The sequence below is a fragment of the Phaenicophaeus curvirostris genome, chromosome 21, assembly GCF_032191515.1.
Source record: "Phaenicophaeus curvirostris isolate KB17595 chromosome 21, BPBGC_Pcur_1.0, whole genome shotgun sequence".
NCBI classification, from domain to species: Eukaryota; Metazoa; Chordata; class Aves; order Cuculiformes; family Cuculidae; genus Phaenicophaeus; species Phaenicophaeus curvirostris.
Genome location: NC_091412.1, coordinates 102,175 through 172,189, shown reverse-complemented (window position 1 = coordinate 172,189; position 70,015 = coordinate 102,175). Strand labels below are relative to the sequence as shown.

At 48.8% G+C, this 70,015-nt stretch overlaps 1 protein-coding gene across 3 annotated transcripts; it reads left to right on the top strand.

The window, feature by feature from the left end:
• The first annotated feature begins 15,456 nt into the window (after positions 1-15,456).
• LOC138729651 (ELAV-like protein 1) lies at positions 15,457-65,265 on the top strand. 3 transcript variants are annotated; one of them, XR_011338925.1, is made up of 4 exons: positions 15,457-15,663; positions 21,494-21,676; positions 41,902-42,005; positions 42,797-43,981. XR_011338925.1 is itself a non-coding variant. In XM_069874050.1 (4 exons), the coding sequence occupies exons 1-3, from the start codon at positions 41,886-41,888 to the stop codon at positions 61,411-61,413; spliced, it is 372 nt and encodes a 123-aa protein (XP_069730151.1). In that variant the 5' UTR covers positions 41,819-41,885; the 3' UTR covers positions 61,414-61,425; positions 65,214-65,265. The 3 variants fall into 3 exon arrangements, 2 of the variants coding, with proteins under 2 accessions (XP_069730151.1, XP_069730152.1); XM_069874050.1 differs by lacking the exons at positions 15,457-15,663; positions 21,494-21,676 and adding exons at positions 61,316-61,425; positions 65,214-65,265 and having other exon boundaries at positions 41,819-42,005; positions 42,797-42,950; XM_069874051.1 differs by lacking the exons at positions 15,457-15,663; positions 21,494-21,676 and adding exons at positions 61,316-61,425; positions 61,565-61,633 and having other exon boundaries at positions 41,819-42,005; positions 42,797-42,950.
• Positions 65,266-70,015: the final 4,750 nt, after the last annotated feature.

Genomic DNA, 70,015 nt, shown 5'->3' with positions numbered 1-70,015 from the left:
ACGCAAGGAGCTGCAGATGGAGAAGGCCTCCTTCCAGCTCAGAGGGCAGAGCCAGGTAAATGCCACTAGGGTTCCTGCTGCTGGGGAAGCTGTGCCTTCAGGGAACTCCTAGATGCTCCTGGGTGAGCGTCCTGCCAGTAGCAATTGACTGATGCCAGCCTGGCCCCAGGCAGGGGGATCTGCTATTTCTGGCTCTTACCTTTCCTAGGACGTGTGGGGATGTGTTTGTTTCACCTGCAGAACTGCTGAGGCATCACCAGCACTCAGGACTGGCAGGAGGGGTTTCCAACAGCCTGAGCTCTGCCCAGTTCTCTGTGCCACGTGCTGGCAGGCAGATGAGTGGAGGGGGCTGGTGTGCCGAGCAGATGCCCCGGGCAGCACCAGGAGGCCAATATTGCCTTTGCCACTGGCCTTCACCCCGTGGGGGCTCAGCTCTGGGAAGCGATTGGGCAGATGGAACATCCTTCTCAGAAACAGCCAGATCCTTGTGGGTTACCAGCACCTCCAGATATGAAAGTCACTTGCCAGGCTGATAACTGCTGGGGAATGGTAAATGTGCTCTGGAATCCATCTCTAAAAGCATTCTTGAGATCTACAGTTTTTGAGAGTTTGAGACCCGGAGAAGAGCAGGGTCTGGGGACACTTTAGAGCAGCTTCCAGTAAGATGCTCCAGGAAAGCTGGAGAAGGGCTCTTGACCAGGCAGTGCAGGGACAGGAACAAGGGGAATGGTTTTAAGCTGCAAGATGGGAGATTGAGATGAGATTTTAGGGAGAAATGTTTTCCTCTGAGAGTGGGGAGTCCCTTGCCGAGGTGTCCCAGGGAAGTCATGTCTGCCCCATCCCTGAAGGTGTTAAAGGCCTGGTTGGATGGGACTTGGAGCAACCTGATCCAGTGGGAGATGCCCCTTCCCATGGAAGAAGGGTGCAACTGGATTGGCCCTGAGGTGCCTTAAAACCAAACCATTCCATGATTCTATGATTCTACCAAAGAGAAGGGTGTTGTCCACAGCCAGAAAGAGCAGCCCCACACAGACCCTGCTCGGTTCATCTTTCAGCCAGCTGCAGTTTATGGTTTCATGCCTGTGCCCCAGTCTGGCTGAGGAGAGCCAGCTTCCCTTGTCAAAAAGGGAGGCTGAGTGGGATCGTCAAGGCTGTTGTTGATGGATTGTTTGTGCCTCCGTCATTCTGATGGAAATCGGTTTAGAGCTATAGAAAAATTAGTTGACAGCTGTTGGATGGTGGCATGGAGTCTGAATGGAGGAATTGCAGAGCTCAGCAGTGAGCCCTGGGAAACAAATCCTCAGAGCACAACTTGCTCCCTCCCAGCCTGGCTCCTGATCAGGACAGGAGTTTCTTGAGCACCTAGTGAAGTTGTTGCAGCATCGAGCAGCTGCGGATATGCGAGGGGCATGGATGCTGTGGGAGAGGCTGAGTGGTGAAATACAAGTGAGGGCTGGAGGATGAGGACGAGGAGGAAGCCCATTTTCCAGGCGGAATCCTCCTGGCATTGCAGAGCTGTTCACGGAGGGTCTCGGGAGGCGCCGTTGTTGGGGGTTGGTTTGATCTTCCCATTTGCCTGGGCTCAATCAAATCCTGAGATAGAAAACAAAAGGCCCGGAAAGCATGTTTTCTCTCACCTTTTGCTTGGGAACCTTCCTCTGGTACGTGCCACTCCATAGTGCTGGGTGCTGGCATTTCCCTTTGGGAGAGGTTTCCTTCTCCTTGGCCTTCTGCCACTGTCCCTGTGCACGAACGCTGCAGGGGGAGCCTTGGTCTGGAGAGCTTAGAGAATATTTGCCCTTGTCTTCTAAGAGCAAAGCTACCAGAGCATTCCTCTTGCTGTGCTGGTTTCTTTGTCCAGCAGAGAGGACTTGTCCCTCTGCTGTGCCTGGATGGGAATCGCTCTTGAGCCGGTAAGAGGGCTGGATGTTCACCAGAACAACCTCTGTGTCTTATCAGTCTGGGACACCTTTCCTACCTAGGGTCTCTGATGGCCTGTTCCATGCCCTGAGGAAATGACTTTTCTTTTCCTTTACAGATACCAGATATACAGAAGAAACTCCCAAGAGTCCCCTCCCAGTCTGGGGTCACAGAGTCCTCCAAGGAGAAGAGCCCTGACCGTCCTCAGCAAGGGCACATGGATTCAGAACCACTCCATCTCCCTGAAAAGGAAGAGTCTTCTAAGGACTCTCAAAGACAAAAGCCCTTTCCGTTCCCCTGGCACAACCAAGCCGATGGATCAGGCTGCTGAGGAACAGCCCAGATGCCAGACTGCCTCTTCCGTTAAGTCAAAGCCAAGGAGAAGGAGAGGAAAATGGGATGGGCACTGTTAGGTTCTTTTCAAAAGTGCTACAAGTTTCTTAACATTAAAATGATCATTTTAGGATGAAACAAAAGTAGCGATCCTTTTCCACGACCGCTTTTGTTTGATGTGTGTGTTGTCTCAGGCGATGGCTGAGGCTGTTTGGAAAGAGGTGTTGGTTTGTTTGTAGGCAAAATAAAAGAATGATATAATCATAGAATGTCCGAGGATGCAGGGACCTTCTCCTGATACGCAGCCTAAACCTCCCCTGGCGCATATTCCTGCCGTTTCCTTGGGTGGACAAGGTATCCCGTGTCCAGGTGTGTCTCAAGAACCCATGATCCAGCAGGAAGGCAACGGCCATGGTGGGGGGGCTGTGAGGTCACTTCTGCTTCTAGAGGGGACAGACCAACAGCAGGAATGTGGCTGGGAAAGACTGTGAGGTCACCAAATTCTGAAGCAGCTGCTAGGTCAGCCCTTGACTCATGTCTGGGATTTGTGCTTTTAAGCTCACAGCTGGCAGTGTCTCTGATAGGCCAGCAGAAGGCACCTGGTTGGCACACAGACTGTGAGATCCCATAGAATGGTCAGGTCACAGAATGATGGGGTCATAGAAGACCTGGATAATAAAGGAGCTGAGGCAGAGAAGAATTGTATAGTAGTGTGGGGTCGAACGAGATTCAGAAGTCTCCGGTCAGCGAAAGGTTGTAGAAGAGTTGGGTAATAACGGAGCTTCATCTTAGAAGTCCTAGATGAGTCGGGCCATATTAGAGTCCAATTATAGAAGGGTCAGAGAACAGTCAGGTTGCAGAAGGTTCAGGTCAAAGAAAGATTGGATCGCTGAATGGTCACAGAAGGGTCAGGTCATAGAAGAGTTTGGTTGTAATAGAGTCGAGTCACAGAAGGGTCAGAGAAGAGTTGGGTCATACTGGAGCGGGTCATTAAAAGGTAATAGAAGGGTTGGGTCATAGATAGGTCAGGCATAGGGGTCATAGAAGACAGAGAAGAGCTGGGTCAGAGAAGAGCTGGGTCACAGTACTGTTAGGTGATAGCAGTGTCGGGTAACAGAAGGGTCACAGAAGAGTCGGGTTGTAAAAGAGCTGACTCAGAAGAATAAGATCCTAGAAGAGTTGGGTCATAGAATAGTAGTAGGGTCATAGAAGAGTCAGGTCAAAGAAGGGTGATCGAGAAGTCGAGTTATAGAAGAGCAGGCTCACAGAAGAGTGATGGAAGGGTTGGATCACACAAGGCTCATGTCATAGTAGAGTAACAGAAGAGTTGAGTCATTCAAGAGTTGGGTCTTAGGAGTCAGTTCACAGAAGGATGGTAAGAGAGTCACGTATATTCATGGAAGGATATTCATGGAAGAGTTGGGTCATACAAGAATCAGGAGATAGAAGGGCCTGAACTTAGAAGGCTGCATCATAGAAGGGACCTTGTGGGCTGCAGAGAGAGGAAACCAGGACTGGCAGCCAGGCCAGCCTGGACGCCATCCACTGGGGAAAGGGATGTCCTGGAAAAGAGCAAGGAAGCACTTCTGTGCCTGCAGAGAAGAATCCATGGGCAAGAGACACCTCTTCCTGAAGACCCTCGTATAGGGCAGGCTGCTCTGCTGCTGACCTCAGACTCTTGTCCTTGCTGGGCAGAGGGGCTGGCATGCAGAGGGCACCGTCAGGCTGTGGTGGATCTGCTGGATTGAAGCCAGGAGTCCTGGATTTTCACAGCTTTCCATGTCCTTGTGCTTGGCTCAAGCCTCTAGTCCTCGGGCTGTGGGCGAGTCTGAGAACTGGGTCTACAGACCCTTGCCACGTTCTCCAACCATTCTCAGCATCTCCACAGAATCATTTGGTTGGAAGAAACCTTTGACATCATCGAGTACAACCACCCCTGTCCACCACTAAACCATCTTCGAGTACCTCATCACCCCAGCTTTTGAACCCCTCTGCCAGGGCTTCAACAGCCTTTCCATGAAGGAATCATTCCCAATGTCCCAAACCAGAGCCTCTGAGTCCCCAAACCGGATACTCCAAACACCAAACCGGAGCCTCCAGGTAGTCTTCTCCTACCTGTTCCTTCCTTCTCTTCTTCCTCCTCAGGTTGGTGACAAGGAGCTACTACTTGGGCGCAGCCAGCATGTGGCTGCTCTACAACATCACCAGCTGGATCCATAAATCCCCAAAATCCCTTGGAATTGGGAAAAAATCGGGCTCCAACCCCTCCTTTTTTTCCCCAATTCCAGCCGGGAGACGTACAACATGTTGACCGACTGGTTGACGGACATCCGTACACTCACCAGCCCCAACGTCATCATCATCCTCTGCAGGAACAAGGATTTCAATGCCCATAGGGAAGTGACCTTCTTGGAAGCTGCATGCTTTGCATGGGAGAACAGTGAGATGGAAGGGAGAAATGTTGGCTTTAATTCAGAATTAATGATGGTGGGAATCAATGAGGTCGTTGTGCTTCCCAGGGCTCTTGTTCTTGGAAACCAGTGCCCATACCATCCTGGACAAGATTGGGTCAGGTACGGGGACGCCAGATGGGTTTTGTTGGGATGAGGGAGAGGGGTTGGAGCCTGAGCATGGAGAGGTTGAGATCCTGGAGAAGCTTTTGGATCTCAGGGCTGGAGATTTTGGATCTTCTGGGGCTTCTTTTGGATCCTGAGGATGGAAGGTCCCGTTTTCTCCCTGCAGGTGAGCTCGATGTGGACAACATGGCCTGGGGGTCCAGTACAACGTCACCTTCCTGCAGCAGGTCCCCCAACCGCAGGATGCCCGAGGCTCCCCATGCTAGTGCTGCTCCTGCTGAACCCAGTGAGATGCCACCTCGAGCCCCCCAAAACCTCTCTTTTGTCTTTCTTTTTCTCACCCCCCCAGGTCTGCCTGCCTCACTGGAGCCCCCCAAAACACCCCCAATTCCAGTGCTGGTTGGGTTTGGCCAAGGTGGCTTCTCTGGGGGGGGTTCCCATGTCCCCGCACTCAGCTCCAAATTGGGTCAAATCCCACTTCGTTAATGACACCCCCCCAGCTTCGCAGTTCCACCAGCTGAATTTTTTTGGGGGAGGGGGGTGGCTTTATAGGGGGGTGCTCCTGCTTTGAGGAGAGGGGGGTAAAGTACCCCCCCAGCCATGCTGGGTTTGGGGGGGGGCCTTTTTTTTGTGAGGGGCCCCCCAATTTTCCATTCCCAATATGGACTGGGGGACACACACCAGTCATTAACCCCCCCATCACTTCTTAGGGGGGGCTGGGGGCTTCACTCCCTGCCCTGGAAACTTTTTGCCCCCCTTTTCCCCACCCAAACCCCTCAGAGGGGGGGGTGTCCCCAGTTTTCTGTTTTTACTTTCACTTGTCCTTGTGTAGCCACTCTAGTGATTCCCTTTTGTGATGTTCATTTCCCTGCCTTGTACGACCCACACAAGAAAGGGCTCCAGTGTCCCTGTTAGCAGGGAGCCTGTTTCATCTTTCCACACACCTGCAGGCAAAGCGTGACTGAGCGCAGCTGGCAGAGCCGGAGGGCATTCACACTGACGGTGTCACTGCAGGATTTCAGCCAGAGACACAGCCTTGTGTTTCCAAAAATCCACGTTATTATGAGACCTTCTGACAGATGTGTTCATATGGAACTGACACACTGCCAGACTCTGGTGTAGACACTGTAACTACTGGTGAAACTTGTGGTGCAGCCCAGGATACAGTGCTCTGGCAGCGCAGAAAGCGTCTCCTGGGCTGCATCCCCAGCAGTGAGTCCAGCAGGGCGAGGGAGGGGATCCTGCCCCTCTGCTCTGCTCTGGGGAGAGCCCACCTGCAGCCCCATGTCCAGCTCTGGAGCCCTCAGCTCAGAAACGACATGGACCCGTTGGAGAGGGTCCAGAGAAGGCCACAAAGATGATGCGAGGGCTGGAACAGCTCTGCTCTGGAGAAAGGCTGAGAGAGTTGGGGTTGTTCAGCTGAAGAAGAGAAGGCTCCACAGAGACCTTAGAGCAGCTTCCAGCACAGAAAGGGGCTCCAGGAAAGCTGGGGGAGGACAAGGGGAATGGTTTTCAGCTGCAGGAGGGGAAATTGAGATGAGACATTGGGAAGAAATATTTTGCTGTGAGGGTGGGGAGGCCCTGGCCCAGGTTGTCCAGAGCAGTGGTGGCTGCCCCATCCCTGGAGGTGTCCAAGGCCAGGTTGGATGGGGCTTGGAGCAACTTGATCCGGTGGGAGATGTCCCCATGGCAAGGGGTTGGAACTGGATGCCCATGGTTCTACGATGATTCTATGACAATAAATGTATTTCAGCAAAATAAGATCATTCCTTTAAACTGAACATAGTGTTTAACAGGTTAATACCTTTTAATTACCATCACAGTCTGAAATAACACAGTGTTTATAGTGATAAATGAAGTTATCAGATTGCAAATGTGCTGTGACAATATCAAAATGTCAAAGCTCTGTGCAGCATTGTTTTGTGCCCAAGGCCCCGATTTTTAGAGATCTGAGACCCATCTTAGGCCCGGGAATTGGATTGCTTAATTAACACCTGAATGAGACAAGGAAAATTCTCAGTAACAGAAAGCTACCATCAATGTGAATGACACAATTGTGGTATTGTGGCTGGCATACATCGCAGCATGAGCAAATAACAGATGCACAAACATCTTTAATGTTTTATGAGGCCTTGAAGGATATTTCCGGACCTGTCAGGCTTGGATTTTACATGTGAGGATTCCCCATCTGGCACTGAAAGCTATGATAAACAGAAAACGGCAATGTTTTTAACATCTCTTTTAATTGTTGACATGCTCAATAGATGTGTCATTTAATGTTTTGATAGCATGCCCTATGCACTATGGCAGAGGCTGAGCTGGTCCTGGTCATAACGTAGAGATGAGGAGCCTGTACAGAATATCCCAGAACAGCAGGACCACTCGGAGGGGGGTCTGAAATGGGTTTCTGAGGAGACAAGGCAGATACCATCAGTGCAATGATGTCAGAATTTACTGTACAAAGCCTTACTAGAAGCCACGTCCAGATAGGTGAAGATTTGCATTTTCATTGTGTGCTTTGCCACGTGTTCCAGCGTGATTACTCCTGAGTATGAAGTATTTCCACACACACAGGTACAAGGACATGGCAAAGAAAACACAATCATATATACGGTTTTGCTGCAATATCGCAAGTTCCTATCCTTCAGGTGAGATCTCTGTTTCCTTGTCTAGAGAAAGATGCATTGTTTCAAATTTCAGTTCTGTTGCTTAACTGTAACACTCAAATCATGATTGTCTGTGAGTGAAAAACATCATATGTATTCTAAATTTTTGGCCAAAGTCTAGTGCTGTGACAGGATACAGGATTTACAGACCTGCAAGCTGCTGAGTACTTCACACATGAAATGTGCTGCTTCATACCACCCGAGTTACTGCAGAATACAGTGTTAATTTCAAAAATACATTTCTTTCCTGCTCAGCAGTGGCATTTTGCATTCACAGGCTCCTCCTATACAGTGGAAATGGGTTCAGATATAAAGGGATGTCCTTGGCTTCCAACAAGCTGCTGGCAGCGGACAGAGGGAAAACTCTTGCCCGGCAAGTACTTTGGGTCACTGTGGAGCACAGAAAGCACTACCCACCACAGCTTCTCCTGCAGATCATAGAATCATAGACTTCTTTGGTTTGGAAGGGACCCTGCTGTTGTGAGGGTGGATTAGTGGATCAGCGCTACATCAGGAATCACCACCCCAGGCTCCATTCATGCTCTAAGCAAACCCTTTAGTGTACAAACCCAACCGCTCAGGTTTATATTTCAGCATTTCATAGAATGATAGAATAGTTTGGGTTGGAGGGGACCTCACAGCCTATCCAGTTCTACCCCCTGCCATGGGCAAGGACACCTCCCACTGGATCAGGGGCTCCAAGCCCCATCCAACCTAGACTGAACACCTCCAGGGATGAGGCAGCCACCACTTCTCTGGGCAAGCTAGGCCAGGGCCTTCCCACCCTCGTGAATAATTTCTTCCTAATGTCTAATCTAAATCTTCCCCCTTCCAATTTAAACCCATTGCCTCTCATCCTGTCACGCCATCCCCTTGTAAAAATTCCCTCCCCAGCTTCCCTGGAGCCCCTGTCAGTACTGGAAGCTGCTGTAAATTCTCCCTGGGGCTGAACAACCCCAACTCTCTCAGCCTGTCCTCATATGGGAGATGCTCCAGCCCTCAGATCATCTTTGTGACCTCTGGACTCGTTCTAACAGTTCCGCATCCTTTTAACATTGGGGATTCCAGAACCGGCCACAGGACTCCAAGCAGGGTGTCATGAGATCAGACCAGAGGGGCAGAATCCCCTCCCTCGCCCTGCTGGGGATGCAGCCCAGGACAGACTTTCTGGGCTGGGAGGGTGCACTGCCGCTCCATCACCTGCCCTCCCCGACCAAGAGCTTTCCCGCAGCCCCTTTGTGGCTGGGAGGCTGCCCTGACGGGGTCCTGGGTGCAGGAACATCTCAACCTGTTTAGCCTGGAGGAGGCTGAGGCGAGACTTCATTGCTCTCTACAACTCCCTGAAAGGAGGTTGTGGAGAGGAGGGAGCTGGGCTCTTCTCCCAAGGGACAGGGGACAGGATGAGAGGGAATGGCCTCAAGCTCCACCAGGGGAGGTTCAGGCTGAACATTAGGAAAAAAATTTTCATGGAAAGGGTCATTGGTCCCTGGCAGAGGCTGCCCAGGGAGGGGGTTGAGTCACCTTCCCTGGAGGGGTTTAAGGGACGGGTGGATGAGGTGCTGAAGGGCACGGTTTAGTGATTGATGGGAATGGTTGGACTCGATGATCCAGTGGGTCTTTTCCAGTCGAGTGATTCTGTGATTCTATGATTCAACCGCCTGCCCCCTGCCAGCCTCCCTCCCGCTGCGCCCGCTCGGAGCCCCGGCGGGCACGATGCCGCGGGAAGGACCCTGGAACCGAAGCGGGGGGGGGTGGTGGTGGTGGCAGGAGGCCTGCCTGCTTCCCTGCCTGCCTGCCTGCTTCCTCCCTGCCTGCCTCCTGCCTCCCTCCCTCCCTGCCTGTCTCCCTCAGGGCGCACCGCCCCCCCCCCCCGCCCCCCGCTCTCCCCGCAGGGCCCAGGCCGCGGCCCCCGCCGAGGCCCCGCGCAGCCGCGGTTCCCGCCCCGCGGGGCCGGTGACGGGCGGGCGCGCGGGCCAATGGCGCGCGGGGCACGTGCCTCCGGTCGCCTCCCGCTGCTCGGGCCCCGCCGCCGCCGCCGCCGCCGCCGCCGCAGGTGAGGCCGCGCCGCCGCCCCCCTCCCGTCCCCCCTCCCCGGGGCTCCCGCGGGGCCGGCGCGGCCGGGGGCATCGGGTCCTGCGGTGGGTTGGGGCGCAAGGGGCCTCCGAGCCCGTCCGGTGCCGCCTCTGCCGTGGGCAGGGACACCTCCCGCTGGATCAGGGGCTCCCAGCCCCGTGCAACCCGGCCTGGAACCCCTCCAGGGACGGGGCGGCCACCGCTGCTCTGGGCAGCCTGGGCCAGGGCCTCCCCACCCTCACAGCCAAACGTTTCTTCCGTAGATCTCATCTCCATCTCTGCTCTTTCAGCTGAAAACCATCCTCCCTTGTCCTGTCCCTGCGCTCCCTGGTAGGTATAACTCCACTTGCCGTTCTTTTCCCTCTCCAAGCCGTGAGCTGTATAGCAGCATCTTCGGTTGCACTCAAATGTTTCTCAACGTAATTTCAGTGGGATTCATTGTTCCACCTCATCTGAGAATCCTTTTATTCTCTTCCAGCGCAGCAGCCGTGTTTCTGCAGAATAACAATTTAGTTCCACTTAATCTCTGACTGCGTTGCCTCTGAACATCTGGCTGAGATTTTGCGTTGTGATGTTGGCAGCTAAAGAAGTGCCGTTATTTGAAAGCTGTGGCCCCTTTGCAGGGAGGTGGAGGGAGTGGTTTTAGAGTGATTCCCCCTCATCCTACAACTCCATGCAGCATGCCCATGTCTGCACAGACACGGCTTTTGAATCTCCCACCTTGATGAAGGCCGATTCGTTTACACTGGACGCTTTTAAGGCTCAGCTTAACAGGGTGCTGGGCCATCTCATTTAAAGTATATGTCACCTAAAAAAGGTTGGACCCGATGATCCTATAGGTCCTTTCCAACCTGGGATTCTGTGATTCTATGATCTGGTGGTGCCTGAGCGTGGACAATGGAGTTGGACTCAATGATCCTGGTGGGTCCCTTCCAGTTCAGGTCGTTCTGTGGTTCTGTGAGTGTTAATTCTAGCGGGGGCCTGCTGGAGCAGGGTTCAGTGGTGGTGGGCTAAGGGCTTTTGGTCACCAGAAATAGTGAGTAAAGTAGCAGCCCGCTATTGTTAGCACTTGCGGGAGGCCTTTCAAAGCAGAGTGTTTACTATGTTTGGAGATGTAGGGATGTGTTGAGGGCTGTTCAGTGGGAGGACGTGGATGGAAAGGATGTTTGTGTGTCGCCCAGGGAAAGGGCCACCAGGCTCCGGTGGGATGTCTGTGTGGAAGGGTGTGCTGGTTACCTTGTTCTGGGATGCTGGGTAGTGGAGCAGCGTTATCTTGGGCAGAGGCTATCTGATACCTGCTGAGGTGGGAAGTGTGTTTTTTTGCATGAAGGACTTGTACTGTGATCCTGTGAGGCATCTGTGGGAAAGGAAATGGGAAGGATAGAGATTGATTCTGTTTGTTAGTGCTGGTTGTTGACATTTGATCACTTTTTGTGGTCTCTGTGTTTCTGTTCCTTTTTCCTTTTATGCCCCGAGCGTGGATGGGGGCTGCTCATAGCACTCAGCTCTTCGCCAGCCTGCAGTTCCCCAGTGCTCATGTTTTAACCACTCTTCTTTCTGGCGGTCTGTGAACAGTGTCTGACTTGTGTGTCTCTCTGAAAACTGGGGCGATGGGGATTCTGTAGGCCTTAACAAGCCAGTATGGGTGATATGACTTGTGTTGACTCTTGGGTTGTCTGTGTTGTGTGATAGATAATAAAGTCTGGATTCATGAGCTCTGGTGTGTCTGCAGTGTGGCAGTGCTCTGTGTCTGTGCTAGTTCTCGTTTGGAAGCAGTGTAACTGAACGGGTAGGATGATGCACATGGATCTGTTATTTCATGGCTCGAAGTATTCAGCAGCCCTGAGTTGCAGAACTGCGGTTTGCCCGTGCAGTGGGCTCTCCCTTGGTTTGACTGGGATAGGAACAGGGATCAGAAGCTGGTGTTGTTGTTAAATACATTGTCTAGTCAATTTATGGCCTCAGCTATCCAGCCCTGGGCAGAATAACCACAGACAAACGTGGTTGTTCTGCTTTTCTCTGAATTTTGTGGGAGCAGCAGGAGGAGTGAGCACACTCCAGACGGAGATGTGAGGAGATGTGAATGTTGCGTATAGCATCCTTCTTAACTACGCCTGTTGGCTGTGGCCGGTGTCTGGTGCCGACAGCAGCTTGCCATGATGTGTCCTCTGTGCTCTGAATTACAGCACTGTGTTCTCTGTTTGTTAAGTTTTGCATGTCCTGTCACTTTTTTCTTCCTGAAAAGAAGCCCTGCTGTGACCTGTCAGACATGTTGCTTTCCTGTCAGGATCTATGGTTTTAAGCTGTTGTGCCAGCCTACTTGCTTTCCTGAAGCTTTGGTCTCTGTCTGCTTTCTTGGCTGTTTGTTAAGAGCCCTCTGTGAACAGATTATGGTAAAATGTGCTGAGATGTTGCCCTGACTCCATGCCTTGTGGATGAGTGACCTGCAATGGTGGTAGCCTAGTAGGTACAGGGAGCTCGAGCTTGCTGTGTTTGCAGACTTCAGAAGATGTTTAGAGCAGCTGCTCCTTGTGCACTTCCAAATATTTTGGAAAAAGCACAAAAGGCAGGGACAGGAGATTCCCAGTAATTTAAACATTTAGGACGAGTGATATCGTTCAGCAAAGGAGAGGTGTTAAATTTGCCTCCCACAGGAAATCAATCAGTGCCCTTCTTTTCAATACACAGTTCAGTGAGGTGGGCACCTGCAGGCTTCCCACCGCCGCCTGCAAGGACCTATAGGTTATACAGCCTCTGCTCTAGGTGGGTGATGTATGGCAGAAATAGATTTTGAACAGCTTTTGTTTGGGTTTTTTAGGGCTGGGGGTGGAAATATGCAATGCTGAGAAGGCAGAGAGGTTCTTCACCTGCCTGGTTTTGCTGCCTTTATTTATTTTGTATTAGTAGCTGGTGTAGCAGATATAAAGTAAAATGTTCCCCTCACCCACTGCCTCCGTGGCATTGCTGCAGAGTGCAGTAGCGCATTGTGGTGTCTCGTCAAGCCTTCAGAGGTGAATTTCCAGCTCCTCATTTTGTGCTTGTGAATGAATTGTGTGCTGTCTTCTCCTCCTGTTGCTTCATTTGCCTTCTGGTTCCATTGCAGTGAGGGTCCCAGCTGTTCTCCCCGGATGGACCAGTGTGAGGAACAGTTATTGGTGCAATGTGCCTGCGATCCGCGGTTATGTCCACTGCCTCTCACTTACTGCCTGTGCCCTGTGTGTAGGAAAGCAGTTGCTCCCTCAGGGCACAGTTCTTTGTCTCCAGATCTTTTTTGAAGCTGGAAGAATTGCCAGAGGCAGTTACTGGTCCCACTGATTCTCTCTAGAACAAGGAGGATAACATCTTGCTTTTTTAAATATCCGTTTGTTATAAACCCCTCCTTCCTCCTTTGTAAAATTCAGTGCAGGAGGTGAGGTAGTCCCAAATCCCAAAAGTTGTCCAGCTGTCTCTTCCCTGTGTGAGAACTCTCTATGTTCACTGCCAGCATCTTTGACCCAGCGAGGAAACAGCAGGGGAAGGTATTGCTGTGCAGCTCTGAGCAGAGCTCTCTGCCTGCTCTCCATCAAAGCCAACTCTTAACCCTGAGAGATGGTGCGATCTGGGATCCAGCTGCAGGTCTTCTGGGCCTGAGCTGCGTAGTTTGGAACTGGCCTGTTTGTGCACACCGAGCAGAGCTGGTGTTGGAAGGCCCTGATTCCCTCTTCTTGTTCCAGCAGCAGTGGGTGGTACCATGGCCAGTCCGTGCCTGATTTCGTACAGAACCCAAACTGCCATTGATTCTGTTCCTGGGAGTTGAGTGCAGTTCAGCAGCCTGATGGTAAAATGAGGTCATTCCTCTGACGAAGGCAGCTTGTTTTTTACCCTCAACTGCTTCTGTCTCTGAACGACCACATTGGCATTGACAAAAACATTTACTTTGTCATTATATGGACATGGATAAAAACAACAAAGACAAGCATTTAAAAGCTTCTTAGACAAATTTGATTGTTAAAAGAGTACGTAAAACTACTTTGTTAGTGTATTAGAATTAGGCAGTTGAGATTTGTGAGACTGATAATGTGCTTAAAACTGAGTTTATGTCCAGTTCTATAGGAAACAAAAACTGTAACAACCAGAAATGGTTGATTTATCACATAAAGCTTGCAGAAATACAGTGGTAGTTTTTCCTTACAGCCACTGCTGGTGCACAGAACTAAAAAAAAAGGTGGAATCTTGAATTTATTCAAGCTGAGGAGTAAAAGGGGCAGTGCCTTTATTCCAGGTGCACAAAGCAGAGAGGAATCAACAAAAAGAAGCTGTTAACTCTGAAAAACCTGCAGGGCTGCCCAGCAGAAAGAGTCTGGCTGGCTGCAGGATTTACCGACAGAGCTTGCACCTTGGTGTAGAAGCAGTACACAGGTACAAGCTCAGCAGCTTACACAGCTTTAACCCTTCAGAGTTTGCACGAAAGTGACCTTTGTGAGCGTGTTTCAGAAGATGGAGTTGGTTTCATTCTTGAGGGCGTGAGTACAAGTGCCAAATGATTCAAATTGAATAGTGTCAATTGCTTATTTAAAATATCGGGACTGTGAGGTGAGGGAGAGGAGTTCAGATGAGAGTGCTGCATGGGACACCGCACTGGCCTTACTGATTGCTGCGTGACAGTCAAAGCAGAACAAGGGTACAGTGCGGTTTGGGGGAAGGACCCCGTGACACCTCAATTTCTGCCCTTAAGTTTTCACATGCACCCAAACATCCTGCTTCAAAGCTCAGGAAGATTTCTCTTCCAGTGCAATGGAAGATTTGTGCCTGTGAAATTCAGTAGCTGCCCATTAACCTGGGCAAGCATAACAAGCCAGAAGAGGTGAGATTGAGATTCCCCCTTTGTGGTCATGGATTTACTTTTTGGAAACAACACGAGGCATCTCTCAGACGTTAGCATGCTACTTCATATCTACATTATTTTTATTCATAAGGAAAACTTAAGCATTATCACTGCCTGATACAGTGAAATCATCTGGTGAAAGGCTTGGGCAGGTAGTGCAGATCTGGAGTGTGACCTGTACTGGGCGTGTCCACTCCAGGACAACCTTTTCTGCTGGACTTAATGTTTTTCCTCTTGTGCTCTATAAATGCTGTTCTTGAATGGAAAAGAGAATTTGTGGATTTGGTGATTTCCCTCTTCCTTCCAATTGGCTTTTGGTGTTTGGTCAATATTAAATCCTCTGCTCTTTGAAGTAACACTGTTTGAATGTGATGTGAGTCGAATAGCAATGGGTCTTGTCCTAAGTTGCTGTTGACCTGCAGTCTGTATGGGTGGTCGTGGAGGTCTGTGCTGTTGGGAACATGAAAGGAGTGTGTGTAAAGAATAAAAGGGATTTTCTCGGAGATTATAGGGTAGAGTCTGTGGCAAATGTAAAGTAGATGCGTCTGGATTAGGAAATAGAGACATATTCTGGTTGTGGAGCATTTGGAAACTGTTGTTTTGGGTTTTTTTGTGGCAGGCACGTAGGCCTAGTGGAGGTTTTTCAGCTGGTATGGCTTTGAAGGTGACATATATTCTGTTCCCTGCAGTGATAGCTTGGAAGAAAACATCTTTTTATGTTTTTTTTTCCTGTGGTCTCTGTCCCTTCGATGTAATGAGTGAACTCTTGGCTCTCAGCCCTGTCTTTACAGCTGGCTGCAGAGCAAGTTTTTTCATGGCACTGCTGTGTTGGGTCATTCTTGAAAACTTTTCTTGACGCAGTTAAATCTCATGGAGGCTCCTCAGGCCCTTCTGTGTGTGTGTGGCACTGCTTTTGGCTTGTGTTGGAACCCAGACACCTCAGTATCTCTGCATCTGCCCTTCATCGCTGTGTGGAATGGCTTTTCCCTTGCTGTAGGAGTGTCCTTTTGTTCCATTTCAGATGTGATCTCCAGGGAACACTGCTCAGCAGCTTCAGAATTGGGTGGCAGAGCAGTGTCCAAGGCAGTTCAGCAGAATTGTTGTTTGCCTGAGACAACCATGGCTTGGGGGGGTGGACGTCAACAAACATCACCCGTGTGCTGAAGAAGCAGGAGGAAGTCTCTGCATATCTTGCAAGTTCTGCTTGAAGCACCCCGTCAGGATTCTTGAGGTCAGCAGTGCATGTAGGAATAAACCCTTGAGGCTGAGGTCCAAGTTGATCAGGGCAGCTCTCAAGCAGAACTCTGCTGAGGTCACTTGTTTCAGTGCAAGCTCCCGGGTCATTCAGTGGTGTTAACCCCAACGAGGAGACTTCATCAGTTTAGGGATGCTGTGAGACAGTGTCTCCTGCGTGGTGTGTCCTTGGCAATGCTGACCTGCACTCCATGGGAAAGAAAGGCCGCAGTGTTGGCCCAGTGACCTGTCTCACAGCCGCAGTTCTCCCATGGCTTGAGAACTGTGCCATGCTCCATATGGCCCATTCCCTGTGCCCCAGTGAAGGTGACACAAACTCTATGCCACATTGCTTTAATGTGTTCGTCTAGCTTGCTCTGGCCAAACATCAGACACTGGTGTGGTCTGTGTGCTTCTGGTATCAGAGATGAGGAATATGTTTGAGGCAGCTCTGGCATCTTGTGTTCGGCACGGCCAGTGTCAGTGCTCACCCCTGCACCTGCGGCGTTCCCTGGTGTTTGCTGGCTGGAGAACTGGATCGCAGGAGTGAGAACAGGTCAGTGGAGGGAGAGGTGAGACCTGCTGCCTGAATTGTAATGAGGGTGCTGTAGGAGTGGCGTGGAGGAGTTCAGAGCTCTTTGCTTCTGGAGGAATTTCCCGTCTTAAGTTCTGCAGTAGCTAAAATGCTCATGTTACCTACTGACCGTTCAGGTGTCTGCATTCCAGTTTGTGATCTCAGTAGTGGTCCAGAGCCTTTGCAAAGCTGTGAACTGCCTGAACTTGCAGACAGACGGTTGCCTTCCTTGCCAGAGTTCCCATTTCAGATTCTCACCTCTGATTCATACAGGTCTTCCTTCTTGGCAGACACCTCTCAAGGAAAGAGTTCTGGATATAGACTCTGAGTCTCATTTTGAAGAAGCTTTTATTGGTCTGTTGCCAGAACCACCTGTGTCATTTGTGGTTTAAACAGTCTGGGCATGTGTGCACCTTTGAGAAGGTGATGGTCACGGTCAGCATGCTTCTGAAAAAATACCTTGGAGCTTTGCAGCCCAGCCCTGGACACGCAGACCTGGCTGTCGGTGAGTGAGCGACCTTGGGAGCAGGTGGGGAAGTGTTGGGCTCTGTGAGTTTGAGCACGTCCAGGATTACTGGAAGTTGTGGGCACAGCACATACGCTTCTCATTGGTTGCTCTGTGCATCCTTGGCCTTGTAAGTTTGAAAGCATCTTGCACAAGGAAGGAGGAGAAGGCTGCCTTTTAAACCAAGCAGTTGGAGGGTTTGGTGTTTAAAACTCCCTCAGTTTTTGAAATGCAGTGCAATGGAGCTTAGTCTTGAAATATTTTTTTGGGACACAGAATTGAAGTCCTTTTTGGGAAGGCTGCAGAGTACCTAGCCAGTCTCCTTACAGGTAGCCTTCCCCCAGGAAGCTGCTCAGCCTTCATTCCACCCTTGACTTGTCTGCTGAGAATAGAAGCGCATTCAGACTTCTGCTTTATGTCAGCATGGATCAACAGTCATCAATTAACGAGGTTATAGATCCAACTACGTTTCTAGGCCTGGTTCACGTCTGGAATATTTACTGATATCATTTGTTTGTTCTCTCTTTGGTGAAGAAAGCTCAGGAGATTCTGTCAACACATTTCAGCGAGAGCAGAATGATAAACTTGTTTTCTTATGTAGCATTTCTAATTTCCTCCCTGCTGACCATTTTGTACTGCCTTTTCTTTTTGAAATTCCTTTCAGTGTGTCAAGGATAACGGTTCTTCAGGGGATGTTTTTATTCTCACTGCCAGGAGAGCTCTTCACGGCCAGCGGAGGAAGCAGTTTCCCACGGCCTTCCAGATGGCCCGGAAGCGTCAGTCTTGCAGGAGGTTGTGTAAGTGCTAGGTGAGAGATTAGGGAGAAAGGAGTATCTTCTTCATCAGCGTTCAGCACCTTCTCCTCTCCTCTGCTGTGCCTTCATCCCTTCTGTGTGTTTGCCAGGCCTTTATGTGAGAGCTTTCTATAATGTTTTTCTCCTGTCTGAAGAGAAGCGGATGGAAGGCGTCCTTCGCAGTTCTGATCGCTTCTGAATCAACGCTGCCCTGGGCGCTCTGTGTTTGTCATGGGAGATATGAATGGGAGGTGCTGCTGGCAGGTAGATTAGAGGCTGTGGCAGAGTGGTTTACAGTGATAGGCACTTGCCAAGCTCCTGTCAGTTTTGCTTACTGCCAGATGTGAGTCTAGGAGCTTGTCCTCACGGTGTGCAGGGAGATCTCTGCACTCGGTATCCAGCTGTGGTGCCGCCTCCTTAGCCAGCAGATACGTACCAGGGAGGATACAGAAACAGGTATTTTTTTAAAGTGTTTGGTTTTGGAAAGCACTAAAATCTAGAGCAACTTCTTAAACTTGTCAGGGGGAGAATCTTGGTGGCAGGAAGGATTTGTATTCTATCTTGGGCAAATTTGGTTGTAGTGAAGGAAATGTGAACTTCTGTTTTGTAGAAGTGGAGAAATATCAATGTTTCTTCCTTTGGCTACTGAACACTTGAATTGTACTGAAAACCTCCCTGCTCCAGCGTATCAGTGTGTTGTGTTTGTGGGGTTTGAGTTTTACTAAGGACAAAGGCAAGCAAAGTTGCCTTCCATTAAAACAATTCTGAAATGTAAATCATTGGATTTTACAGCTCTGATATGTTGAACAGAGAAAGCCTAGCTGTTTGGTTGCAGACCAGGAAACTTAGGATGTTGTGCTCAAACTGTTCTGATGGAGCTGGAAGTGTTTAGTCTGATGTGTTTAATGATATAATTTCACAATGCAGCTTAACGTCATATGAGGAGGAGAGCCTCTTCCCCCTCCTTCTGGCTTTGCAGTTTCTCCTCCTGCTCTTCTCTCCTCCTGCATTAGCTCTGGTGCTTATCTTACTGCAAGGAAAGCATGACAAAAAATGCTTCCCTCCTGGTGTTTTCTCTTGCTTTCATGGCACACACTGGTTATCCTGGGCAGAAGGGCACTGGGTCTGGCTGGTGTTGGCACTGGGAATGCAAAAAGTGGGAGTAGGCCCTCTCTTTCTGTAGCTGCTGGCTGGGCTTGCTTCAACACATGCTTATAAAAAAAGAGCTCAATTTAAATCTGTCCTGTGCTAAATCTCAAATGAACGTAAGTCTGGTCGTGATTTTTTCCAAAATCATGTACTCCGTTATTGCTATTTAAAATATTTGACCTCTGCCAGAAGAAAGTGTGAAATAAATGCCCAGCATAGCTTACCAAGAGCTGCTGGTGGGGGACCAAGCCCCTTCCTGTGAGGGCTCTCAGAGCCCTTTCCAGACCTAGGATTTCTCATTGCTGTTACTGGCTGTTTCCGCTATTCAACTCCTGGTTGTCAGCAACACTGCAGTGCCCGGGAAGGCTCATTCTTCAGTAGATCCTGATCCGTACAATAAAGCCGCATGCCAGTGCTGCTCAGCCCTTGGCCGAGAGGACAGCGATGTCTGTGGTTTCGCAGAAGTCTTTGAGCTGATGGGTCGTGGTTGTCTTGTGGCGTTCATCGTTGTAACTCAAACCTGCCTGATCTGAGTAGCACGTGTGCTTGTATGAACCCTTCTGACCCGTCTGAATGCAAAAATCCATTGGCAGCGCAGTCAGTGTTAACGATGTGGTACTGTCGGGCTTCCTCTGCACTGGGATCAGTGGGAGGCTTTTGCATCCTTGGAACCCCTGCCCTGGTGTTTTACTGGTGCCTGAGGAGCGACAATATCTTAACCTGTTGTAATCCAGGTTGGCTTGGTTACCCCTTCAGGCAAGACCAGTGTTGTGCTGGTGATACCTGCTCCAGAGAATCGCTTGGTTCTCAGGCAGGCTGCAGCCGGAGAACTGTGATAGCAGCTGAAATGCAGCACCTTCTGTTGTTCTTTGGGCCAAATGATTCTATCAGCCAAAAGTCCTGTTAAAGTGACCACTGAGTTTGGCTTTGAGTCTGTGGTAATGAACTCAGCTGTGGTGGCACCGAGAGGTTCAGGGAGAAGCAGCGTTCATGTTGGAAGGTTTGTGCTGACCTTCCCAGGTTCCTTCCCTTTTAGAAGGGAGTTAGAGAGTTGCGGGTCTGCTGCTGCATTTCCAGTGGCTGACTTTGCTGTTACGCTGATCTCGTGGGTCAGGTGAAGCATTCATTCACCTTTAGTCTGGACTACAGTGGTGGGAATCTGAATTTACAGAGCTGGTAAACGGAGCAGCAGGAGCAGATGAGGAGCTGAGCAGGCACTGCTGCTGTAGCTGTGTGCACCCGGGTGTCTGATTGTGTTCCTGCAGTGAGAGCTCTGCATTGAAGAAAAAAACCCTGTATCCTCTCAAATTAGCCTTAGTTTCACCCCAAAATAAGTGTCTAGTCTTTTGCCTCTTACTGATGAGGTCTGAACTGGAAACAATTTCATATGTGAATGTGGTTGCACCCAATGGTGTGAATGGATGGGGCCGGGTGCTGCTCTGGGCCCCGGGCCTTGGTTCTGTGTTCTTGCACAGCAACGCTGCCACCAGTGTCGGAGCGCGGAGCTGAGCACCAGGAGGCCGTGGATCCATGTCAGGTGTTGAGCAGCCTTTCTGCGAATTCTGTGTGCTTCACAACTGTTTAAGAGCTTTTAAACCAAACTGTGGGGTTCTGGGGCTAGGGGAGTTCAGTGCACTCAGATTGAGAGGGTAAACAAGTCTGCAGCAGCACAGGAGAACCCAGGTCTGATCCATGCAGGAAATGAGCTTCCCGGAGGGTTTGTTCTCCAGAAAGAAGGTGCCAGTCTGGGCTTCCTGGGTCTGCCAGACCTCCTGCTGCTGCTCTCGCAGGAATAGGGTTTAGGTATCTTGATTTTGACAATTTCAAACTAGGTTGTAAAAATGCTTTAAAATATCTTCTGGCAGGCCCTGAAGGAGGAGCAGCTTGGAGCTGTTGAGGGTTTGAGCTGTAGATGTCCTCTTACATTTGGAGAGAAGGGATACAATCCTGACTGTTGGCTAAGGCCAAGGGCAGCTGTGAAGGGCTTGTTCAAGGCTTCCTTCAAAAAGGTGCAAAAACAGAAACTCTATCGAATACTCAATATACACCACAATAGGGTCCAGTACAGATTTCTGTTTCATAACTGCAATTAAGCAGTCACCCAAAGGCAACCAGTTAACAATGAAAGGGCCTCAATGTGCAGGGGAAACAATGTGTAAAGCACAAAACATTTATGAAACTGGCCCAGGTTGCCTAGAGCAGTTGTGGCTGCCCCATCCCTGGAGGTGTTCAAGGCCAGGTTGGATGGAGCTTTGAGCAACTGCAACATGGCAGGGGGTAGGACTGGATGGGCTTTGAGGTACCTTCGAATCCAAACCGTTCCGTGATTCTGTGATCTTGTGAGCATTAACTGTTCCCATTTGAAATGCAGAAGTGGTTTGATAGATCCAGCTGCTCCTCTTGGTCTCTTAAGAACTCTGGGCATAAGGTTGGAATGGAGGTTTTGATTCTGCTTGTCAGGTGCTTGGACACAGGAACCTGGTTTTTGCTTTGGGTGGCGTGAAGACTGGTATTTACAGGAAAGTGAATGCAATCTGTCTTGATGTTTTTTGTTAGCAAAAAAACCTGAAGAGCTCTTTAATGGGGCATAGTTTTGCAAAAAGGCGTACTTGTTAATCTGAAAGCATGAATTGTTCTGGAATTTCCAACAAATAATGTTTTGCTTTGTGAGTGGAAAAAATGCGTGGTTGAAACAGTCACTTGTTCTCAGCTTTAAAAATAAACATTCAAACTTATTTCAGGTGGAGAAAGTTTGGCTCATTGAAATGCAAAGCTCTTGAACTTACTTGGGGTTTTCTCTTTGCAGATAGATTATAAGATGTCAAATGGTTATGAGGATCACATGGCTGAAGATTGCAGGGACGATATCGGGAGAACAAATGTAATTGTGAACTACCTCCCTCAGAACATGACGCAGGATGAGCTACAGAGTCTGTTCAACAGCATTGGTGAAGTTGAATCTGCAAAGCTATTCGGGACAAAGTTGCAGGTATAATCTAGTGTACAAGGAGTGTTTATGTTGTGGGAGACTGCTTGGGCAAATACTGGATTGAACGCAATTTAATGTAGAAATATTATATGTGTGTGTAATCAAACTGTTGACAAGACCTCATAGAACCAGTGCAATGCTAAGACAGGACACTGAGTGCGAGGCAGCTGGAATGCTTCAGGCTGAATTGAGGACAGTTGTATATGGCTAAGAATTCCAAGAAGTTCAGTTCTTAAATTTGAACATCAACAGGCGTGTCTAAAACTGGTTTGAATTTGATGCTCAGCTTATTTATTCTTCCTCCTGTCCCTTAGCAAGTTTGCAGACGACACTAAACTGGGTGGAAGTGTTGATCTGCTGGAGGGTAGGGAGGCTCTGCAAAGGGATCTGAACAGTCTGGACCACTGGGCTGAGTCCAAGGGCATGAGGTTTAACAAGGCCAAGTGGCGGGTCCTGCACTTGGGGCACAACAACACTGTGCAGCTACAGACTAGGAGAAGTCTGGCTGGAAAGCTGCCTGGAGGAGAGGGACCTGGGGGTGTTGGTTGACAGCGACTGAACATGAGCCAGCAGTGTGCCCAGGTGGCCAAGAAGGCCAATGGCATCTTGGCTTGGATCAGAAACGGCGTGGCCAGCAGGTGCAGGGAGGTTCTTCTCCCTCTGTACTCGGCACTGGTGAGACCGCTCCTCGAATCCTGTGTTCAGTTCTGGGCCCCTCAGCACAAGAAAGATGTTGAGGCTCTGGAGCGAGTCCAGAGAAGAGCAACAAAGCTGGTGAGGGGGCTGGAGAACAGGCCTTATGAGGAGCAGCTGAGAGAGCTGGGGTTGCTTAGCCTGGAGAAGAGGAGGCTGAGGGGAGACCTCATTGCTCTCTCCAACTCCCTGAAAGGACGTTGTAGAGAGGAGGGTGCTGGCCTCTTCTCCCAAGTGACAGGGGACAGGACAAGAGGGAATGGCCTCAAGCTCCGCCAGGGGAGGTTCAGGCTGGACATTAGGAAAAAATTCTTCACGGAAAGGGTCATTGGTCCCTGGCAGAGGCTGCCCAGGGAGGGGGTTGAGTCACCTTCCCTGGAGGTGTTTAAGGGACGGGTGGACGAGGTGCTGAGGGGCATGGGTTAGTGTTTGATAGGAATGGTTGGACTCGATGATCCGGTGGGTCTCTTCCAACCTGGTTATTTTATGATTCTATGATTTCTGACTCTGCCAGGGCTCTGAAAATGCGAACAACCCTTGTGGTCTGATTTTGATCGGCACAATAAAGGTGTGGCAGGCGTCTGAGACGCCATAGGCCTTATCACTCCTCAGGAATTTAACCTCCAAGTTCTTTAAAAGGCATTGCTTTAAAAATGAGAGGAATGAATTGTTCAGACCTGTGAAACTTAATATTTCCTTGAAAACAAACAAATGCTGGTAGAGCAGCTGGTTCCAGAGGCCACATCTATTTTCACTGTAAGAGCTTTTTATCTGCTTGATGATCTCAAAGGTCTTTTACAACCAAGTGATTCTATGATGTTTTAATCCTTGTACTGTAAAAAAACTTTGTTTACAAATTCTGGTTATTCTTGTTCAGAATTCAGGGAATCCTGGATTGAGTGGGAGGACTCTGTTGCTCCTGTAAAAGTCTTTGTGCTGTTCTCTAAGCAATGTGTGATTGTTCTTAGCCGGCAGATGGTTGCTTTGTGGAATTTGGTGCTGCACATTCTCAATCTCATATTTCAGACCCTAGCAATGCTTAGATCATTATCTAATCCATAACAAAACAGGACTGAAACTCCTTCGCTGACTGTAAAAATGGCATGAAAGTTGTGAAGCACACGAGGGTTCTTTGTGCGTTATCTGTGCTGACTCTGTTACTTTATGTGCTCCAGAATAGACATGAGGGCTGAATCATTAAAGACTTCAGAACTGGCTTTCAGGATGGCTTATCTAATTTCCATGTTGTTAGTTTTCCTAGTTCCTTTCAGATGAAATTTCACGTGATAGCCTTCAATCTGGGTCTGTACTTATGGAATTTGTATGTGAAATCATCATGAAATGGTTACATAAACTACTGATTTCTTTGAATAGTTTGATAGCTGAGTGTTCGGCTTCGATGTTGTTGTACAGTTTGAGGTGTTTAGCAGTAGAAGCTTGCACTGGAGGCTAATTTTACAGGGAAATAAGACCACTTGTTTCATGATAGCATGCCATTCATCAAATGTCACAACTGATCCACACCTTAGACTTTCAAATAAGCACAAAATTAGCTACATGGGAGCTAGGGATGTTTTAAACAGGAAGCAAGACACGTCATTACCTGAAACTTGACAGCCTACTTCTCACTGTTTGCTGCAGTGTCGAATACTCCAGTAGAGTCTGATTAACTTTAACTTGGAACTTGACTGTCCTGAGTGGTTTCAAGTCCAAAACATACACTTCTGTCCTTCAGGTTTTCTTAACAGCCTCTAAGGAATCACAAGTAAATTCCTGTCAGTGTTGCGCAGCATCCTTGAGTGCCCACGGAGAAAATTTTGCTTCTCTTTAACATGATTGCAGATGTTCAGTTCTGCACAGTTCTGTTGGTCAGAGCACTTAGTTTTGTTGCTACTTAATTTTTCGTTCACTTGCAACACCATTAGAAGCAATTGCCAGGCTCCTCCGTGCTCACGGGTGCCTTTGGACTACCAGGAACTAAAAAAACCTTCTAAAAGCACCACTTTTCCCCTTCCTTTTGCTTTCCTTTCCACCCCTCATGTTTGCGTGAAGATTTTTGGATTGTGAAACTCTGCTCGCAGCAGCTCTGGTGTTTGGCTGGCCCTGAAAAGAACACTCTTGTGGCAGGATTCTGCCTCTCTGGAGCCACCAGCTGTGTTTTTCTGGCCCCAGGGCAGGCAAGCAGGGAACAAGAACTGCAGGAAAACCTGTTCAGCTCCTGACCTTGGTTTCTGTGAGGTCAGAGAAGTCGTAATATTGGCATGTGAGCAGCCAGGTTGGATGGGGCCTTGAGCAGCCTGGTCCAGTTAGAGGTGTCCCTGCCCATAGCAGGGGGGTGGAACTGCATGGGCTTTGAGGTCCTTTCCAACCCAAAGCATTCCACGATTCTATGACAGGAGGGAGGTGACCTCCCCTTTTGTTGGGATTTGATTTCTTAGATCAGTTTAGTTCTTTTCAGTGAAATCACAGCTTTGGTGCCTCATCATGTTCTGTTAAATCCAAGCATTTTGTCTCTGGAGTTGCCTTTATTAGCAGAGTTAAAATCAATGTTTGATAATGCTTATTTTTCATTAAACAATGACTGGTACGTATATTTTTTTCTCAGTTGTCTGTTAATGAAACATGTAGGGCAGAAAAGAGCTTCTGCCTGGAATGCAGTTTTTAACGATTTATGGAATGAGCCTTGGCCTTCTGGACAGTGATTTCTTCAATTCAAGGACTGGTTTGAAAGCCTAAGTTTTGTGTTGTTAGAGCAAAGTGTTTTGCTGTGATCAGGGTGTCTGTGTTGTTGGGTTTTGTTTCAGATACAGCACTGGAGGGAACAAGCTGTCGTTGTGTGTATTAGATTGTATTTATCAAACTTAGAGAGACTCTTTGAGACCACAGGGCTGCTCCTTCTGTATTTTGTTGCTGATGAGGGCTATGGGAAGGTGAAGGTCACAGCAACATTGTGAGGTTTCTGCTTTGTGTACATGGAATAGAGCAGTTGGTAAAAATGTGGCTGTGCCTCTATTTTGTTGTTTGAGATGTGATCACTTCTTTTTCTGTTTATTGCAGTAACTAAAGGGAAGCTTGTGCACAGCAGATGAACATTAAAAAGGGTACAGTGCTCCTTCAGCTGTTCCTGATCCTACTGGAAAGACAGGGTGCTGGTCCCTTCCTTTTCCAATGTGTGCGTTATGTTCCTCAGATCACAGAATCACAGAATCACAGAATAACCAGGTTGGAAGAGACCCACCGGATCACCGAGTCCAACCGTTCCTACCAAACACTAAACCATATCCCTCAGCACCTCGTCCACCCGTGCCTTAAACACCTCCAGGGAAGGTGACTCAACCACCTCCCTGGGCAGCCTGTTCCAGTGCCCAATGACCCTTTCTGTAAAGAACTTTTTCCTAACGTCTAGCCTAAACCTCCCCTGTCGGAGCTTGAGGCCATTCCCTCTTGTCCTGTCCCCTGTCACTTGGGAGAAGAGGCCAGCACCCTCCTCTCTACAACGTCCTTTCAGGTAGTTGTAGAGAGCAATGAGGTCACCCCTCAGCCTCCTCTTCTCCAGGCTAAACAACCCCAGCTCTCTCAGCCGCTCCTCATAAGGCCTGTTCTCCAGCCCTTTCACCAGCTTTGTTGCTCTTCTCTGGACTCTCTCCAGAGCCTCAACATCCTTCTTGTGGTGAGGGGCCCAGAACTGAACACAGGATTCGAGGAGCGGTCTCACCAGTGCCGAGTACAGAGGGAGGATAACCTCCCTGGACCTGCTGGTCACGCCGTTTCTGATACAAGCCAAGATGCCATTGGCCTTCTTGGCCACCTGGGCACACTGTTGGCTCATATTCAGTCGGCTGTCAACCAACACCCCCAGGTCCCTCTCCTCCAGGCAGCTTTCTAGACAGACTTCTCCCAGTCTGTAGCACTGCATAGGGTTGTTGTGCCCCAAGTGAAGGACCCGGCATTTGGCCTTGTTAAACCTCATGCCATTGGACTCAGCCCAGCGGTCCAGCCTGTTCAGATCCCTTTGCAGAGCCTCCCGACCCTCCAGCAGATCGACACTTCCACCCAGCTTAGTGTTGTCCGCAAACTTGCTAAGGCTGCATTCGATGCCTTCATCCAGGTCATTGATGAAGACATTGAACAGGGCTGGACCCAGCACTGAGCCCTGGGGAACCCCACTTGTCACTGGCCTCCAGCTGGGTTTCACACCATTTACCACCACTCTCTGGGCCCGGCCATCCAACCAGTTTTCCACCCAGGAGAGTGTGCGCCTGTCCAGCCCAGAGGCTGACAGTTTCTCAAGCAGAACGCTGTGAGAAACTGTGTCAAAGGCTTTGCTGAAGTCCAGGAAGACCACATCCACAGCCTTTCCCTCATCCAGTAGCCGGGTCACTTTGTCATAGAAGGCGATCAGGTTAGTCTGGCAAGACCTGCCTTTTGTGAACCCATGTTGACTGGGCCTGATCACCCGGTTCTCTTGCATGTGCTTCATGATAGTACTCAAGATCACCTGCTCCATGACTTTCCCTGGCACTGAGGTCAGACTGACAGGCCTGTAGTTTCCTGGGTCCTCCCTGCAGCCCTTTTTGTAGATGGGCACAACATCAGCCAGCCTCCAGTCCAGTGGGACTTCCCCAGTCTTCCAGGACTGTTGGAAGATGATGGAAAGGGGTTTGGCCAGCACATCCGCCAGCTCCTTCAGTACCCTAGGGTGAATCCCATCCGGCCCCATAGACTTGTAGCTGTCCAGTCGGGCTAGCAAGGCTCTGACCACCTCCTCTTGGATCATGGGAGCCTCATTATGCTCCTCTAGCTCCTGGGTTTGTACACAGGCGGAACGACCCTCCTTACGACTAAAGACTGAGGCAAAGAAGGCATTAAGCACCTCAGCCTTTTCCTCATCCCCTGTTACTGTTGTTCCTTCTGTGTCCAATAGGGACTGTATGGTCTCCCTAGTCCGCCTTTTATTATTTATATATTTGTAGAAAGATTTTTTGTTATCTTTCACTGACTTGGCCAATCCAATTTCTAGCTGAGCCTTAGCCCTTCTGATTTTTTCCCTACACAGTCTCACTTCCCTCCTGTAGTCCACCCAAGAGGCCTGTCCCTTCTTCCAGAGGCCATAAACATTTCTTTTCTTCTTGATATCCCTCAAGATCTCTCTATTCAACCAAGCTGGCTTTCTCCCCTGCCGGCTTTTTTTCCGGACCACGGGGATGGCTTTCTCCTGAGCTGCTAGGACCACCCCTTTGAAGAGCTCCCAGCCCTCCTGGGCTCCCTTGCCCTTGAGTACTGTCTCCCATGAGACTTCACCAACCAGCCTGCTGAAGAGATCAAAGTCTGCCCTCTGGAAATTTAATGTTACCGTCTTGCTAACCACCCTCTTCACTTCACCTAGAACAGAAAATTTTATAATCTCATGGTCGCTTAGTCCTAGGCGTCCACCTACCGCCACATCCCCTACAAGGCCTTCTCTGTTCACCAACAGGAGGTCCAGGAGGGCACCTTCCCTGGTTGGTTCATTCACCAACTGTGCTTTGCTTGACTTGTGATGAGGGAATTAGGACTTGGGGTCAGTGGGCGAATATTGGATTGTTGCTCACTGTACTTGTGTTTATGGTGAATGTGTTGCACATCCAGGGTTTTCATAGGAGAACTATGGAACTCATGTTGTTGAATATTGTTCTTTCTGTCAGATCTCAAGACTTGCCCTGCCTGTATCTCAGGACTCTGAGCCCTGGGGAGATTCTAGAAGGTCGCTTCCCAATACAGTGCGGCATGGTGTCGGGTCTGAGATGTAACTTTTCAGTGTTGTATGTCCTGGCCTTTTGTAGGAACTGCTGAGGCTCGTGGGCAGCCATCAGTGGGGGAAATCCTCTCTGCCAGTGGCTCTGGCTCATGAGGCTGAAAGAAAGGAGGGGCCCTGGGCTTTGTCCAGTCAGTCTGCACCAGTGGGACTGCAGCCCTCTAGCACTCACTGGACACAGTGGGGCCAAACTTGTGCTCTGGACTGCTGTCCTACCCAGCAAGGTGTGCAGTGTTAAATGTCCACTTTCCGGGAGCCACCACCTCCTACCATGTGTGATCCCACAGAGGAAATGTGTCCTGTGCCACATTTTGCATTGGGAGTGCTTGACTCTGCTGGAACAGCCAGATTCTGGGCTCTGGGGTTCCTGCCAGTCCACTGGACTGGACTTCTCTTACAGGTGTGCATTTTTAAAGCATTTCTCCTCCTTCTGTACTTGTTCCTGCAGAAATCAAGGCCTTTGCGCCACTTTGGTCTTGCTGAGTTTCCTGCAGCACAGATGTGGATGAGCGCTTCTGATCCATAGCTGTACATTTTCTGAGAGAACCTGCTCATCCTCAGTCTGCTTTTTGTGCAGCCGTACCAGGCTTTTGCCTTCAGCTGTGGCATTTGGCCCAGAAGGACCAAGTCTGCCATGAGTCTAAATTGTATTTAGCTTCTGCCTTCTCCTGACTCTGCTGAGGTGTTGGTTCTTTCAGATCTGTCTGTCTGACAGCTCTGAACAGGTTGGGTTAAACCGTTCAGGTTCCTGGACTGCTGTGGGACCTTTATTGCTCGTGACACCTCTAGCCCTGCTCTGAGCACCTGGTGACGAGTTGGCTGTGTGCAGCACTCTGGGAGTGTTCTAAAGACAGTTGGTTTTGTTAGGGAGGTGTCTTGAGGGTTTCTGTTCCACCCTTACACCTTCTGTAGTGCCTGAGCTGGCACTAAGGGAGGCCTGTGATACTCACGGCAAAGTACGTATGGCTCCTACTCTAGGAAATCCAGGAAACGATCCTTCAGGCTGTACCAGACTCTGGCTGTACCTGCCAGTTACCGCAATACGGCACTGAAAGGAGCAGTGGGCTTCCTCTCATCTTTGCATTTGTGCATGTGAGCTTGAGCTCTGATGGAGCTTGGTAACGTTGAACTCCTTGATCAGCAGCTCTTGGGGACAAAGTTTTCCACTGTCGCTGGGAAAAATGTAGCAGTGGATATTTGGGGTGAGTTGTTAAGGTTGTGTGCAGAAATCAGGAGCCTACCTCCAGACTGTAACTGCTCAGTAACACTGCATGCGCTTGTGGCACGTTGCTTACAGGACCAAGAGGAAATCAATTCCAGGTAGATGGAATTCCTCGGGAATCGATGTATGTCTTCACCGCTTCCCTGTCTTTTTCTTTTTGCGAAGTCTTCTCTGGAAGGCTCTTTCACAGAAATGATGCAGCTGAAAAAGAGGTGAGTGGCTGTGTCCCTGTAAACTTTTAAAGGAGGAGGGGAGGTAAGATTTCCTTTGCCCTCCTTTCAGGTGCTGGAAGGCAGTGAGTAGCGCTCCGGCTCCCCTGCCAGGGTGCATTGTTGTGTGCTTCACCAGCTCAGGGCTCCAGTCGAGAAAGAGAATTCTTAAGTGGTAGCATTTTGTGGGAAGTATTTAAGCGTTCTCTGTGCCTGAAATTGTTTCCTTTTGCATGGAAAACAACCATGAAATTGCTTCTGCCGTTTTGCTGTTAACAATGCAAGGGGAAGGCATCATTACACTTTTGCTGTTAACAATGCAAGGGGAAGGCATCATTACACTTGGGTTGTTTCCTAGCTTTTAATCACATTTGGTGGTTTGCAGTTTCTTTAAATGTGTGTTCAGGATGGCCTACCCGCAGCAGTTAACGTAATGAGAGTGCAGATGGCTTGCAGCCGAATAGGCCAAACACTAAAAACGTTTACACCCTTCTCGCTTTGCCGGCTTCACTTCATTTCCTTTATCATAGGGCTGGGCAGATGAACTCCCTTGGAGGAAATATGGAGTGCTGGCAGGGGGGAAACGTGCTTGGTATAATGGCTGCTTGGGTTCTTGAAGTGGTCTCCAAGCACAGGCAGAAGCAGCAGCAGCTCCCAGGCTCTGCTTCCGAATATTCGGGGAATTTCTGGGACTTGTGGGCCCCCCTTGAGGAACTGGAGTGCTTGCTACTAGGAAAGGAAAGGTGTGGGAGCCCTCGACTTGTCTCAGGGCACTTGGTCGAAGGGAGACTGGAGCTGTCGTTCTGGTTGCCTCTCAGGACAGGTCTATGGAACATCCCAGCCTGGAGCGCAGCTCCCAGTGTGCTGCAAACAGGACAGCAGCGCTGATGTGGGACCACGGACTGTGCTGCACTGAGGGGTGACACAAGGGCTTCAGCAGCCGTTGTAGCTGCTCTCCCTGTGCCATCAGAGACTGAGACAGAAAGAGGGTGCATCTCTGAAGGTCTGGCACCACAGGGTGCCGGGGGCTGCTCCCTTAGGTGGGGATGAGGGATGTGTTCTTGTCGCTGCTGGAGGGCCTGCTTCACCAAGCAACAGACCAGTTACTGGGTTGAACACTGATCTCAGAGGCTGGTGATGGGCATCACCAAGTCCAGCTGAGGGCCAGTCACCAGTGAAGTACCCAAAGGCTTGGCGTCAGAGCCAAGTGTGTTCAAAGTTCTCTCTAATGGCCTGTGTGGTGGGATAGGTTTGACCCTTGGCATTCCTGAAGCCAATACACAACTTGGAGGAGTTGTGCTGCCAGTAGGAGGGACCTCTGCAGTGTCTTCTGAAAGCTGTAAGGCAGGGCTGGCATGACGTAGGATGACTCCTAATGTTCTAGGGTTGTGGATATCCATTTACTCTGTCTGAAGACATTGAGAGGGTTAAGTGCATTCATGCTTAGTATCCCTCCTTCTGATACACAGGCACAAAGTCAGAAAGGCTGCACAGCTGCAGTGGCTGTCGTGTGAAGCACTCTGCTTTGCACAAGGTGACACCTTCACTTCATAGAATCACAGAATCACGGAATGGTTTGAGTTGGAAGGGACCTCAAAGCCCTTCCAGTTCCAACCCCTGCCATGGGCAGGGACACGTCCCACTGGATCAGGGGCTCCAAGCCCCATCCAACTTGGCCTTGAACACCTCCAGGGATGGGGCAGCCACCACTGCTCTGGGCAGCCTGGGCCAGGGCCTCCCTACCCTCACAGGAAAACATTTCTTCCTAAGATCCCATCTCAATCTCCCATCTTTCACCTTCAAACCATTCCCCCTTGTCCTGTCCCTGCGCTCCCTGGTTAAGATAACTCCATTTGCCTTTCTTTTCCCTCACTAAGCCATGAGCTATATAGCAGCATCTTCAGTTGTACTCAAATGTTTCTCAACATATTTTTAGTGGGATTCGTTGTTCCACCTCATCTGAGAATGCTTTTATTCTCTTCTGGCACAGCAGCCGTGTTTCTGCGGAATAATGATTTAGTTCTGCTTAATGTCTGATTGTGTTGCCTCTGAACACTTGCTGAGATTTTGCATTGTGATGTTGGCAGCTAAAGAAGTGCCGTTATTTGAAAGGTGTAGTGCCTTCCCAAGGAGGTGGAGGGAGTGCATATTTCAGCCCTCAGAGTGTGGAATAGTCAAGTTTCTGTTCCAACCACAGATGAACAAAAGCCGTTCCGAACTTTAAAGAACTAAGTTCTTACAATAAGCGAGCCAGGTGTTTTCCTCCCAGAGGCTTCCTCAAGACATCAGCATATGGTGTTCACACACAGCTTTGGACCTGTTATTTTCTGTGTTCAGTTTACAAATCCTTTTTTGTTTCACTGCATCTCGGATGCTGGTGATTCATCTGGGAAAAGAGCCCTGGAGCAAGTGAAATTAAATCTCAATAGAAAAATGTTCTGGGAGTGAGAGAAAGGAGAAAACATAAAGGGAACGTACAGAAATGATTAGTGTGTAGAAAGGCTTCCGTAAATGAAATTAATTATTGCAAATAACTAATCTGTTTTCAGGGTTTAAAGCTCTCACTCTTGCTGCATATCGTAGAGTTGTTTAAATATTGTGGGGATGGCAAGATCTCTGGAAGCTGTCTCTGAGACAGGATGAAGAACAGACTTGTGTTGTCCAGTCAGCTTTGGAGCCTCTGACTTCTCTCTGAAGTGTCTGAGTTGCTTATGTCTCAGTTCCAAGGCAAACGCTGTTGATTTTACAAATGGAGGAGAGGCCGCGTTATTTGTAGTTTGTAATGCTTAGCTGAGTTGTTTGAAGCTCGGTCTTTCCAAACCCGTTAGATTGGATTTTGGCCTTAAACTTCCGTGACTGAGATTACTCATCATATGACCATGTCACAGCAAGTGCCGTGTATCCTGGTGTATGAAGCTACTTGAGCCAGTGGGATCACGTTCTGTATTTGGACGTGTATCAGTAAAACCAAATATTATTTTCTCTTCTTCTAGTTCCTTCTGTTGCAATCAGGACTGTCCCAGTAAGAGCTGTGGTGTTTAAGTCTTCAGCAGGCAAGAACTAGCTTAGAGTGATCTGTGTCTTAAAGACTGTAGTAAAGATGAATCCAGTTCCTGCTGAAGCAGGGTGCTGAGCTGCTGCCTCGGCACTGACCGTAGAGGCCTTTAAAGGACAAATATTGTGGAAATGATAGACAGAGGTGGTTCTCCCCCTCTACTCAGCTCTTGTGAGACCTCGCCTGGAGTATTGTGTCCTATTCTGGAATCACCAAGAGAAGGATATGGAACTGTTGGAATGGCCAGAGGAGGCCATGGAGATGATCTGAGGGCTGGAGCCCCTCTGATATGAGGACAGGCTGAGAGAGCTGGGGTTGTTCAGCCTGGAGAAGGCTACAGTGAGACCTTACAGCAGCTTCTAGTACGGAAAGGGGTTCCAGGAAAGCTGGGGAGTGACTTCTGGCAAGGGGATGGAGTGAAAGGATGAGGGGATATGATTTTAAATTGGAAGGGGAAGTTTTAGATGAGACATTAGGAAGGAATTCTTCATGTTGAGGGTGGGGAGGCCCTGGCCCAGGTTGCCCAGAGCAGTGGTGGCTGCCCCATCCCTGGAGATGTTCAAGACGAGTTTGGATGGGGCTTGGAGCCCCTGATCCAATGGGAGATGTCCCTGCCCATGGTGGGGGGTGGAACATGAGCCAGCAGTGGCCCAGGTGGCCAAGAAGGCCAATGGCACTGGTGAGACCGCGCCTTGAATCCTGTGTTCAGTTCTGGCCCCTCAGCACAAGAAGGATGTTGAGGCTCTGGAGCGAGTCCAGAGAAGAACAACGGAGCTGGTGAGGCGGCTGGAGAACAAGTCTTACGACTAGTGGCTGAAGGAGCTGGGGGTGTTTAGCCTGGAGAAGAAGAGGCCGAGGGGAGACCTCATTGCTCTCTCCAACTACCTGAAAGGAGGTTGTAGAGAGGAGGGAGCTGGGCTCTTCTCCCCAGTGACGGGGGACAGGACGAGAGGGAATGGCCTCAAGCTCCGCCAGGGGAGGTTCAAGCTGGACATTAGGAAAAAATTCTTCACAGAAAGAGTCATTGGGCACTGGCACAGGCTGCCCAGGGAGGAGATTGAGTCAACATCCCTGGAGGTGTTTAAAAGACAGGTGGATGAGGTGCTAAGGGGCATGGTTTAGTGACTGATATGAATGGTTGGCCTTCATGATCCGGTGGGTCTTTTCCAACCTGGTGATTCTGTGAACTGGATGGGCTTTGAGGTCCTTCCAACCCAAACTGTTTTATGATTCTATGAAATGCAGAAACATAAACCTGAGCAGTTGGGTTTGTACACTAAAGGGTTTGCTTAAAGCATGAGTGGAACCTGGGGCGGTGGTTCCTGGTGTAGTGCTGATCCACTAATCCAGCCTCACAACAGTTCGGTGCTTCCCAGGTGTCTCACCAGGTTGGGCACGAGCCCAGACTGCGCCACTCGGCCGAGCGTTGCCCCTGGCCTGGCACAGACAGGAATACCTGGGAGTTCTGCTCTCTGTTTGCATGCCTGATGATGGTTTTGGGCAGTGTTTATGACTAAGCTGGAGCTGAAGCAGAACTGTAAAAAGTAATTCAGAGTGATTAATTGTGGCTCCAAGAAGTCATTCAGGGGAAAAAAATTCTTGCTTCCATTTCCCACAAACCATATAAAAGACACTGGAATGGCAGCGAAGCAAAAGAGGTCTTTAAAATTAAAGGCTGGCTTTAGTACCTGCAGTAAAGCTGCTGTTCTTGGCTCTGTCTCAGGCAGTACATTTGTTTCTGGGACTTGGTGTGACCACCATGGTGTGACTGGGAGAGAGTAGGGGTGTTCAGAGCTGCACAGCACCTCTTTTGTGTAAGGCTGACTGTGAGAACATCGCAGCAGAATGGACTGGGTCATCGAATCATGGAATGGTTTGGGTTGGAAGGGACCTCAAAGCTCATCCAGTTCCACCCCCCTGCCATGGGCAGGAACACCTCCCACTGGATCCCGTTGCTCCAAGCCCCATCCAGCCTGGCCTTGGACACCTCCAGGGATGGGGCAGCCACCACTGCTCTGGGCAACCTGAGCCAAGGACCCCAGTCCAGGGTCCATGGGGACTGGATCAGGAGAAAGGTTCTGCTTCAGGCTGTGAGTTTCAGCTTCAGGTTTATGTGTTTTCAGAGTAGCTGAATGTATCGTCTTTATCTTCAGTGAAGGATTGAGTGTACGGTGAGGTGCCTGGCTTTTCCAAAATGTACTATGTGGGCTACGTGATAAACCAGTAATAAACAGAATCACTTCTGTGTTGTGATGGTAGGATTTGATCAGCATACACTTGCAGAGGAAGATCGTGCCCTTTTGGTATTAATTTCTATGATCAGTCATTAAATACTTGATGTTTGTTTGCATCCAAAAATCTGTTTTGACAACGGTCCTTCAAGAACCCACTTTCCCTTTTTTGTAAGGATGCCTTGCAGTATGAAAAGAAAAACTGCCAAGGGGCAGTCTCCAAAGTCAAGCCAAGCAGCGGGTGTAGCAGGTGTCAGATTCTGAAGATGGCATTTAGAATACTGAAGTGGAGAAGCGGTTACCAGTTCTAATTTGAATCAGACTTAACATTGAGTTGAAGGACATAAGGAGGCGCTAGAAACCAGCATCATCTCCTGAGAGCAGCGGACAAAAAAATGATGGAAGAATTCTAGTGGAAACCTACAGAAAGGAGTTTTCACTCAATTAAAAATAGACCATGAGAGTGGGTTCTTCCGAAACTGTGTGACAGAATGACAGTTCCCAGTGGTCTGTTGCCAGCAATGTGGCAGTTTTGGTAACTCCAGGCTCTGGATTAACGGCTACTCTAGAAATAAACTCAAAATATAGAACTAGTTCCATGAATGGAAAAAAATATTGTGAGGTAGTCTGATTCTTTACCTTTTCCAAACCTTCCACTTCTGTTCCATCCCCTCTGAGATAAATTATGCACATGGGCTGCCTTGATACAAAGAGACCTTGTCCTGTGGAACTGGAAGAACCACAGGTTAACGTGGTATTGAGCTCCTCGTTCATTTGGGGTTTTAGGATAGTGCAGTTTCGTGGGACAGTAGCCCAGCCTCCTGCTTAGAGTGGAGTCAGCTGGGAGGTCATCTGCTCTCTACCTCCCCGTGCTCCATTTCCTTGCAGATATTGGTGGCTCTGTGCTGAGCTCACTGCGGTTCATTAATGCTTTTCCCGTATGGGGGAACGTTAAACATTGGATGCGGTCTTCTAGGTGTAGTTGTGAATGGTGAGTACAGGGGTTGATCTCTTCCTTCTAGCTGTTCTTTTCTTAGTACGACATAGGATGCTGTTAACCTTCTCTGTCACAGCACGCAGCTGGCTCCTGCTTGCCTTGCTCTGTACCATGATTCCGAGGTCCTTTTCCCTAGAGCTGCTCTCCAGCCAGTAGGTGCCCAGTCTGCAGTGTTGCTGTGTTTTCTTCCTTCTCATGATCAGGACTTTGCTTTTGTCGTCGCTGGATTTCCCAAGGTGCCTGTTGCCTGTTCCTCTGGCCTGTTCGTGTCCCTCTGGGTGGCAGGCAGCCCTGTCCTCCAGGTTCCTCCTGGCCTATTGTCATCTCTGGTCTTGGAGTGAGCATGCTCCGGTCCCTCTTCTGGGTCATGAATAAAACATTAAGCAGCAGGTCCCAGGAGGGGTCCTTGCCAGACTCCTCTTGCTGCAGGCATAAGTACCTCTTTTTGAAGATGGACCTGTCCTTAGCCTTCCTGCAGTTGTTGGGAACCTCCTCCAGTTCCCAGGACCATTCAAAGATGATAGAAAGCAGTTTTTGGCAGGATGTGAGCTTGGTGTCTCAGCACCCTTAGAAAGAGCCCATCTTGTTCCACTTGAGTGGGTCATGTTCTCTCGAGCAATCAGTCCCTGACTTTGTGTTCAACCAGCACTCCTTCTCCTCAAGTTCCTTCTGAAGCACAGAGGCCTGTTGGGCTTTGAGGACTGAGGCAGGGAAGGCTTCAGGTCCCAGTCACTGAATCACATGCCCTGTTTATCAGCTGTCCCAGATTTTCCTTTTCCAGCCTTGTCCTGCTCATTAGCAGCAGAAACTTTTCTGATTATCCTTGATACCATGTTTTTGGGGGTTTTATTCCTTTCAAGTCCCCACTGTAGTCGGCCCCTGATGTTCCTGAGACTGAGTGGCTGCTGCTTCTGAATTCCTCCTTTGTAGGCTGTTGCTTCTTCCATCTCTAGAATGCTGCCCATGTGCCTTGGAGCTCTGCCATGGGTCCCCTGCTTGGCCAGGCTGCCCTGCTGCCCCATCTGCTTGTTTTCCTGGGTGCTGGGATGTTGGGAAACAAGAGATGCTGCGTGCACAGTACTGACTGTCTGAGCAGTTTGGAATCCAGCCTCTCCTTTGCTCACTCTGTGCTTGTGCATCGCTGTAACCCCTTGGGGACATTAGGTGCAAGGGTGCTGGTGCTTCTCTCAGTGATGCGATGGTGAGGAAAGCCCACAGCAGGCACAGCTGAGTGCTTTTAATCTGCTCTCATCCTCTGAACTAGGGTCATCGCTTTGAATTCTGCTTTTTCAGCACTCTGGTGCCTGGTATTTGGATGCTGTATTTCATGATGAGTTCATATGTATTTAGGCTGATTGTCATTGACAGCGCATTTTGTAAAGCCAAAGAAACAGAAACCCCAATCCCAATACTTTTGAAGACTCCCTGTTGTCCCCTGAGCGATGCCTGGGGAGCAACGGCCTGTCTTTCTGTGTTAGTGACTTGTGTTTTTAATTTAATCGCAAAGCACTGTTTCTCGGTTCAGAAAACACAGCCTTAACTAAAATGCCTTGCAATCGAAATGCCTTTGTACTGAAATGCTCTGCCATAACAGGAGCCAGGTTTACCTTTAGGTTTCTTAGGGAAGGGTCGGATGGGTACAGTGTGTGTTCAGTGCTTTCGGGATGCAGCTGCTCTATAGGGAAGTGAGAAAGCAGCTCTGGTCTCTGTTGGGCCGCCCAGTGAGACTGGAGCTGTCAGCCCCTGCCGGGAGGGGAATAAGAAACAAGCTAGAGCTGAAGCAGTGCAGCTCAGGGAGATGGGAGAGGAAGTGAGGACTTGAACAGAGAGCCAAGTGATGCACAGAAAGAAAGGAATCCCCTCTTTCATGAAAGAGCTTTTTGTCATGCAACAAAACCAGGTTCTTCCTGCTGAAGGAGTGTAGTAGTTTGCTTAGAACTAGGTTTTATGGTCACACTGTTAATTATTCATCTGGATAAGGACCTACTTGTTTCTTTTTCTTGTCTCTGTCTCTTGAGGAGGTTTGCATTTATATATGAAACTTTTTAATAAAGGTTTTTAATTACTGTCCACTAAAACAGTTTGAAAGCTGTTACAGTGCCACCTTCTTTTGCATGACAGGTTTAAAGCAGGCTTTAAGGTCATGGTAAAGCAAGTAACTTGTCTGCTTGCCCTAAACCATAATGCTGTATAAATGGGGATTCCTCTTTTTTCTGGAATGCCTGACAAAGAAGGTGGTTTGGGCTGTTAGGGAACGGGGGATACAGAGTGCAGCTATGGAGCAGAGAGCATTCCTGCTCAGTGCTCCGTCAGGGAGCAGTGGGACATCCTTCTGCAGTGCCGTGGCTGTCATGTGTTAGATCACCTACCAAGCTGGAGGTGATGACCGGCAGGAGGGGGCTGAGGCTGGAGGTGCCACTCACAGCAAGAAAAGTTTGATTGTTGATTGTGCATGGGTTGGCTTTCTTTTTTTAGCACTTAAGGGCTGAGAAGTCGTGTTATGCTGGTGCAATGGAAGGGTGGGAAGTGTGGTCCAAGAGGGAGGGTTGATGTTTTCCTGTTCTGCAGACAAAGGCAGGTAACTGTTATTTTTTACCTAGTGGCTGCAAAAAGTTCGTGTGATTTAAGTGTCTGGGTTTTAGTATGAAGTGATTGTCGAATGCCTAGAGTGAATCTGAGAAAATCTGGTAACTGCTGTAATCCTGCCGGTTTGCAGACCCTTTTGTTTTTAATCTATGTTTATTCCTGTGAACCCTGTGATGTCCCTGCTCCATTTTCCCAGGGCTTTCTAACTCTAATGAGGAGTAGTCACTGAGCGACCTGTTGAACATTAGAAGCAAGGAAGGTGCAGAATTTTGCTCAGACTAAACCACATAAGATGCCATGGGGTATGGTCACTACTTGTGCATGTTTTGGGGAAGAGACAGATGAGGGAGTGTAAGTGCAAGGACAGCATTTCATAGAATTACAGAATTGATTTGGTTGGAAAAGACCTTTAAGACCATCCAGTCCAACCATCAGTCCATCCCTGCTAAGTCCACCACCAGACCATGTCACCAAGTATAACATCTGCCTGTCTTTTAAACACCTCCAGGGATGGGGACTCAACCACCTCCCTGGGCAGCCTCTTCCAATGCTTGACAACCCTAGCAGTAAAGAAATTCCTTCCAATAGCCAACCTAAGTCTCCCCTGGCGCATCTTGAGGCCATTTCCCCCTTGTCCTGTCAGTTGCTACCAGGGAGAAGTGTCTAGCAATTTGCACAAGAACAAGTGGATAGGAAGTACAAAGGGCCCCTTTTAGAGAAGGCAAACATTGGAGGGGCTTTGTAAAACAGGGTTGCAATTGGAGTTCATGGGACAAAAATCCAACTGCTTTTAATGTGGAGCTCGCATATGATTTGAGAAGAGAGAGGGTAGACAGTTTGTGGCAGTAGGAACTGGACGCAGACCACGTGGTCCCTTTTGCTTCAGTGTGTCCGTGAGAGCTGCTACTTGCATACAGGATAAACCCAAAAGCTGAATCTTCCTCACGACTAATTTCAGACAGTGCATAAGCACAGAAAGCCGCTGGGTGAGGAACGGTCGTCTGCCTGCTGTGTTCTCTGGGAACTTGTTGCAAGAAAATGGAGAGAGATTCTTGCTTGCGCTGGTCACAGGCTGAGCTCCTGAGCTTCATGACTCAGAGCACTAAAGATAGCCTATTAAATTGATACGATGTGGACTTGTGCTGCTTTTCCTCTGCCGGGGAACACAGTCGCTCCCTCCCCAGGGCAGCATCCACTGGGGAGCGGCAGCCCTGGCTACCAGGGTGCCGTCATCAGGCTTGGAGAAATTAATCTTGAAATCTGTTTCCCTGGTCTTTAAGGCCCCATTTCCATAAGTGCTGTCGGGTCTGGGTTCTATTCCATACTTTGCTGGAATGTTGATGGTCGTGTGGGTCTTGGGACAGAGTGAAAATATCTACAAAGCAGCTGGTGCTCCGAGTGGGTGCTGGTGTGTTGTTTGCCTTAGGAGGGGAAAAGTCATTGCTTGCTCTCTGCCTGAGGTTTGTTCCTTCTTCTTCTTGTCTTTGTTTTCTTGGTCAGTCTGGAGAAATAAGCCAGAACCCAGTCATTTCTGTAATTGTTAAATTATTTGTTTTCTTAAGCAAGGGAAAAGAATCTCAGCAAGCAAATAATTACAAACTGACCAGATCTGACCTAAATGATTGATGATCTCTGACTAATAAACCAGCAAATGAATGTTCTAAAGCAATCAACAAAACCTACACTGTAGATAAATGTTAGATGTGTCTGCAAAGCCCTGCTCAGTGGTACTGTAGGTCTTCAGAGGGTAAAGGAGCAGCAGCTGGTGTCTAATATCTTGCTTTTACTGCATTTATTTCTTTCCTATGCAGAGTTCTTTCCTGCTTGACTGTCAAAGAGCAGTTTGCCTTTACAGTTGTGCAGAAGCTTCTGGCATCGTGAGAGTCTGATCTGTGCTGCTGGAGGTGGTGTAACGCCAGATCTGTTGGGTGTTGTTCCTGTCTGAAGGATGAACACAAAGGGGATCTGGCTTCTGTGAGAGCATTAGCAGACAGTGAGAATGAACTGGGACTGTTTGCACGTGGAGTGTATTAGGAAACAGGCAACGGCAGTGTTTGGGGTGAGATGAGTTACTGGTCTGTTAGGACTCACAACAAAGCAGCCTGAGTGGAGGGCACGCCAGGGAGCTGTGCTGTTGTGGTTCTGATGTCAGTCTGTCATGTGAGGGCTCTCCAGATCTTCCTTCCATCTCTTTTGCTGCTCGTGTTCACAGGTCTCAGTTCCTTCAGTGGATTGGTGATTCTTTTTCCTATAGCTGGGGTTGATCTGCGGCGTCACAACCCTTCTCTTCAGTTCCCCTGATATTTTGTGCTAGGCTGAGCTCTGTTGGACTCTGGGGAGATGGGGTGGTGTTGGGGTGTGTGTTTTGTATTCTGAAACTTCCCTGCCAGCTGTGAGTGCCTTGGAGCCCTGCAGTGTGGTTAAAAAGGGGCTGCATTTCAGAGGAGAATCCTCTACTGTAACAATTAGCTGTGTCTTCCAGTGTTCCCAGGCCTAACGACAGAGCTTAATAATAACTTAAAAATAGTATATTGTTAAAATAATGTCTTCCTCTCTGTGTGCATACAGTTTTCTTTAGCAAATTCCGTAGATCTGGCTGAGACAGGGAGAGATTGTCTGAAGAAGTTGAGTCTTATTGAACGGGAGCTACTTTATTGCACTGAGCCAGTCTTGGAAGTATTGTAGTGGGGTTTAGGTCTACAGTGGTAGGACCCTCTGATTGTTGGGAAATTGCAACATGAAACGATCTTAGGATGTAGTGTTGCAATTGATTTATGGTGGTTAGAGATAGAAGCAAACCAAACGAATATTCAAATAGATATCCTTTAACCAAAACGTTTTGAAGACCTGTCTTATTCTCAAAGAGTGAACTGAAGAAACATCACAGGAATTGTCTGCATTAACTGAAGAGTGAAAAATTCTCTTTTCATCCTATGTTTGGAAGCTGTGCTACACATGGGCTCTGTGCATGTATGAAGGGATGAAAACGTCTTTTCCCCTCTCGTCCCCAGGGGTGGAGGTTGGAACAGCCACACAAAGATGAGCAGCTTGAGAATTTCTCACCGAGCTGCTCACCCGCTCACACTTTCTCACTTTCTGCTCTTTACTTACAGAGTTTGTACTTAGGAACTTTGTTGAACTCTTGCCTGTGTTCCACACCTGTTCAGTTTACCAGAGTGTTCAGAGCTGGTGTTTTGGGCTGGAATTCCTGGCTGTCGGTGATCCTCAGCAGCTGTCTGACACACACTGGCCAGAGTGGCAAATGAAAGAGGTCTGAGTTACTTTGTTCAGTGCAGGCCTTGAGGGACTTCTTTGTCTCCTTTAAATATTTCTTCTGTGGATTATGTTTGAGTTCACTTCTCATTTGCATTTCCTTTAATGTTGATGGGGATAACTTTCTTTTGCTAGGATTAATTTAACAAATGTTCTTCCCCACAGGACACAGCTTAGGCTACGGCTTTGTGAACTACGTCACTGCAAAGGATGCGGAAAGAGCCATAAATACACTGAACGGCCTCAGACTTCAGTCAAAAACTATCAAGGTAGGATGTCTGGGTTTTTTCTGTCTTCTGTGTAAAAGGCATTCTAAAAACTTCATTACAGTGGTAAGGGCTGTGTGCTCTCCAGTCGCAGGACACACATAATCTGGGAGAACAGTGGTGAAGTGAGCTTTGTATTCAAAGATTCCCCTTTTCTCATTCCCACCATTTTTACAGCAGCAGGTGGGATCGTTCCAAATTGTTGTCAGGCTTTTGAACTCGCAGATATCGCAGATAGCTGATTATCTCTATTTTAACTCCTGTTGCACTTCTTTTCTGAAATAACCACCTGCACTGTGTGTGCAGGGAATCATTCCTACTCAGGTGACAGTTGGAGCTGTCTCGAGTAGCAGGAATTAAGATGGAAAAGTGCACTTTATCTGATGAAATGTTTTTTATGAGGCTTTACAAAATATACTGACAGCACAAGATCTTGTGATCCGTGGTTACTGATTGGTCCAGTATTGGAGTTGGAACCTCAGACAGGGATTCACGGATGTAGCAGATGTGGTTGTTGGAAGCATCAATATCGGTTATCGGTCTGCTGCTGTCTCCTTACAGCAGTGCCACGATGCCCTTTATCGACTGGATAAGCCCAAAATGAACAGAGCTGTACAAGGACATGACTTTTCTCCTTTTGTTCTAGAAATCTTCCCCTTCTCCCAGTGCCGCTTTTTTGAGCTGTATTTAAAGATGTCTGCATTGATTGGGGAGTAAATGAAAGTGCCTCCTGTAGGATAAATTACTCTTTCCTGTTTACACCCTGAACATACCATTTTTTTTTCTTTTCTAAGGTTTCCTATGCTCGCCCAAGCTCTGAAGTTATCAAGGATGCTAATTTATATATTAGTGGACTACCAAGATCAATGACACAGAAAGATGTAGAAGATCTGTTTTCACGCTTTGGATGCATCATCAACTCGCGCGTGCTTGTGGATCAAACTGCAGGTGGGTTCTGCTGCACTGGTGCTATGAAACTGTCCTGTATGGCCTGTTTGCTGTCCCTCTGAGGCTGATGGTTCCAAAGATAAATCAGACTGTCACAAACTAACCATGACACCTGGTGGCGACCACTGATAGTTTTAACGGCATAGCCTTTAGCAATGTTTTTTTTATAACTCAGAGGTACTCACGCTGCCTCCTTTGGATTTATGCTCTTACTGTCCATTGTGCTAGGCTGAGCTGCTGATGTGCCAGATCCGCTCTCTTGCTGTGACACTTGGTATTACCGCAGTGCAGTGTTTGATCTGGAGTCCTAACAGTACCTTTACCCTACAAAAATGTAGCTATTATCCACATGTAGATCTCGGGCTATAGTTCTAGATTAACAACCAAAACACTAATGCATTTTGTCTTTATACCAACTTAGGACTCACTAACACAATTTCCTCATATTTTAAAACATCCAAGGTGTCTCTCAGTCCCCTGTGGTTCCTCCTGAGCCAAAGAATGAACTTAATGCACTTAGTGCTGCACTCTTGACTTTTCTGAATGTGTTTTGTTTATGAAAAAAGGGGAAAGAAAAGGGTGCAGTTGCTTTGTTAAGCACTCAGTTCAGGAGAGACCAAAGTTAAGAGTTTCCTTTGTAATGTTGACACTGCCTCAGGGTGACAGTGTGTTTTAATTTCTTAGCCAGTTGTCTTAGACTGTAGAATGGAAGAGCATGGCTTACCCTGTACCCTGAGGTGTCCCATGTTTTTTCCAGCAGCCCCTATGTCAGCTAGGAATTTGGAGCAAACTTCTACGAATTCACTTTTCCATTGATTATGCCTGGGCTGTATTAGAATAGAGGATAATCTTTCAGCAATTCCACATCTAACTTTTATGTGGCAGTGTGTATGTTGATGCACAGTAGTTAAGCAGCAGCTCCCACGCTCTGTGAAGAGTCCGCTGTAACTTAGAGTGGGCCATCAGCAGCTTTAGGTGGGATTCGCCTGGTAAGCTGGGTGACAGCTAGAGGGAGGAGAAAGAGAGAGACTTCTAGGGCACAGGAAACCTGTCAATATGAGTGTCCAGAATAGTCGCCCTCCTCTGGCTGCCAGTGGAGCTCAGCCAGCGTCTGTGCCCGAGCACTAAACATGTTTTAATGTTGAATTAAAATATGATTAAAATCTTACTTGTAAAGTTGATATTGAAGTTAATTATGTAAAGGTGCATACACTCAATGGTGTGAATAGTGCGAGGACAGAAATGGGCAGGTTCCAGAGGGGTGTGGGTAGATTCCTGTCTCAACAGATCCCCATTCTGCAGTCCATAGTTCTGAATGCAGATATAATTTGGCAACTTAAAGCTCTGAACCATTGGTTCCAGCAGGGAGGTGTTGGAATAAACCAGGCAAACCTTATTTCTGGTTGTGTAGGATTTCTTCCTGCATCTCGAGCAGTGCAGGGTTCTGTCTGTCCTTGAGTCCTTGTGAGTGCGGTAGGATTATCAACTGCTTCCAACACATGATGAGCTGCAGAAGATGATGTGTTTTGGCCTTTGAGAATGGCCTTGCTTGTTTTGAGTATGAATTGCTTGAAGTTGAATTGCCTTGGCTGCTTAAAGAAGGATGTTGATAGTTGGACTGTGCTCTAGAAAATGCATTGGAGTTACTGTCTTGCAGATAAGGTCATTGATTTTGTTATGGATGTGTTCATGAGAGTTTGAGTAGTTCTTCCCTGCTGAGAATTTCCTCTTTTCTTCTCTGAGATATCCAATGAGCTCAGCAAAATCAAGACTAGGAACTCGAATGGCTTTGTGCATTGCTGCTGTTCCAGTATGGCTGTGATCTTTCCTTAGTGCTTCCGTTCAGCATTTTAAGAACAGTCGAGTGTAACAGCTCTCCAGTGAGATTTAGTGCTTTCTAGTCAACTAGTGTTTTACACCATGGATGTTTGAACAGGTTGCCCAGAGAGACTGTGGAGTGCTCGGCTGTGGAGATGCTCAAAGCCTGACTGGAACGGGCCTGAGCTGGTCTTGGTACCCCTGAGCAGGGAGGTTTGCTAGAGGATTTCCAGAGGTCCCTGCCAGCCTCAGTTGTTCTTCGATTCTCTTCAGACGCAGCCCAGGCAGGTTCAGTGCAGGCAGCTCCTTGAACAAGATTTCATTTCTCATCTAGATCTCTGCACCCAAACCTCCTAAGCCGCACCAAGGAATGAAATTGTACATTGTCAGCAGTTAGGCGAGCCATTAAAAGATCTTCTCTGTCTTTTGCACCAGTGAGGGTTTCAGTGTGTCCTGGTCCCAGGAAGATCTCGAGGCTTAGGTCTCATGTGTTCTTTTTTAATGTAACTGAACATTTTCATCTTCATTCTTCCCCTTTAAAATTTATAGCAGAATTAAGATGCATCACAGTAAGCAGTGAACATTCGTAACAAAGGTACAAATTAATTTCAGTTCTGTCCTGTAATAATCACTCAGTGGTAAAAATGACTGATGTATCTATGTTAGTAGTTGTAGGTGAAACTAAGTTTTAATGAGCAGTTGGAATCAGTCATAGAATAATTTTGGTTGGAAAGACCTTTAAAATCATCAAGTCCAACCATCAGCCTCACACTGCTAAGTCCACCACTAAACCAGAGGTGGTGATAGAGCTATTCTGGGTTGACCCATGCAGTTATGAATATGCTGTGAAGACCAGAGTCACCAGCTGACTCTGGTCCATCCGCAGCTTTGCAAGAACTTTAACACTTGCTGTACAACTCCCTTCCCTCAGTCGCGTGTGTGTGCAGGCACATATGTGCACATAGGCGCAATGCATGTACTGTTCCACAGCACTGCCTGTTTTTCTTCCCAACTTTGATGTTAACTGCAGGCTTTTCCAGTGAGTTTCCCTTAAAAGGTGCTGAACTTAATGAGTTATGATTATTCATACTGTGGTAAAGCTTAGGATCCTTAGCTTGGACTGTGTCTTGTTTTGCGTAGCAAACAAAACATGATGAAAGGATAAGCTGCTTCCAGAGCTCAGTATGTATAAATAACAGTGGTGGTCTCTGTTGTGCAGAGGTTGAATACTTAAACTGACATTTTGGTTACACTTCATCTCATTCCATCATATCCCTGTAAATCCAGGATTAAGTGTTTAGTATCTCTAATTTGTAATTATTAATTTCCTACAGATATCGCTTAGACCCTTTGTTCAATGTCCTGCTAATCCCTTGTAGCTTCTGTGGTATTTGTGGCTCCCATCAGGATCTGATCTTAATGCCTTGTCCCACTGGACAAGGAGTTCACTGAGTTCGGTGGGCAAACCTCTTGGTACCGGAGCCCATCAGTGAGGGCCAAAGTGCCTGAAGGAGAATTGTTATTTCTTGATAATCCTTTGAGCAAGGGGCGATGCAAGGAGACTCCAGAGTCTCCTGTCCCTGCCAGGAGAAAGAATTCAACTAAAAGAATTTCTAGACCTTCTAGAAGTAAAAATAACTGGTTTTCATTTAAGAGGGGCACTTCTGAGATGGTGTGCTCTTGTGTGTTAAAATAGAATCGTAGAATCACCAGGTTGGAAAAGACCTCTTGGATCATCAAGTCCAACCATTCCTCTCAGTCATTAAACCATGCCCCTCAGCACCTCATCCACCCGTCTTTTAAACCCCTCCAGGGAAGGTGACTGAACCCTCTCCCTGGGCAGCCTGTTCCAGAGCCCAATGACCCTTTCCGTGAAAAATTTTTTTCCTGATATCCAGTCTGAACCTCTCCTGGCGGAGCTTGAGGCCATTTCCTCTCGTCCTGTTCCCTGTCACTTGGGAGAAGACCCCAGCTCCCTCCTCTCCACAGCCTCCTTTCAGGTAGTTGTAGAGAGCAATGAGGTCTCCCCTCAGCCTCCTCTTCTCCAGGCTAAACACCCCCAGCTCCTTCAGCCGCTCCTCATAAGACCTGTTCTCCAGCCCCTTCCCCAGCTCTGTTGCTCTTCTCTGGACTCGCTCCAGAGCTTCAACATCCTTCTTGTGGTGAGGGGCCCAGAACTGAACACAGGATTCGATGCGCGGTCTCACCAGTGCTGAGTCCAGAGGGAGGAGAACCTCCCTGGACCTGCTGGCCACGCCGTTTCTGATACAAGTGAAGATGACAGAGTACTCTATTACATGAAGCAGCCTGTCTCGTAGCGGTAGAGCACAGGATTTATATAAATGAGAAGCTTATAAACTAAAAAAAAGATAGCAACTAAAAAATGCTTAACTCGCGTTGAGCGTTAATGTCACATGAGATTGGAGGGTTGAGGCTTAGAAGAACCATCCACAGGTAATGTCATCTGCAGGTGCATACAGAGGGTTGAAAAATAGTGTGTAAGCGACTGAATGAAGAGAAATGCAGTAGAAATGCGAACACTAGCTGTGAGACTGGGATAAATCAAATTACAGGATTTATGGGATTTAAAAGATCTCATCTCTCAAACATCTTGAATCTCTGTGGACTTTGGTGTCATCTGCCCAGATCAGTCTTTTACACATCCTTAGTGAGTACAACTTCCTCAGAGTCATCTGATGTCTGTGTGGCCAACGAATCTCTTCCCATAGGTCAGAGAGGTGATGTCCTCGCGGGTGGGAGACTGGAAAGGTTTCTTAAGCACTGGAATTGCTCCCACGGAAGTGGTTGAGTCACTGTCCCTGGAGGTGTTTAATACGTGGGTAGATGAGGTGGTTGGGGATGTGATTTAGTAGTGGACAGATACAGTTGGAGCTGATGATCTCAAAGGTCTTTTCCAACCTAATGATTCCATAATTCTATGATTCTATGACAGCCTGGCTCTGGGAGCGCTGTCCTGAGGTCTGGAATTGCAACGTCTGCTCTGCACGCTCATGGAATCACAGCGTGTCCTGACTTGGAAGGAACCCCCAAGGACCGTTGAGTCCATGTCCCGTCCCAGCACTGTACACCCCCAACATTCACCCTGTAGGGCTGAGGGTGTTGGGCAAAAGCTTCTTGAACGTTGTCAGGCTTGGCACCTTGACTGCTGCCCCAGGGAGCTGTTCCAGTGCTCCACCACCCTCTGGGGGAAGAACCTTTCCCTAATGTCCTCCCTAACCCTCCCCTGGCACATCTTACTACCATTCCCTCGGGTCCGGTCGTTGGTCACCGGAAAGAAGAGCTCGGCACCTTCTCCTCCTCCTCACCTTTTGAGGAAGCTGCAGACCACGTTGAGGTCTCCCCTCAGTCTCCTCCAGGCTGAACAGACCCAATGACTTCAGCTGCTCCTCACGCAGCTTCTTCTCTAACCCTTCACCAACTCCATGCCTTCCTCTGGATGCTCTCCAGGAGCTTTAGATCCTTGTTATCCCATGGAGCCCAAGCCTGCACGCAGTGCTCAAGGAGGGACACTTGGGGTGCTCCCATGAGAAGCCACTATGGGACACAGCTTGTTCTCCCAGCTTTATTAAAGACATTATATATTGGAACGCATGCACTCTGGGAGGACAACTCGGTCTCTCCAAGGTTCAGAAGGGCCACCAGCGCAGCCACCGCAGCCTCCATCTTGGAGTGGGCCTCTTTCTCGACAGGATGTCCAAGGCCTTAGTTGCCGGGGAGCTGATCCAGGGATCTGGGTCCTCCTTGAAGGGCAGGAGGGCTGCAAGGGCAGGAAGCAGAAATCAGAGAATCATGGAATGGTTTGGGTCAGAAAGGGCCTTAAAGCCCATCCAGTTCCACCCCCCTGCCATGGGCTGGGACACCCGCAGCTGGTTCAGGTTCTCAAAGCCCCATACAACTTAGCCTTGAACACCTCCAGGGATGGGGCAGCCACTGCTCCTCTGGGCAGCCTGGGCCAGGGCCTCTCCACCCTCACAGGAGAACATTTCTTCCTAAGGTCTTGTCTCAATCTCCCCTCTTTCAGCTCAAAACTGTTCCCTTCATCCTATCCCGGCACTTCCTGAACGAGAGCCCCTCCCCAGCTCTCCTGGAGCCCCTTTTTGTGCTGGAATGTTCCTCTAAGGTTTCCTTGGAGATGAACCCCACTGCCTGCAGGGAGGGAGCCCCAGGGGTGTCCCCAGACCCTCCCAGCCCCGGTCATCTCTTTTCTTGGCCAGGAGGTGCAGCTGAGACAGACGGCAGCTGGAAGCTCGTGCTCGGGAATGGCCCATTTGCCCCAGACACGTTCCTCCACCCCGAAGCATCTCCCTGGAGCAGAACCAAGCATGGCAGCTCTTCCCAGGCTCTGTCCCTGCCCCACCAGCCCAAGCCCTGCCCCTCCTCACCATCGCAGATCTCCAGCAGATCCTCTGAGCTCCAGTTCTTAAGGCACCGTGCGGCCAGACCTGGAAAGAGTACTTGGTCACACCTTCTGCTCCCCAGCACTCCCAGTTCCCGGTCCCAAGGCAGGGTGATCCCAGGAAGGGCAGTGCCCAAGGTGCTGGGATGCAGCTTGCCTCCCAGTCCCACCGGCATGGTGGGTGCTCCTTGGGGCAACCAGGGCTCTTGGCAGTCATCGGGCTGTCCCGTGCTGCCAGTGCAGAGGTGGGGACTGGTGCCAGGCTGCCAGGAGAATGAGAGAATGGGTTGGGTTGGAAGGGCCTTCAAAGCCTATCCAGTTCCAACCCCCTGCCATGGGAAGGGACACCTCCCACTGGATCAAGTGGAGCCAAATCCAACCCGGCCTTGAGTATCTCCGGGGATGGGATCTTGGAGTTCTAGTTGATGGCAAGTTAGAATCATGAAGCCATAGAATGGTTTGGGTGGAGAGGCACCGCAAAGCCCCTCCAGATCCACTCCTCTGCCATGGGGAGGGACACCTCCCACTGGACCAGGCTGCTCAAAGCCCCAACAACCTGGCGTTGAACACCTTTGAGGATGGGGCAACCACAGTTTCTCTGGGCAACTTGAGCCAGGGCCTCCCCACCTTCATCGTGGAGAATCTCTTCCTAAAATATGATCTACATTTCCCCCGCCCTCCAATTTAAAGCCATTGCCCTCATCCTATCACTCTGTGCCCTTGGAAAAAGTCCTAGAACCATGGAATGCTTTAGGTTGGAAGAGACCTTAGAGATGACAAAGACTGGAGAGGGACCCGGGGTTGTGGCTCACCCAGGAACAAGATGGCCGTCGCACGCAAGTTGTCCTGAGGGTTCTGCAGGTAGGGCAGGCTCTGGTGCAGGAATTTGTCCACTTGGCTCCTGTTGCACTTCAGCTAGGTGGAGCACAAGAACGCAGAGCTGGTGGAGATGCTCCGCAGCTGAGGTTTGGAGAGAGCCTGGGTGTGCCCAGACCCCACCCACCCCGTCCCACCCCCAACCCCCATCCCACTGCCAGAGCTGGGCTGGGCCAGCATCTCCTTCAGCATCCAGGACAAGAAGGGGAGTGGGGCTGGAGAAGAGCCCATGGGGCCTGTGTGCTCAAGGACAGGGAAGGAGGAGGCAGGCACTGGCTCTGGGCTCACAGGCATGGGAGACAGCCCAGCCTGGGGCTTCGGGGTTCTCCTCACCAAGCACTTTCCCATCTGGCGCTTCTGATATGTCCGGGCCATGCGGTTGAGCTTCCTCAATCCCAGGAACTCTGAGCAGACCAGGAGGGTGTCCCTGGAAGCCTGCAGAGAAGCAAAAGCTGGAAGATGGTGGCACAGCCCAGGGAAGGAGACCTGGCATCCTCCTCCTCTCATCTGGGCTCTGAGCTGCTGCCAGCAGGGTCTGAGCCAAAACTGGGTTCCGTGCCCAGGGTAGGAACATGGGGCAGCCGCCACCTCAGGCATCTCCCACTGCCGACCATCAGAACAGAGATCCTAGAGAGCTGCGGAGCTGCAGCCAGGGGCGGGGGCAGGCTGAGGAGCCATGTGAGCCCAGGGCTGGAGTCAGGGCAGGACGGAGCCAGCAGCACCTCCCATGCATCACAGAATCCTAGAATCCCTAGGTGGAAAAGACCTTTGAGATCATCGGGACCAACCGTACCTGTCCACTACTAAAGAATATCCCTGAGCAATTCATCTGCCTGGCGTTTAAACACCTCCAAGGATGGTGACTCCACCACCTCCCTGGGAGCCATTCCAGTCCCTGAGAGCCCTTTTGGTGAAGAGGTTTCTCCTAATGTCCAGTCTGAGCCTGCCCTGATGCAGCTTGAGGCCATTACCTCTCGTCCTATCGCTTAGGAGAAGAGCCCAGCTCCCTCCTCTCCACAACCTCCTTTCAGGTAGTTGTAGAGAGCAATGAGGTCACCCCTCAGCCTCCTCTTCTCCAGGCTGCACTACCCCCAGGTCCCTCAGCTGCTCCTTGTAAGATTTGTTCTCCAGCACCTTCACCAGCTTTGTTGCCCTTCTTTGGAGGTGCTCCAGGACCTTCATGTCATTCTTGTAGTGCAGGACCCAGAACTGAAGCCAGGATTCGAGGTGTGGCCTCACCAGTGCTGAGTCCAGGGGCACAATCACTGCCCTGGTGCTGTTGGCCAAGCAGTTTCTGATCCAAGCCAAGATGCTATTGGCTTTCTTAGCCACCTGGGCCACTGCTGGCTCATCCTCCAGCAGGAAGCTTGGCTGTCCCACTCCTTCATTCTGTGCTGCGAGTGGGCCGAGCTTTGATCCTGGGATGCAGGGTGGGTCCCCCTCTGGCTCTATCTCCCTTCCAACCGCTCTCCCTGCCCCTGGCTGGGGAACAAGCTGGCTCTCCTCACCCTGGACGTGAGGCCCCTTGGTGCACACTGAGGTCACTGTCCCAGTGCAAAGGGAGCTGGGGGAGCAGGGGTTCATTCCTGGGATTTTCTGAGAATGTTCTCTTGGAGCTGGGACAGACTGTGGGCCAAAGCCTTGGGGGTCTCGGGAACAGCCCTGGGAACAGGGATTAGGGCTCAAAGCTGTGGCCTCCCACTCCTGCAGGGAGAGCTGGGAAGCCTAAAGAGACTCGTGTGTCCAGTGGCCTTGGGCTGCTCCTGCTGGAGGAGGCAGGGCAGGGCTGGGAAATGTCTGTGCCAGGTACTCCAGTGCTGCTGGGACCCTGGCTTTGGGCTAGGGGGGGCAGAGTGGGGAGAGAGGGGCTGTGGGGGGACCCCAGCTCCTCACCCTCCGCTGCGGCTGGCCGTGGTGGGACCAGCACAGGGAATGAGGGGAGCGGTGGGACTGTGGGGGGACACATTCCCAGGCTCTGACATCCAGCACACCAAGGCCACCCTTGTGGTGTCCACGTGCCCTGCCCCACCACCCCGGTCCCTGCTCGCCCCACCTGGGCCACGTTCTCCATCTCATCCTTCATGTGGAGGAATAGCGGGAGCAGGGCCCTCTGCACATTCTTCTTCATCTTCCTCTTGTGCCTCCCCTCCACTGCCTTCACAGCATCTCCGAAGAGGATGATGGAGAGCCGCCGCACCTCGCTGTGCTCCTGCAAGGGAGGAGGACAGGGGAATTCAGCCACAGCCACTTCTTGCACACGGCGAGCGAGGGTGTTAGTGTGGTGGCTGCAAGGGCGGACACTCCATGGCCGGATCCCCAGCACCAGGGCTGTGGGGCAGAGCTGCAGCTGTGGCCAAATGGCCCTGAGCCCCGAACGGCGCCACAGGGAGAGCGAGGAGAGTCCTCCTGCCCGTCTGCTGCCGCCTGGGCCGCACTGAGGGGCAGCGTCAGTGCAGAGCACCCTGCAGGGCTGAGACCCCCATGGCTCCTTACGTCGTCAAAGAGGGGCAGGAGCTTCTCCGTCAGTGGCAGAGCGGTGGGCCTGGCCTCCTCCCTCAGCATGGGATCCATCACGTTCCTGAGGAGCTGCAAGGCCTTAATCCTGTCATCACTGCTGGTGTCCTGCAGGTTCTCCATCACATCTGGAAGCAGGACCATCATTTTTCTGGCCTGTGTGAAACGGTTTTCTTGTTGTGAAGGGGGAAAAGACCACACTGGCAAAAATAGCCCTGAGTAGCTGCCTGCTGTTCAGCTTCCCCACAGGTGGGACAGGAGAGGCTGCAGCACCTCCTGGCAGGCAGTGGCTGCTGATGGGGATGTGGAGAGAGCTGGAGGACGGGAAGGGAGTGCAGGAGAGCTGCTCAGCCACCCCACTTTCTGACCAGCTAGAAGGGGCAGATGGATTTGTTTCCCTCTGTGCCTGGAGAGTCCCGCAGGCACCCGCAAGCCCCCTCCAGTGCAAGAAGGGTGACTGGAACTGTCACCCACCATTTTGACCCCCAGCCCATGCCAAGCCAGCACATTCCCACCGCCCCGGGCCCCAGCCGCCAGTACGGCTCCACTTGGCTGCACCCCGCTCACCATCTTGGGTATCTTTGAAAGTACGACGAGGGCTCTGAGCGCCAGTGAGAGCATCACCGGGCTCGCATGCCTCAGGTGTCTCTGGGCTTCATACAGGACAGCAAACTCCTCTGCTCCAAAGTCATTGCAGAACAGCCGCTGAAACACAGAGAGCAGTGAGAGGAGCAGAGCCTGCTGGGCTCCCTGTGCCTCTCTGGCACAAAGGATGCGCGAGGCACGGGCGGTGGCTTGAAGCCTCCTCAGGCTGTGCTGAAGGCCTGGCCCCAGCAATTACTCTGCCCCTTCCTCTGGCCCTGCCTCAGGTGTCCAGGCTGCAGATCCGCGCAGGGGACGCCGCAGGAGGGAAGCAGAGGGGCTGTGTCCATGTGTACCCCAGGAGGTGCCCATCTGGAAACAGGGAGAAGGGGAGGGGCTGTGCCTCTTTCCAAGGAATGCAGGCACAGCCCTGCAGGGAGCACGGTCACTCACAGACAAAAGGAAGATGAAGGCATCCTCCGTGACACAGCTGAACACCCTGCGCACCCTCTGGTCCTGAAGCACGTCAAGCAGCTCCGTCAAGACGTTCCACAAAGTATTAGGCAGGGAGATCATCGCCTCCCACATGGCCAAGGCAGCACTGCAGACCCAGAGCGCTGGCTCAGCATCGCTGCTGCAGCCCTGCCCCATCCCACCCCCATCCCTTGGGGGACTGGGGGCCCTGCCTGGGCAGGGACGAGGGGCATGAGGGGGGTTCCCCTTGTGGCAGGGAGAAACGTGGTGGTGGGGCTCTGGCTTGGGCAGCTCTCCGTGTTGTCACGACCAGTACCTGTCACACATTGGGGAGATCTCCAAGAGGCTCCTGACTGCTTCCCTGGGCCTCCACTGGGTCAACAGGAGAAGGAGCTGGACCAGGATGTGCCAGGCTTCCTTCTTGTACATGTACTTCCTGTTTTGGTGGATTCCCCTCATGATCTTTGGCACCTGGAGAGGACACAGAGAAGGATGCTGCTGACACTGGAGTGCAGCCATGCCCAAGCATCCACTGCAGCTGCTGCCCTTCCCATCTCTCCGCTGCCTTGGAATGGCTCCAGGTGCCCCAGAGAGCTGGGTTAGGGAAAGAGGGAAGAACCGGGCCTGACGGGGCTGGTGGACAGGGTAATCCAGCCCCGGGGCACTTACATTTGTCAGATAAGAGCCAATGTCCGTCAGGGCCATTTCCAGCATAATCCTGCCCCTCTGCCGTGCACAGAACTTATCTGAAGTTAAGTCCTCGATGGCCTTGAGGAGAGCTTCAGTCGGCAGGGCAGACTGGATGGATTCTCCAGACACCTGCGGGAGGAAGGAAGAGAGGGAAGACATGCCACGCTGAGCACCCTGACAGTGCTGCTTGGCTGAGCAAGGCGAGCAGCTCATGTAAGAGAGTCCCTGCTTGGGGACAGCAGGAACCCTCTCCCCAGGGACAGTGAAGCCGTGCCAGCCCCACTGGTTCTATGGCCCTTTGCTTACGGAATCCTCCTGGCAATGATATGGATCGAAGTCCTGGGAACTGCTCGTGTTGCTTCTGAAGAGCTCAGAAGGCAACGAGGTGCTCCCAGAATCCCATCCGGATTGGAGCTCTGGGTCCTCTGGATTGTTCTCTGGCAGAGTCTCGCCTACAGGGAAGGCAAACACAAATGAGTTGGTGGGACACAGCATCCTTGCCAATGAGCTTCCCAAACCGGGAAAAGGGCTTTAAGCATGGCATGGCTGAGGATGGAGGCTGTGCAGGGGTGGCTCCTGGCCCCCAGCAACCCTGGCATCCCAGCCCTGCCATGCCCCCTGCCCGTGGGGCTCCGGCTGCTGCTGTGCTGAGGAAACAGGATCCCGGCATTATAGAATCCCTAGGTTGGAAGAGAAATTTCAGATCCTCAAGCCCAACCATACCTTTCCACTACTAAACCAGATCCCTGAGTGCTTCATCGGCCCAGCTTTTAAAAACCTCCAGGGGTGATGACTCCACCACCTCCCTGGGAGCCATTGCAGTGCCTGAGAGGCCTTTTGGTAAAGAAATGTTTCCAAGTGTCCAACCTGAACCTGTCCTGGTGCAACTTGAGGCCATTCCCTCTTGTCCTATCACTTGGGAAAAGAGACCAACAGCCAGCTGTCCACAACCTCCTTTCAGGCAGTTTAGACCCTGATAAGGTCTCCCCCTCGGCCTCCTCTTCTCCAGGCTAAACCCCAGGTCCCATAGCTGCTCCTCCTAAGACTTGTTCTCCAAGCTCCAGCCCAACCCCACCCTCACTCACTGTGCTGCAGTGGCTGGATCATGGTCACCACAACGGGCTCCAGCTGGGAGCTGCTCTGGGGTGCCCCCGCCTCCTCCCAGGCCACCCTGGGGCAGCTGGGGGATCTCTCTGCCATCCTGTGGGATGGAGGAAATTGGGGGTGTGGGGAGATGAGCTGAAGGGAAATGCCTCAGCGCCGTGGGGCTGCTGGGGCGTGAGGGAAAGATGTGGGCTGCACTTGGAGTCTCCTCGCCGGCTCCGTGCTCCTGCCCTTTCCCGTTGCTGCCTGGTCAGACACTGACGGGCTGAGGCTGCATCGGCTGTGAGGTCACAAAGGGCCCCCCTGCCACTGCTGCTCTGTCCGGGAGGGGCAGGAGCTCCACTGGGAGGGGTGGGAGCTGGGTCATAATGGCCCATGGGGGCTCTCAGGGTGTCCCCAGGCCCCATCTACCCCCGTGTCCCCTCAGCTCCTGCCTGTGCCCTCGGCCCAGAGCCCTGTGTCCCTGGCATGGTCCCAGCACTTCCCTGGGAGATCCCTGCTTCACCTTTGGGGCTGAAATCATCATTTCTAGGATTCTAACATGTCTTCTATTACCCAGAGTGTTTTCTTAGGGTCCACAGTTCCATTTTGAAGGCCTAAATCCTCATTTTTTTGGCATAAAGCCGCTTTTTAAGTTCCAAAACTACATTTATAGTGTCCAAAGCCTCACGTTACTTTCCAAAGTCTTGATTTGGGCTCCAAAGTCTTATGTTTTGCTTCCAAAGCCTCATTTGAGGTTCTAAAGCCTCATGTTTAGAATCAGAGAAACATAGAATCATAGAATAGTTTGGGTTGGAAGAGACCTTAAAGATGATCGAGTTCAAACACCCCTGCCTTGGGCAGGGACACATCCCAACCTGGCCTTGAACACCTCCAGGCATGGGGTATCCACAACTTTCCTGGACAACCTGTTCCAGGGCCTCACCACTCTCATAGTGAAGAAATTCTTCCTTATGTCTAGTCTAAATCTGCCCTTTCTAGTTTGTACCCCTTCCCCTCGTCCTATCAAGTGTTACATGCCTTTATAAACAGTCCCTCCCCTGATTTCTTGTAGCCCCCTGAAGGTTCTGGAGGGTCACTATAAGGTCTCCTCAGAGCCTTCTCTTCTCCAGGTTGAACAAGCCCAACCCTCTCAGCCTGTCTTCATACGGCAGAGGCTTCAACACTCGGATCATCCTTGTAGCCCTCCCCTGAACCCATTCCAACAGTTCCATCTCCTTATGCTGAGGGTTCCAGGATTGGACACAGGACTCCAGGTTGGGTCTCACAAGCGTGGAATAGAGGGGCAGAATCCCCTCCCTCACCCTGCTGGCCCTGGTTCTTTTGATGCAGCCCAGGATTCATCATTAGCCCTCCGCTTGAAAGGCCACTCTGGATGCTCTGGTGGGAACAGATCCTCATCCATTTTGTTGCCTTTTGCTGTCCCTGCTCAGCCTGGTGCAGAAAGTCCCTGGTCTGTGTGCTTTGCAGAGCACCCCAGGCCATTTACAGTAACATCTAATTGTTGTTATTATTATTACAATTACTCCATTTAGCAAATAGTTCTAGACCCCTGTGGTTGCCCAAAACTATTAGTGGTGTCCCTCGCTGTGCAGTGATTCATCTGAACAGAATTGTCTCTGGGCAAGGAGAGAGAGTGGGCATAGATGGAGACTGGGAGCTTGTCCAAGGGTGTGTGCATGTCCTGCCGAGGGGCAGAGCATGGCTTGCTTTAATTGAAATTATTTGATCTGATTGAGCTATAGAAAACCAGCTTGTGTGTTTAACTTTTAATTTCGGTTTGAATAAGTTGATTCATCACCTGTTGAAAGCAAGTTGTGTGATTAAAGTGAAATCAAAGTATGCTCAGCTTTGTATACACCAAAGAATTTGAGATCTTTCTGCTGTCAGATCTTTGGCAGCAGAAGCGCAGCTTTCTCTGGGAAATGCGTGTGTGCACAGGAAGAGGAGCACTGGGGCAGGGGGGCACTGTGGTTGTGAGAAGCTGTAAAACGCTTTGGTGCAGTCTCAGGCCGAGCTGCAGTACCTGGAATAACAAGAAGAGACTGAAAAAGGCCACAATAATGGAGATGCATCAGCCTAAATATTTAATGAACCAAATCCAAATCCAAATTTTGGTTAATCCAAAGTGGTAAAACGAAGGGGATGAAAATGTTTCCTCTAGCTAAAGTGAGACATAGAGCACAAACGCTGGCACTGGGTTGCCCAGTGAGGACACTGGTTTGCCCATGGGTAGAACTTGGTTGCCCTGGGGGACACGAGGATTCCCAAAGGGCTGCATGGCGTTGCCCAATGAGGGCACCTGGGATTTTCCAGGAGTGGAAAGGAAGCTGCGTTTAGCTCTGGTCCATAGCCAAGGGTTTTTCCTCCTTTTTGGTCATAGAATTGCAGAATCATGGAATGGTTTGGGCTGGAAGAAGCCTCAAAGCCCATCCAGTTGCACCCCTCGGCCATGGGCAGGGGCATCTCCCATTGGATAAGGTTGTTCCAAGCCCCATCCAACCTGGCCTTGAAAACCTCCAGGGATGGGGCAGCCACGACTTCTTTGGGCAACCTGGGCCAGAGCCTCCCACCCTCACCATGAAGAATTTCTTCTTGATGTCTAATCTAAATCTTCTCCCTTCCGATTTAAAGCCATTCTCCCTCATCCCATCACTTCATAGTCTTGGAAAGAGCTTCCCAGCTCCAGCTCTTGGAAGAGCTCCAGCTTCCCTGGAGCCCCTTTCAGTACTGGAAGCTGCTCTAAGTTCTCCCATGAGCCTCCTCTTCTCCTGGCTGAACAGCTCCAACTCTCTCAGCCTGTCCTCATACACAAGGTGCTCCAGTCCTGGGATCATCTGCCTGGCCTCCTCTGGACTCGCTCCCTGTCCTTCCTGTGCTTAGGACTCCAGAACTGGACGCCGGACTCCAGGTGGGGTCTCACCAGCGTGGAGCAGAGGGGCAGAATCCCCTCCCTTGCCCTGCTGGTCCCACTGCTTTGGATGCAGCCCAGGGCATGATTGGATTTCTGGGGCTGGCTTTGTGCTGCGAGCTCCATTGCTGGATCACGTCAAGCTCTGTGTGTGTCTGTCGGTATCTGAAATGGAGGAATTTATTTGCAGGTCTGGGAGCCGGCTGAGAGAGCTGGGGTTGTTTAGCCTGGAGAAGAGGAGGCAGAGGGGTGACCTCATTGCTCTCTACAACTACCTGAAAGGAGGTTGTAGAGAGGAGGGAGCTGGGCTCTTCTCCCAAGTGACAGGGGACAGGACAAGAGGGAATGGCCTCAAGCTCTGCCAGGGAAGATTTAGGCTGGACATTAGAAAAAAAATCTTCACAGAAAGGGTCATTGGGCAGTGGAACAGGCTGCCCAGGGAGGGGGTTGAGTCACCTTCCCTGGAGGGGTTTAAGGCACGGGTGGACAAGGTGCTAAGGGGCATGGGTTAGAGTTTGATAGGAATGGTTGGACTCGGTGATCCAGTGGGTCCCTTCCAACCTGATGATTCTGTGATTCTATGATTCTATGCTATCTGGCCGCTCCCCGCCCCTCCTCCCCCGCCTGCGGCCGCCGCCCCCGCCCCCTCCCTCCAGCTCCAGCCCCGGTCGCTCCCCCGGCCCCGGCCCTCGCACCGCCCGCTCCGCTCCGTCCTCCTCCCCGGCCCCGGGAGCCCCGGGACGCAGAGGGGGCTGCGGCGGCGTGGGGGGCGGCCGGAGCGGGGCCGGGCGGGTCCGAGCTCCCCGGGGGCCGCTCCCCCCGCTCCCCGGCGCCGCCGCTCCCGCAGCCCGACGAGCGCCCGACCGGCCGCGGCCGCTGGGGCCGCTGGAACCGCCCGACGGGGCAACGGCTCCAACCGCCCCCCCCGCGCCCGGGACCCGCCGGGGCTGGGAACGGGGCAGCTGCGCCTCGGGGGGGACCCCGAGCGGCCGTTTGGGGCCTCGTGAGCCCTCGGGGGGGAAGGTGTTTGTGTCGATCGATCGCCCCCGGGGGCTTGAAGTTTGGCCCCAGAGCCGCCGGCTCCATGTCCCCAACGGTGTGAAATCCAGGTGTCCCGGTCATATTGTCACAGGAGGATTTAGCAGAAAGGGTGTTTCAATTAGAAATCCTCCAGGGCTTCGTTCACAATAATTTAATGCGTCTCTGGGGTTTCACTGTCTTCACGTGAAAAGAGAATTTCCAATAAAATGCACAGGAACAGACAGAGATTTCCCTAAACTTTTAGTAACATTTTTCATAATGTGTGCTAGGAATATAATAGTTTACAAATTCTGTATTTGAACCCATTAAACAGTGTAAACTCTTAGTGCTTTTATTTGTGAGCAGAAGGACTGTTCACTCCTACACAGAACCGTGTCGTATTTGTGGACAATGAGAGAAATTCCTTAGGGAAAGGAATATTCTGGAATAAAAGAATTAGTTATGGTAATTCATGGTTGTTTGGTGAATAACAGAACAGTGAAGTGCGAATAATGAAGTAGAAAGTGCAGTCCTTGTTCAGAAATTTGATCAAACAGAAGGTTCTTAAGGACCAGAAATGTTTATGGGGTTCTTGGTTTCATTTGGGTTTCATGAAGGTCCAAGGAAAATCATTCTTTGCCTTCAAATCTTTTCTGCAAATGTTGAAGAAGCTTTGGGAGTGGGAGACTAATATAAACGCTTTTGTACCCCTAAATCCTACCTGAATTACAATGTTCAATCACAAGGGGGCAGTTCTGCTTCACAGGTCACTTCTTTACTCTCATTTGCTGTTGATCCAGCCTCAAAAAATGTCACCGTGTGTCTCCTGGCTCGGTTCGTCCTTTTTTCCTAATGAATAAGCGTTCTTCACATATCTGAATGAGGACATCTTAATATATTTACTCTACTTCGATCCCGTAGACTTATAGTGCAAGACTGTTAATAAAAGTGAGGTTACAGAGCTTCTTCATGTTCTTTTCTTTTAGCTGCAATGCGCGCTGTGAACTTTCATCAAAGTGATTTATATCAAAAATTACTAAAGTTGTTCCTATTGGTGTTTTTAAATTTTGGCTACAAGCAAATTATCTGTTTATCTTATCTGAATTTTGATATTTTTATATTATCATTATTTAAAACTGATACTGTTGGAAATTTTTAACAGGATCTAAGTTACAGGTATACAACTACCTCCTGAGGATCATTTCATGCTTACCTCGACTTCCTACTGGGAACAGGGACACGGGTTACCAGCTGCTATTGCACGAGCTGTTCTAGGGTGTGTTTGCTCCTCTTCTCAATCCTTCTCAGTCGTTTATGAGTTAAAAATGTTGTGATAATTGTGTGGCTGCTCTGGCTTCTTCTTGGTTTGGGGTTAATTTGCTTCATTTCTCACACAGAAATTGGTTTTCCATAGCTTTCAGACCAAAGTTTTTCTTTTGGATTCGTCTGTGTCTGCATTTTGAGTGTAAGAGCCAAAATCAACAAAAGTTTCTTGGAGATACCCTACGGAATAACATGCGACTGGATCCTGTGCACCTCACTCAGGGGCAGAGAGCGCTGAAAAAGTGTAATGTTGTCATTTTAATTTTCTCCCCTAAAGTTGGCTTTGGACTGAAAAAACTCCTGTAGGAACATCAACAGGAGAGAGTGCAGCAGCTTTTGACCTTGTTCCTCCACCCCTTGTTGTCATTTCTCCTTTTCTGAGTGTGTATGGAGAGTAAATGCTTTAATTTATCTTCTCCAACCTGCATCATCTTACTACTTGATTTTCTCATGAGCAAAATGGCCAAACCATCCCTTTTGGTCTTTTGTGACTCCGGCTGATCCCATCTGATGCTTCACTTTGGCTGATTTCCATCATGAGCATCTTCAGTGTCTCTGATGCACGACTGTGATTTAAAAATAAATTGAATCGGCTTATTGAAGACTCGAATTTCACTCCTCCCTTTCCCTGGGCAGACTTGAAGATGCTCTGTCCCAGCGAACACCTAAAGGAGAATGAAAACTCCTACATTTTCCTCCTGCTGGTCACTGCTGGAAAATGGCAAATATCCTGAGCCCTTTTGAAGGTTTGTTCTTGCATCTCCCTGGTTTTGGTGACATCAATTTGCTAATTAACTTTTATTACAACAGTAAGAAATTACAATGATGTCTTGATTGCCTTACTTGATTTTCATACTGTATCTTTTTCTTATGCCCCTAACCCAGCTGTTTTTAATCGACAGTGTCATCTCCCATCCCCACTGAGGGCATCTATGGGCAAGATCTCAACTGGGAGGCAACTGGCGGGGAATTGGGGTTCTTGAGGCGCAATTGGTGGGTTAGGGGAGCATTTGGGGGGGCGAGGGGGCAATTAGTGGAGGAATTGGGGTTCCTGGGTGGAATCTGTGGGGGAATTGGGATTCTTGAGGGGCAACTGGGAGGCAATTGGGGAGCAACTGGAGTTCCTGGGGGGGGACATGGGGGGGAAAGGGGGACAACTGGGGCTCTTGAGAGGCAATTGGGGGGCAATTGCAGACAAGTGGCAGGGACAAGGGTGTTTGGGAGATGCTGGGGGGCAACTGGGGGGAAATTGGTGTTCCTGGAGGGAGTCTGGGGGGGCAATTGGGGTTCCTGGGGGGTAAGTGGGAGGCAAGAGGCAGGATTTGAGGTTCCTGGGGGGCAATTGGGCAGTGAGGGGGGCAATTGGGGGGTGAACAGGGGCATGGGGGGGCTGGGGCCAATTGCTGGGGTCAATTGCTGGGGTAGTTGGGGTACCTGGGGGGCAATTTGGGCTCCTGAAGGGGTTTTGGGGGGTAGTTTGGGTTCTTGAGGGGCAACTGGAGGGTGAGGGGGCAATTTTGGGGGGAACAAGGGTGTTTGGGGGGGCTGGGGGTCAATTAGGGGGGGAGTTCAGGTTCCGGGGGGGGGAATTGGGAGGGCAGTTGGGGTACTTGAGATGCAATTGTGGGACAAGGGGGGGGCAATTGTGGTTCCTGGGGGGCAACTGGTGAGTGAGGGGGCGATTTAGGGGGAGGAAAAGGCATTTTGGGAGGCTGGGAATTTGTGGGGGGGAGTTGGATTTCCTGAAGGGATTTGGGGAGGGGGAATTCGGGTTCCTGGAGACGATTTGGGGGGTGAGGTGGGCAATTGGGGGGGGAGGGGACAAGGGCATTTGGGGGGCTGGGGGGCAAAAGAGGGGGGGAAATGGGGTCCTTGGGGGAGGATCGGGGGGTTGGGGGCAAAAGGGAGGGGAAATGGGGGAGGAAATGGGTCTGGGGGAGGGGGAAATTAGGGGATTGGGGGGCAAAGAGGGGGGAGAGATGGGGTCCTAGGAGGGGAAATGGGGGGGTTGGGGGGCAAAACGGGGGGAATGTTGGAGAGTGGGTATACAATGGGTCCGGGGGAGTAATGGGGATGTTGGGGGGGAAAAGAGGGGGAAATAGGGGGCAAAATGGGTCCTGGGGGAGTTACTGTGGGGAAAATGGAGGGATTAGGGGTAAAAAGGCGGAGTAATGTGGGGGAAAATGGGTCCTGGGGGGAAATGGTGAGGGGGGAAAAGGGGGGTGAATTGGGGGGATTAGGGGGCAATGGGTAGGAAATGGGGGAGTTGGGGGGCAAAAGGGGGGTGAAATGAGGAGAAAATGGGTCCAGGAGGGTACTGGGGGGTGGGGGAATGGGTCCTGAGTGGGAAAAGGGGGGAATTGGGGAGCAAAAGGTGGAGGCAGGGGAGTGGGGTCTTGGTGGGGAAATGAGGTGGGTGGAGGGCAACAGCGGGGGAGATGAGGGGCAATGGGGGGGAAAAATGGGTCCTGGGGGGAGAAATGGAGGGTAATGGGGGAGTTAGGGGGGAACTGGGGGGGAAATGGGTTCTGGGGTGGGAAACGGTGGGGGGGTATTGGGGGGGGAAATGGTTCCGGGGGGGGGGAAAGGGGGGGATGAAGCGGGGGGAAAGGGTGGTTATTGGGAGCCCACTGGGGGGTCAAGGGGGGTAATTGTGGTCCCCAAGGGGGAGTTTGGGGTGGTCGGGGGGGGTAATTGGGGTCTGGAGGGGGCCAAGGGGGGATAAGTTTGGTCGAGGGGGAGTCAAAGCGGTTAATTGGGGTCTGGGGGGGATCCAGGGTGGGTAACTGGGGTCAAGGGGGCTAATTGTGTTCCCCATGGGGGGGTTGAGGGGTTCAATGGGGGTGGTTGGGGTCGAGGGGGGGGTTATTGGGGTTTGATGTGGGTCAAGGGGGGTTATTGAGGTCCCCATGGGAGGTCAAGGGGGGGTCTGTGGGGGCAATTGGGGTCATGGGGTGTAATTGGGGCTTGAAGGAGGTCAAGGGGGGTAATTGAGGTCCCCATGGGGGGTCAAGGGGTCGTCATTGGGGGTAATTGGGGTCACGGGGGGTAATTGGGGTCCCCATGGGGGGGTCAAAGGGGGTAACTGGGGTCTGAGGGGGGTCAAGGGGGGTAACTGCCTCACACCAAAGTTCATAGAATATAAAATTGCATTATAAACTAATAATCTGGTTTTATCTCCAAGTAATAACTAGATACAGAAAAGTGTTCAAGAATGTTATGTTATTAGTCCAAATGTGTGCGTTGACTTCAAGTTCTGACTATTTACATTTTTTATATAGAGAAATCTAATAGGCACATAGCAAAACTTTTTGTCTTTGTTTCAAGTTTGTCATTACGTTTCTTATTAATTGCAAATCATTAATTTGAAAATGGTATTTAAATATAAATGACGCATTGAAATAACCTATAATGGAGGCTGTTTGTTATTTGGCTTAGTGAAAAGGGATAACTAAAAACAAAAAAGGAAAAAAAAACATTGAATACATCGTCATTTCTTATATAGTTTTGTCTGTTTAATTTTAAAATGTAATGATTTTCATTGAAGTGATCAGTTAGAACTACTGATCACACCAGCTGAATGATGAAGCCATTTACTATTTGCTGACTTTCTGCTCAAAGGAAATATATATTATAATATTAATTCTCACAATACAAACTACTGTTCATTTACGGCATTATGAACCCAATGTCTGTAATTATGTTATTTATTATTAAGTAATGTTATCAATCCTGTATTTACTGCATATTCTCATTCACGCTTATGTGCAGAAATACCTATATGCAGGAAAAACAGGCTAGAAACATTGCTTTTCCTTCTATTTATAATATAAATAATACATAAACTCAAAAAACCTTGAGAACTTTAACAAATACCTTGATCTAATGAGATTAAAAAATATAACTTTAGCTATAATGCCACCATGCTTATATATGTATATAAAATATGTAATATATATGTCTCATATATATATATATATCTATCTCATGTCATGTATATTTACCATCTAATTGATGCCAAAGTATCTCTCTATGTAAGCAAGAAGACTGAAATATATATATAATATATATATAATGCTGTGTGGTTTTACAGTTAAATACTTAATTTATTAAAATTAAAAAAGAAAACAAACCATAAAAAACCTGGACAATAAAATGGTTTTTAGGCTAGGGTTTTTTTCCTTTCAAAATACTCAGTTCCGCATAAATGAGTTATGATGGGACAATCTGAATCTCTGAAAGAGGCAAATACACTTTTTTTTTTCCCCGCACATCACAGAAGAAATAAAATCGACGGACTTTTCTTTATTCGAAAAAGGGCATTTTTCTTCTTAATAATTTTGGTTGATAAAAATGGAATTAAACATAAGCCTTTCTAAATACATAGTGCAAGAAAATTGTATGCAAGATACTTGTTTTTTAATTAGTTCATACAAAAAAAATCTTACTTCTTATGTAATGGTACAATAGCAATTAATGGTTGCAGAGCTCTGGAACAAAGTTTTACCTATTTTTGTATCCTATTAACTAACAGGAGAGGCTGTAGATGAAAAATAAACTTTTTTTCAGGGACTAATGGAAGAAGAAATGGATCGTTGTCAAAGGTGATTGTCATGGCTTTGGATGAATTAACATTTTAATAATTGAGCCTGTTTTTAATTTTAAGGATTGTTTAAAAAGCTAACTGATTTCTTTTTATATATTTTCAGTAATAAACAGGACTTCTGTATGACTTGTGTGGTTTTCTCCCTCACTTTTTTCCGCTTGCTTGTTCTCTCTCCAGGTTTTCCTGATTTTTATCCAAACTCTTTAAACTGCACTTGGACAACTGAGGTGTCACCTGGCAAGGGTAAGAATCTAATGGGAATTGCATCTGCCTACATAATGTCTGTGTTTAAAAAATTGAAACACACAAACACAATAAAATCCCATTTATGTATTGAGTTAAATTAGTGCTTTCTGCCATTCTTCTGAGGAAGAATGATTTTGCAAAATAAATATCTTTGAATGCGGTGTTAAAATGTTGTGTTTATTCCGTGTTTATTCCGCAAAAGAAACATTCTTTAAATTATTAGCAGAACAAATGTCTTTTAGTCTCTTTTAGAAAAAATGGGGGGAAAAAGTAGAAGAGGAAAAATACATTAAAATAATAGTTAATTATTAAATAGCACAAAAGAATTGGTGAAAGCTGTCAGGATCCTGTTGGTTGCTCTTCTACATTATTAAGCATGAAGAAGCAGATTTGATCTGTTGATTAGTAACCTTAGATTTCAGATTTAAATCTGAATTTAAATTATATTATTTAGGCAATACATATAGTAAAGTAGCATTTGGATGCTATTATGTGAGATATATATATATATAACTATATATAGTATAATCATAGAATCATAGAATAACCAGGTTGGAAGAGACCCACCGGGTCATCGAGTCCAACCATTCCTATCAATATATATATATAACTATATATAACTATATATATATATATATAACTATATATTTAATATATAACTATATTGGAAGTTTCTGCTGTTTAAAATCTTCTTACAGACTGGGTTTTTGTTTAAAATTTATATGGCATTTTAAATGTGAATCGTACGAGAAGCCTTTCCATGAAGAATGTTATTCCCTACAGTAAATAATTGTATTTGAAAACCTAATGGAAATTCAAAATTGAAAAAACAGGCATGACTTGAATAAAAGATTGGTCCCAGAAAATATGAATCTGTATATATGGAAGACTGTTCACAAATCTTGTATCTGTGGGCACTTCCTCAAAGGTTAGAATAAAAGATAGAATTCTGTTGGACAAAAATGCAAAAAATAAAACCTGAATACAAAGTTTTAGCCAATTATTAATGTACATCTCCTGGTTTAATAGTAAGACTATGACAGAGGTTATAAATGAAGGAGACACAAAGGAACTCGAATAAAATCTGTACCATACAAATTTTGATTTTCAGAGTGCTGTATACAAATAGTTCTGAATTCCATCAGTTCTCTGAGGGGAGGGATTGATTTACAGCGAGCTAAACAAACGTCCACACTGCACATTTGGATTGGTTAAGCCCGAGTTCTTTCTGCAAGTTTTATTTTCTGCATGTTTTATTTTCTATGTGTCATGTTTGGATTCCGTGTGTGACTTTTTCTAAAACTCTTTCCATATACTGTAAGTTTTGCTTTCTGTGTCACCTCTTTATAAAGGAAGAGAAAAAAACTTCCCTTTTAATGCTTGTCTTTTCCCCTTTTTAATATTTTTAAAGGTGTCCAGCTGTTTTTTCACACCTTTCACCTTGAGAGCTCTCATGATTATTTGCTCATTACTGGAAATGCAAATTTTACTGCACAGCTTTGATTTATATCTGATTTTTCAATTTCTCATGAAGGCTTCAGCACCACATTTTCAGGCAAGAAATTCAATTCTGCTACATGTCTGGAAACTATTTTCAGATATTTTTAGTTGTAGATGGAAAAAACATTATGAAGAATCAGGGGGAAAAAGAGCAATATAGATTATATAGTCCTTACTGTGGCGAACAGATAGACAAGAATGTTTGTTATGACTCTTTTAAGGAAACTCAAGCATGTTTTTTGAAAATGTGGTCATATATCTTTTCATTCACCCTTTATTTGACTTTTTGTTACATTTTTCTTCATATGTAATTTGTTTTTTTTAGCTCATTTGACTTTTTGTTACATCTTTCATAGAATCATAGAATCATAGAATAACCAGGTTGGAAGAGACCCACCGGATGATCGAGTCCAACCATTCCTATCAAACACTAAACCATGCCCCCTAGCACCTCGTCCACCTGTGCATTAAACCCCTCCAGGGAAGGTGAATCAACCACCTCCCTGGGCAGCCTGTTCCAGTGCCCAATGACCCTTTCTGTGAAGAATTTTTTCCTAATGTCCAGCCTAAATCTCCCCTGGCAGAGCTTGAGGCCATTCCCTCTTGTCCTGTCCCCCGTCACTTTCTTCATATATAATTTAGGTTTTTTTAACTCTCTCACTTGTAAATCTGTTTGGGGGTTGAAATGAATCATGAGTTATGTACAAGGCTTATAAATAATTAAAGAAAATGATAAAATATTAAAACTTTTACAGTACAAGCTGATTGCAGCCCTAGAAAATAAGAAAATAAATGCAATGTCGGTGGGACACAATAGACAGCTAATTACCGTAGATATAGCCATAAAGACACACAGAAACAGGACTGAGTATCAGTAGAGGAGACAACTCTGAAATGCACATTTTCCAAGTGTTCCATACTGACACAATGCAACTGGGCTGGTTTTAAGGGTCCTTTTTCATATTGTGTTTTCATTCTTTTAACTCTTACCTGGCTTGTTTTGGTTTGGCTTGTTTTGCTTACATTTTAAAACCTGTAATACAGCATCGTGAACTACAATATTTAAACATAATGTCTTGTTGTTCAAAGTCAGCTCCAGGTCAGCGAATAGTTCTTTTCTGGGAAAAACCCTGGGGCTGGAAAAAATACCAAGTTTTATGAATCCAGTTTTGGTAGTCCTATTTTTACCCTTTTTGTTATCTTAAGAGACACTTTATGTAGATTAGTGTGAAAATTCGATTTGAAGTTATAAGTTTCCTTATAGTGAAGGTGGGAAGGAAATAAAAATAAGAGACCCCGCTCTACCAGTATAAATCAATAAGTATTGACTTTGTTGTTACACCTGTTCTTTTTAACAAGACTGAATTACACCATGAAATAAGCAAACCTTTGAGAATCCCCTACGGGATTAGAAAGTTACAGTCAAAAGAACAGCATTTTCTCCGTCTTTATTCACAAAATTGTTGATAATAAACACCTCCAGGCTTGTGTGGACACAGTGAATTAAACACTGCAAGACCATGGCCTGTGGTTTTTCTTTTAGATCAAAATGAATTGAGTAAGTGGGCAAAATACGAGGTCTGTATTGTCCCTCGGTCGATATTGATTAATTATTTCATTAATTAATTGATTAATGAAACATCTAGTTTTATTAAGTGCCCTTAGCTCTAACAGTGCTGGTTTGATTAATAGTTTTGCAAGCTTGCTCTCCAACACCTTCATGATTTTGTAAACTTCAATCATATCCCTTCTCAGCCTTCTCTTGTCCAAACTGAGTCTCTGAATAAACCCCTCAACAACTGCCCGTGTCTGTGATTTCTACAGCTCTGCTCTGTTCTTCCACACTTGCACAGACAGAAAACTCAAGAAATGGGCACTAAAAGGCAATAAACAGAGGCAAAGAAATGCCCACCGTTTTGTTTTTAAGCCTCATTCCTCTACAAACTCTCATATTTCAGGGCTAAATCATCTTTAGGACTAATTGTCAATTTTGTTTGTACACGTGTGAATTGATGTTTTCTCCTTCATACAAGGTCATGTATTTTTCTTCAGCAATTTATCAGAAGTCACTATTGCATTCCTTCTCCATTTTGTTTTTTAATTTTTTTTTTGCAGAGAAAGTAGCCTTTTAAATATCAGTTAGGAAAAAGGAAAATGTCTTATGGAATACAGCACCTAGTTTTTCAGCAAGAACGAGTTCACTCTCAACTGACATAACATAATCCTCCCCTCCCTTTTGGGAGAGCTGTGGGCTTCTGAAGTTTTCTTCCTTACCTATTTGTATCCTAAATATGAGCAAAATATGTTATAAGCCCCAGTTTTCTGTCTTGTGTCTGCACAGGGGAAAGTCCCAAGATGACCTTGCAGGCAACTTGCAAGGGGTGCACTAAGGATGCAGAATATTTATAAAACCTCTGCTGAAATGCAGGGCATTTTCCCACCTTACTCTGTTTTTAAAGAAAACAGGTACATACGTCGTTCCACATTGGGTGCAGGTGCCCAGCCTTCCACAGGGGGTGGCTGAGCCCCATAGCCAAGGTGGTGGTGCCTTGGGAAAAGGGGATTTGTAAAAGGGCAAAAAATGCTGTGCAAGAGTGTCTGAGAAAGAGGAGTGAAGGAAAGAAGCGTGAGGAAAGAATCTTGATAACGCCAAGGTCAACTCAACATGAATGTCTTATGGTGTATATAATATCGCTATTAGTTTGAGACAGGAGCACTAAGAATTCCGTGAGGACGTAATTAAGAGATTTTGGAATATATATAGGAAGGTGCATAAAAATGTCAGGAAGCTATACAGGAATTATCCTTCAAACTATAAAAGCTTTTAAAATACATTTCCCTTTGGGATGATTTTATGCCATTAAAATCTCTGCAATCAAAGAAAATTGAAAAGTTTATTTGTAAGTAATTTCTCTTTACTGTCCGAATGAGAAACTGGAATTGAAGAAAATCCAGCCAGCCTTTCCCTCTCCTTCAAGGGAGTG

What these genes read in the sequence shown, in the direction of transcription:
- LOC138729651 (XM_069874050.1), top strand. Translation starts at nt 41,886, where the DNA reads ATGTTCTTCCCCACAGGACACAGCTTAGGCTACGGCTTTGTGAACTAC. An exon ending in TTCAGTCAAAAACTATCAAG is followed by an intron (nt 42,006 to 42,796) that starts GTAGGATGTCTG and finishes TTCTTTTCTAAG; the next exon opens with GTTTCCTATGCTCGCCCAAG. An exon ending in GCTTGTGGATCAAACTGCAG is followed by an intron (nt 42,951 to 61,315) that starts GTGGGTTCTGCT and finishes TTCCCTGGGCAG; the next exon opens with ACTTGAAGATGCTCTGTCCC.